This window comes from Zea mays, chromosome 9 (assembly GCF_902167145.1).
Source record: "Zea mays cultivar B73 chromosome 9, Zm-B73-REFERENCE-NAM-5.0, whole genome shotgun sequence".
Classification (NCBI taxonomy): Eukaryota; Viridiplantae; Streptophyta; class Magnoliopsida; order Poales; family Poaceae; genus Zea; species Zea mays.
In genome coordinates, this window is record NC_050104.1 from 111,159,718 (window position 1) to 111,231,806 (window position 72,089).

Genomic DNA, 72,089 nt, shown 5'->3' on the forward strand with positions numbered 1-72,089 from the left:
AGATTGAAAGTAAGGACTCACTTTAGTAAGCTACTTCTGCAAAAGTATAAGTTGATTTTTGCTAAAGCCTCTCCTTGACTCCTATTTATCCAGCATACCCTTGAGAGTCTTTTCCTTAGTCGGGTAAGACTTGCTGAGTAATTCCATACTCAGGGTTTATCCCTTTGTTGTTTTTAGGTGAGGAAGCGACAAATTTTTGTTGCTTTTGCTCCAAGGTGGTACCAAATGAAGAAAAACAAGACTGAAGTGCGGGAGGACTTGGTCCTCCACATAGGATCTTTTGCTTAAACTTATCGGGAGGAGTTTGTGCCTCCCTTGGTTTGTATAATATTACTACTCTGCACTCGCCTTTAGTTCTGGTCTGTAATAAAATAACTCAAGCTTGCTTTTGAAATAAATGTAATTTATGTAATCGCTTCCGCATTTCTTTATCTCCGATGTTCTGTAATGTCTGCAAGACGGGTGAAACGTTCCTGGTAAGGTAAGGAAAGATACCGAACTTGTCAAGTGACTTAGGAACATCTACAGGGTGTCTGATGTCTGTTGGACAAGGACAACCGTAGGTGGGCCTAATTACTTGGGAGGTTCCGTCACAGCTGGTATCGGAGCGTAGCCCTTCTTTGCAGATATTATGAGGCATCTTCAAAAGGATTTTCAAAAGTCTTACCTAAAAATTCTTTTCACTTCTTACTTAAGTATTCTGAAGAGTCTATGTTAAAGACCAGATAGGAAGAGTGCAATGTATAGAAGGTTGAATCGACTAAGGTTGATTCTGTAATTATACATGCATCATGCTAAGAATTATATTAATAACATTTTCCCCCTTAGAAAAGATGCCGCCACGCACAAGGCTAACGGCACGCAAGTCTACGGGACCAATTGGAGTGCCTCGGCATCAACTGGCTCCCCGACATGAAAGCAGCAGCAGTGGAAGTAATGACCCCATCGGAGATCTTGAAGCCCGAGTGAGTCGACTTCAAGCAGCGCTGCAACACCGGACCGATGCTTGGATCGCCGACGGAGATAGAATCAATGAACTAAGAAGGGACATCCGTCACCTGCAGGATCAGCTTGCTGATCGAGACTTAGCACTTGACTGGGCCGTACAGTCTCGTTTGCTAGTGTGTGCTAAGGAAGCAAGGGCTCAGGCCCGAATTAAAGAACTTAGCTCAACTGTCGACAACCTGCAGGTTTACTGCAATACGTTGCATGAGGAAGTCCATATACTATACTCACAATTACACCCTAGTGTGCCTGCACACCCTGCTGAGGCGGAAGCCGGACCATCTCACGTCGCGGGACGCGCGCTGGGTGGGGAGTTAGACCTTTTTGAGCCCCCTCCTTCTTTGAGGTTGGTTGATGTCTGGACTCCCACACCTGACGATGAGGCCGCCAAGAGTAATGGAAAGCAGGAATAATGGTGTAATAGAAGTAGAGTAGTGTATTGTAGGGTGTACTGTTGTATAATAGGTTGAACTTTTGTATAATGGGTAATGTATCCTGTTATGTAATATCGAGTCTGTATCATTACTTTTTATAGTAATGTAAATGGAAGGTTTCTCTGGCATATTATGTTTACTTCAAATGTTCTTTGCCACAGATGCCGACCAGGACTCGAGGACAGGACGCAGCCGGAACTTCTGGGGGAAGGGATGTTACCCCAAACCCACCTCCGGTTCCTCCCACGTTAGCCGACGCGATTGCCGCCTTGGTGAATGCCACCGCAGACAATACCCGCTTCCTTAGGGAAATGGCGGGTCAGCAGCAATTCCAGCAGCAGGCAGGAAGGGGTTTTCAACATGGCCCCCGTGAAACTACTTATTTGGATTTCTCGGAAACCCGTCCACCCCTATTCGTCAAAGCTGAAGATCCACTAGAAGCTGATGAGTGGATACGGGTTATTGAACAAAAGTTTGGTCTTCTCCGTTGTTCAGAGACGCAGAAGCCGTTATTCGCAGCACAACAACTATGTGGTCCTGCCAGTACCTGGTGGGGAAATTTTGTGGCTATTCAACCTGTCAACCATCACGTCACCTGGGAAGAGTTTAAAGCATCCTTCCGTGAGCACTACATACCCGAAGGAGTGCTGCATATGAAACAAGAGGAATTTATGAAGTTAAAACAAGGAGGAGATACCGTCACTCAGTATCTCAACAAGTTTAATCACCTGTCGCAGTATGCCATCGACGAGGTGAATACTGATTTAAAGAAGAAGAACTGTTTTATGCGGGGTTTAAATGATCGGCTACAGAGAAAGATGGCCACATGCATAGATCTTACGTATGGAAAGGCTGTCAGCACAGCCTTATCTGTTGAAGCAAAATACGCAAATTCTGGGAAGAATAAGGGATTCGGTGGTGAGAGGCCTAATCAGGGCCAGGCGAAGAAGCAAAGGTTTGTGATCCGGCCTTCAAGCCAAAATCGCACTTTTTCTCGTCCACCCTCATTCCCTTTCAAACAACCAATCATTATTCGCCCCAACAATACCCCCACTACCCCAAATCAGCCGGGTGCCCCAGGCACTCGATTCCCTGCCTTGCCTAGTTCTTCATCTTCAACTGGGTGTTTTAATTGCGGCAAGTCGGGACATTTCATCAAAGACTGCCCATATCCTAAGCAAAATCAATCAAATGCTCCGCAAGGATCTGGGAGATCAGCTCAGCTCAAAGGAAATGCTGTGGGGAAGAATACAAAGAAGACGGGGCGTGTATATTACACCCAAGTGGCCACTACACCGAAAGGAGAGCCGGTGATGATGGGTACATTTCCCGTGGCCAGTCACCCTGCAATTATTCTTTTTGATTCTGGTGCTTCGCATACCTTCATTAGCAAGAAATTTGTGGAGCAACATCACATTGCATGCCATGAATCAAAGGAAGGATTTAAAATTCATTCACCTGGGGGACACATTTTTACTAGAGAAGTGGCCTATGAGGTGCCAGTAACAATGGCCGGACGGAACTTTCCTGCTAACATGATTGTTCTAAAGGGCCAGGATATAGATGTAATTTTGGGTATGAATTGGTTAACCCAACACAAGGCAATTCTCAACACTGAACTCAGAACCGTCAGGTTGAGCTATAATCAAGAAGAGATTCTTTTGTCTCTCCCCGTAACCAATCCAGCCAAAGCTTCTGGTAGAGTATATGAGGCCATTGTACCGGAGATCAAGAACATTCCGGTAGTATGTGAGTTTCCAGATGTATTTCCGGAAGATTTGCCTGGACTGCCCCCTGAAAGAGATGTAGAATTCGTAATTGAGCTAAAGCCCGGTACGGCTCCCATCTCCCGAAGATCGTACCGTATGCCCCCTAATGAGTTGGCGGAATTGAAGATTCAATTACAAAATCTACTGAATAAGGGATTCATCCGGCCAAGCTCGTCCCCATGGGGTTGCCCCGCCATTTTTGTTAAGAAGAAGGATCAAACCTTGCGAATGTGCGTGGATTATCGACCCCTGAATGAGGTCACCATTAAGAATAAGTAACCTCTTCCAAGGATCGACATCTTATTTGATCAACTGACTGGGGCGAGGGTATTTTCCAAAATTGATCTCAGGTCGGGCTATCATCAAATCCGTATTCGGCCTGAGGATATACCGAAGACCGCGTTTACTACGCGGTATGGATTGTTTGAATACCTGGTAATGTCTTTCGGGCTCACAAATGCTCCTGCCCACTTCACCTATTTGATGAACTCGGTGTTCATGCCCGAGTTGGACAAGTTCGTGGTAGTCTTCATCGATGATATCTTGATATATTCTAAGAATGAAGAGGACCATGCTCAGCATCTACGGATTGTATTGACGCGCCTGAGGGAACATCAGCTATATGCCAAGTTCAGCAAGTGCGCGTTCTGGCTGGAAGAAATTCAATTTTTGGGGCACGTGTTATCGGCTAAAGGAATTGCGGTAGATCCTAGCAAGGTCAAAGATATTCTGGAGTGGAAACCCCCAACCACTGTTCACCAAGTCTGGAGTTTTCTTGGACTAGCTGGATATTATCGCAGATTCATACCAGATTTTTCTAAACTTGTGAAGCCAATCACAAGTTTATTGAAGAATGACATTAAGTTCAATTGGTCTTCTAAGTGTAATGAAGCCTTTGAGCAATTGAAGACATTATTGACCACTACTCCGGTATTGGCTCAACCGGACATCACCAAGCCTTTTGATGTATATTGTGATGCATCTGGCAGTGGGCTCGGCTGTGTACTGATGCAAGAGAGCCGAGTAATTGCGTATGCTTCAAGGCAGTTGCGCCGACATGAGGAGCATTATCCAACTCATGATCTGGAGCTAGCTGCTGTGGTTCATGCCCTGAAGATATGGCGTCACTATCTGCTGGGAAATATCTGTCACATATATACAGATCATAAGAGTTTGAAGTACATCTTCACCCAGTCAGAATTAAATATGAGGCAAAGACGATGGCTTGAGCTTATTAAAGACTACGAACTAGAGATCCATTATCACCCAGGCAAGGCCAATGTGGTGGCAGATGCACTGAGTCGTAAGACTTCCTGCCACTGTCTTATGGCGAAGACCTCCGAGAACACTTTGTGTCAAGAGATGGAAAAACTAAACCTGGGGATAATCCATCAAGGGACTCTAAATCAGCTAAAGCTTGAGTCAGTCATTTTGCAAAGGATAATTGATGCTCAAAAGGATAATCTGGGTATGAAGCACATACGAGAAAAGATAAAGGCTGGAGTAGCCAAATGTTTCAAGGAAGACGATCAAGGTGTGATATGGTTTAAAAACCGCATAGTAGTGCCAAAGAACGAAGAACTCCGCCAGCAAATTCTTGATGAAGCACATCTTAGTCGTTATTCTATTCATCCCGGAAGCACTAAGATGTACCAAGATTTAAAGCAACATTATTGGTGGACAAAGATGAAAATCGAAATTGCACGCTATGTGGCTAAGTGTGACACTTGTAGACGTGTCAGGGCCATACACATGAAAACTGCTGGTCCATTACAGTCGTTACCAATACCAACATGGAAATGGGAAGACATAAGTCTGGACTTTATTGTGGGACTGCCCAGGACGGCCAAAGGGTATGATTCTATTTGGGTTATCGTTGATCGACTCACAAAAATTGCCCACTTCTTACCCGTCAGGGCCAAATATACAGTAGCCACTTATGCAGCATTATATATCGGTCGTATTCTCAGTTTGCATGGTATTCCAAAGACCATAGTGTCGGATCATGGACCTCAGTTCGTATCCAAGTTTTGGGAAGAACTTCATAAATCCTTGGGTACCAAATTGCTCCACAGTTCGGCCTATCATCCCCAAACCAGTGGACAGACTGAGAGAGTTAATCAGATACTCGAGGATATGCTGCGGGCATGTGTTCTGGACTTCTCGCAGAAATGGGATGAATGTTTGCCCCTAGCGGAGTTTTCATACAATAACAGTTATCAAGAAAGTATCAAGATGGCACCTTTTGAAGCTTTATATGGGCGACGGTGTCGAACTCCGCTAAATTGGTCTGAACCTGGAGAAAGGTACTTCTTTAGGCCTGATATGGTGAAAGAGGTCGAAAAAAGGTTCAGAGAATTATTCATAATATGAAGAAAGCTCAGACTCGACAAAAGAGTTATGCAGACCGACGACGACAACCCTTATGCTTTCTGGAAGGCGAGTATGTCTACTTGAAAGTTTCGCCAATGAAGGGTGTATCGCGTTTCGGGGTTAAAGGGAAGCTTGCACCCAGATACATTGGTCCATTCCTGGTGATTGAGCAATGTGGACCAGTGGCATATCGACTTCAATTACCCGAAACATTGTCTGCTGTGCATAATGTATTCCACGTGTCACAATTGAAGAAGTGTCTTCGGGTTCCCGATCGAACCATTGAAGTGACTGATGTTGTCCTGGAACCAGATTTAACATACTCGGAACATCCTATTCGAGTTCTGGATCAAAAGGACAGGGTTACCCGGAGAAAAACTCTCAAGTTTTATAAGATACAGTGGAACCAGCATTCTGAAGATGAAGCTACTTGGGAAACTCAAGACTTCTTGAATAAGAATTTCCCAGGCTTTCTAGCCTCATGTAATTTGTAAAATGTATATAGTTATTGCAATAAAGGAATGAACCCCCACATCACCCCTGCCTTGTACCAGAAATAAGGAAATAAAAATGTGATGTGTTTCCTTTACCATTACCTACCCTAGGATTTTTAATCTCGGGACGAGATTCTTTTATGGGGGGAAGGATGTAACACCCCTGGTGTTACTATAACTAAAACTTGAGCATGACATCATAAGCATTGGCATTGCATATGTTTGATACACCTAGAGTGCATTCACTAGGCAAAAATTTTAAACAAGTTGTATTGTTTAAGTGTTTTTGCAAATAGAACCCTGGATAGGGAACTTAACCCTAAACAGGGATTAAAGGGGTAAAACTTAACCAAGTTGAGAAAACCTAAAGGCTTTAAGGGAAAAGTCATAAAATGACCCTAAGAATAAACTTGAATCACCTTTATACCCCTGGGATACCAGAAAACCCTAATTGGAACCCTGGAACTAAACCCTAGGGGCTTATATGCAAAATTGGTCCACTTTTGGACTAAAGTGCAAAAACCAAACCAAATAAGTATCTTAAGTCACATGGTTCACATTTGGGAAGATTTACAAGCCAAACCCTGAGTTTTGGGCTTATTTGCAAAAGAGTCACATTTGAACTCTTTTGACTAAGTCTAATTTCAGTGTATTGTGCTCACCTTTGTGACCCTGTAACTTCTAAACAAAAGAAAGTTTGCCCTAGGTCACCACATCAAAATTGTAGCCCAATTATAGGAGAACAACTTTGCTAAAGAGTGTGAGCTCAGTTGTTAAGAAAAATTTAGAGATAATTGAGCCCAAAGTTGGACTGTCAGGATGGTGGAATTCTGAATTCAGAACTTCAGTGAAACCGAGCTAACTTTGGACTTGGATTTAAACATGATCCAATGCAAGTTTGGGTATGATTCCCATAACAACTTTGTAGATGGTATATTGCCCTACAAATTTGTTGCAGAATGTGGATCACGTTACCACAGGAATTTGGGAGAAAATGAAGCTTCATTGTGCTCTGTCAGTCGCTCTGAATGGGGTGTTCACCATGGTACAGTGTACAGCTGAAATAGATAAGGTCGCCAGCAAACCCACCGCCGACGACCAATTCCGCCGTGATTCGTGCCGTTGCCGGCCCGACTTGTGCTCGGGATGGGTAGATAAGGGCACACGGTAAAAGATCCTCGCCGACGGTGAGCTGGAGATCACTCCGGTGACCCCCGTGGCCCTCTCTCCCTCTTTGCGGCTAAGCGGATTAACTCGCCGGTGACCGCCGCCTCCCGGCCATGTGCTGCGTGGCTTAGCCTTTCCACCGCACCACCGTGACACCTTAAGGCTGTCCCATCGTCGCCGGGGAGATTGCCACGCCGTTTGCCACGAATTTACTTGCGCCAGTGTTCTTCTTTCCCTCCGGCCGCCGCGCGTCTTGCTCAAATTCGCGGCCACCGCCCGCTAGCTCTATAAATTGACCTCGCCCGTAGCTGCGCCATGTAGTTGTGAAGCTGTAGCACCCGCTCCCACCCTCGATCGTCCACCAGCACGCCCGAATTGCGCATTCTCCCCAATTCGGTTCAAGAACACCGCGAACTAACCTCGCCGAGGCCAGCCCCCTTTCCGGTCAGTCCAACCCTCCCTCTCCCTCGTTTAAGCTCTCTCACATGTCTGCGATGCTTAGTGGACCATCCAATTGGACTAGGGGTCCTCTGGTCACCGGGAACACGACCGTATAGCCGCCATGATCACGGCCGCCGTGGCCAGAGCTTATTAGTTAGTCAATGGTAAAATTAGGTTGGGGGAAATGGTCAGGCTAGCCCCGATTTCATGTCTGCCGCTCGAAGAACCCAGCCGTTGCCCCGTTCGGCCGGTACAGGTGCTCGCCGGAGCACGGCCGCGCGTGAACGGCGTCGGGGACTTAGCTGTGTGAAGGAATAGAAAGTCGAGGGCTTATCTGCAAGTTGTCAGTGACTGATTCAAATAGTGTCTGAACCCATTCGCAGTTTGACCGAAACGCGGGGGCCGTTCTGCAAAACCACCAGGGCGCGGGCGCCTTTCTCCCTCTTAGCTGGGCCACTGGGCTGAAAGCAGCCCAGTACTACTCATCAATTTGTCTTTTTCTTTTATCCCCAAATAGTGTCGGTAATTCCAAAAATGCTCAAAATTTTTATATGAGTTCCTCATAATATTTAGAAGCCTTGGGTAGAGTTTGAATTGATTTGGACCATGTTTGATAATTAAAACCCCAAACCACCCCCCTGCCCTATGAACTCCTTTACCGACTCCGGAAACCCTAAGTTCTCGGAGCTCCGTGAAGGAAAGTTATATTCAAGACATAGATAATAAGTTTATATTATCTTTGCATCCTCATGAGCATCCCATGGCATCCATTCTTATACCTATGTATGGTTATGATTAGAACGTGAAGAAGAAATTGAAGTAACTGAAGAGAGGACACCACCACCTTCGGATTCGCAAGCAGGCAACTGCTTCTACTTCGATATTTGTGGATCCGAACCCGAATCACCTGTAAACAAAGGCAAGCCCCGGTGCATGCAACCCCTTTCCTTGTGTTTTAAATACTTTTCGCACACTTTAAGTCTAGTGAAATGTGCATTAGGTTCATAGGAGTTGCTTGGAACCCTTTGATGCATTGCTTTCCTTGATATCCATACCTTTATAGATACTTCTGTGAAGTATCAAAATTATGATTTACCAAAATGCTTAGCCTTGCTTAGATCTTGTGGATAGAGGTTGTCCTCAGTCTAACCCGAGAGAGGATAGCTTCTACCTGCAAGAATATTTTCATTTGGAGCAATAGTGGGATCTTACTGCAAAGTTCCCTGTGATGCTCTTTCATCCTAAGGAACAGACACAATCCTAAGGATGGAAATACTTAAATTGAGACTTGGGTTAGGAACAGGTGATGTTCTACCCAGGTTGGTTAAGGATTAACGCGTATGTAGGCGTGCTGACCGAGGACCCTTTAACTGGTCACATGCCTCGTCATGGGTAAGCCTTGCCTCGGGCAGACTAAGGCCAGAATAAGATAACACAGAATGGGCGTGGAGCGGTGGTGAGAGTAGCGTGTACCCTCCGTGGCAAGAGGCTGGACGGTGGTGTATCTGTGCTCTCGGTTCGCGTGAACCTGATCTGGTCTTAAGAACCCCGGTGGCGGGTTGACATATGCAAGGGTTAAGTGCTACATATGTCGTGTGATTGGAGATCCTCAGCTGAGTATAATCGATTCGGATCGCCGTACCTTCGCGGTTATGAAGACTTGGTCACTTCCCTGCAACCTAAAGTCAGGACGTGAACACTATGGATAAAAATGATGTTATCTTGATGTGATGTGAAATTAGACTAGATACAAATAGAGTCTATTAATACTTAATATGGCGTTAAAAGATTGAAAGTAAGGACTCACTTTAGTAAGCTACTTCTGCAAAAGTATAAGTTGATTTTTGCTAAAGCCTCTCCTTGACTCCTATTTATCCAGCATACCCTTGAGAGTCTTTTCCTTAGTCGGGTAAGACTTGCTGAGTAATTCCATACTCAGGGTTTATCCCTTTGTTGTTTTTAGGTGAGGAAGCGACAAATTTTTGTTGCTTTTGCTCCAAGGTGGTACCAAATGAAGAAAAACAAGACTGAAGTGCGGGAGGACTTGGTCCTCCACATAGGATCTTTTGCTTAAACTTATCGGGAGGAGTTTGTGCCTCCCTTGGTTTGTATAATATTACTACTCTGCACTCGCCTTTAGTTCTGGTCTGTAATAAAATAACTCAAGCTTGCTTTTGAAATAAATGTAATTTATGTAATCGCTTCCGCATTTCTTTATCTCCGATGTTCTGTAATGTCTGCAAGACGGGTGAAACGTTCCTGGTAAGGTAAGGAAAGATACCGAACTTGTCAAGTGACTTAGGAACATCTACAGGGTGTCTGATGTCTGTTGGACAAGGACAACCGTAGGTGGGCCTAATTACTTGGGAGGTTCCGTCACACCTTCTTCTCCCTAGCCACAAGGCATGTGTGACGCTCGTTTGGGAAGAGGGATGACTTGTTGAAGGCGGTGGCAGCGAGTCCTTCATTGTCGGAGTCGGACGAGGAGCAGTCCGAATCCCACTCCTTGCCAAGATGAGCCTCGCCCTTTGCCTTCTTATAATTCTTCTTCTTCTCTCTCTTGTTCCCTTGGTCCTGATCACTATCATTGTCGGGATAGTTAGCAATAAAATGACCAAGCTTACCGCATTTGAAGCATGAGCGCTTTCCCTTGGCTTTGGTCTTGCTTGGCTGTCCCTTGCGACCTTTAAGCGTCGTCTTGAATCTTTTGATGATGAGGGCCATCTCTTCATCATTAAGTCCGGCCGCCTCAATTTGTGCCACCTTACTAGGTAGCGCCTCCTTGCTTCTTGTTGCCTTGAGAGCAAGGGGTTGCGGCTCGTTGATCGGACCATTCAAGGCGTCGTCCACGTACCTAGCCTCCTTGATCATCATCCGCCCACTAACGAATTTTCCAAGGACTTCTTCGGGCGACATTTTGGTGTACCTAGGATTCTCACGAATATTATTCACCAAATGAGGATCAAGAACGGTAAAGGACCTTAGCATTAGTCGGACGACGTCGTGGTCCGTCCATCGCGTGCTTCCGTAGCTCCTTATTTTGTTGATAAGGGTCTTGAGCCGGTTGTATGTTTGTGTCGGCTCCTCGCCCCTTATCATCGCGAACCGTCCAAGCTCGCCCTCCACCAACTCCATCTTGGTGAGCAAGGTGACGTCGTTTCCCTCATGAGAAATCTTGAGGGTGTCCCAGATTTGCTTGGCGTTATCCAAGCCGCTCACTTTGTGGTATTCATCCCTGCACAATGAAGCTAGAAGAACAGTAGTAGCTTGTGCATTCTTATGAATTTGTTCATTAATGAACATGGGACTATCCGAACTATCAAAGTGCATTCCACTCTCTACAATCTCCCATATACTAGGATGGAGAGAGAACAAGTGACTACGCATTTTGTGACTCCAAAATCCGTAGTCCTCTCCATCAAAAAGAGGAGGTTTACCAAGTGGAATAGATAATAAATGAGCATTTGCACTTTGAGGAATACGCGAATAATCGAAAGAAAAGTTCGAGTTAACCGTCTTTCGTTTGTCGTAGTCGTTGTTGTCGTTTTCCTTGTGGGAAGAAGTGGACTCATCACTGTCGTCGTAGTAGACGATCTCCTTAATGCGCCTTGTCTTCTTCTTCTTCCCATCTTTTCGTCTATGACCCGAGCCCGAGTCGGTAGGCTTGTCATCCTTTGGCTCGTTGACGAAAGATTCCTTCTCTTTATCGTTGATCACGATACCCTTCCCCTTAGGATCCATCTCTTCGGGCGGTTAGTCCCTTTGTGAAGAGAACGGCTTCGATACCAATTGAGAGCACCTAGAGGGGGGGTGAATAGGTGATCCTGTGAAACTTGAAAACTTAAGCCACAAAACTTGGTTAATCGTTAGCACAATAATTGCCAAGTGGCTAGAGAGGAATCCTCAACAAAACACAATAACCAACAAGGATCAATCACAGAGATGGCACGGTGGTTATCCTGTGGTTCGGCCAAGACCAACGCTTGCCTACTCCATGTTGTGGTGTCCCAACGGACGAGGGTTACAATCAACCCCTCTCAAGCGGTCCAAAGACCCACTTGAATACCACGGTGTTTTGCTTGCTTTTACTCAATCCTGTTTGCGAGGAATCTCCACAACTTGGAGCCTCTCGCCCTTACACTTTAAGATCACAAAGAAACACAGAGCAAGGGAGGGATTAGCAACGCACTCAAGACAAGAAATCACAGCAACACCACGCACACAAGTCGCAAAGAGAGCTCTCAACCCAACTCAAAGAGTTCACCACTCAACTAGAGCTCTAATTGCTATCGCAAAGAATCAAAGGCGCAGAATCGATGTCTTGGTGCTTAGGAATGTTGTAGGAATGCTTGGTGTGCTCCTCCATGCGCCTAGGGGTCCCTTTTATAGCCCCAAGACAGCTAGGAGCCGTTGAGAGCAATCTAGGAAGGCTGATCTTGCCTTCTGTCGACTGGCGCACCGGACAGTCCGGTGCACACCGGACATGTCCGGTGCCAGATTTCTTTCCATACGTGGCGCAGTCGACCGTTGGCAGCCTGAGAGCCGTTGGCGCACCGGACATGTCCGGTGCACACCGGACAGTCCGGTGCCCCCTTCTAGCCGTTGGCTCGGCCACGTGTCCCGCGCAGATCGCGCGGCCGACCGTTGGCCCGGCCGACCGTTGGCTCACCGGACAGTCCGGTGCACATCGGACAGTCCGGTGAATTATAGCCGTACATCACCGGTGGATTCCCGAGAGCGGCCAGTTCACTCGAGCCAGCCTGGCGCACCGGACACTGTTCGGTGCACCACCGGACAGTCCGGTGCTCCCAGACTCAGCAGACTTTGGCTGAACAAAGCCGTCTCATTTCCAATTCGATTTTTCCTGTTTCCAGCACTTAGACATAATACATTAGTCTCTAAAACAATGTACTAAGTCTGAGAAACATACCTTTATCCTTGATTTGTACTTTTCCACCATTTTACACTTAGGCACTCGTGTTGGGCACTAAATCGCCAAAATACTTAGAAATGGCCCAAGGGCACATTTCCCTTTCAAGAACACGTGATAGGTCTAACTAATGTTACTTTCAAAAAAGATAGACCTTGTGCAGCTTGTCAAGCAGGTAAACAGGTGGGGAGCTCTCATCATATCAAAAATGTGATGACCACATCAAGACCTTTGGAGATGCTTCATATGGACCTCTTCGGACCCATCGCCTATCTAAGCATAGGAGGAAATAAGTATGGCCTTGTTATAGTCGATGATTTTTCCCGCTTCACTTGTGTATTCTTTTTGCGGGATAAATCTGAAACCCAAGGGATCCTCAAGCGCTTCCTAAGAAGAGCTCAAAATGAGTTTGAGCTCAAGGTGAAGAAGATGAGGAGCAACAACGGGTCCGAGTTCAAGAATCTTCAAGTGGAGGAGTACCTTCAGGAGGAAGGGATCAAGCACGAGTTCTCCGCTCCCTACACACCACAGCAAAATGGCATGGTAGAGAGGAAGAACATGACGCTCATAGACATGGCGAGGACGATGCTTGGAGAGTTCAAGCCCCGAGCGGTTTTGGTCGGAAGCCGTGAACACGGCTTGTCACGCCATCAACCGGGTCTACCTTCACCGCCTCCTCAAGAAGACTTCGTATGAGCTTCTAACCGGTAACAAACCCAATGTTTCGTATTTCCGAGTTTTTGGGAGTAAATGCTACATTCTAGTGAAGAAGGGTAGGAATTCAAAGTTTGCTCCCAAAGCTGTAGAAGGGTTTTTGTTAGGTTATGACTCAAATACAAAGGCGTATAGGGTCTTCAACAAATCATCGGGTTTGGTTGAAATCTCTAGCGACGTTGTATTTGATGAGACTAATGGCTCTCCAAGAGAGCAAGTTGTTGATCTTGATGATGTAGATGAAGAAGACGTTCCAACGGCCGTAATGCGCACCATGGCGATTGGAGATGTGAGGCCACTGGAACAAAAGGAGCAAGATCAACCTTCTTCCTCAACAATGGTGCATCCCCCAACTCAAGAAGATGAACAGGTTCATCAAGAGGAGGTGTGTGATCAAGGGGGAGCAAAAGATGATCATTTAGTGGAGGAAGAAGCACAACCGGCACCTCCAACCCAAGTTCGAGCGACGATTCAAAGGAATCATCCCGTCGACCAAATATTGGGTGACATTAGCAAGGGAGTAACTACTCGGTCTCGATTAGTCAATTTTTGTGAGCATTACTCTTTTGTCTCTTCTATTGAGCCTTTCAGGGTAGAAGAGGCCTTGCTAGATCCGGACTGGGTGTTGGCCATGCAAGAGGAGCTCAACAACTTCAAGAGAAAATGAAGTTTGGACACTGGTGCCTCGTCCCAAGCAAAATGTTGTGGGAACCAAGTGGGTATTCCGCAACAAAAAAGACGAGCACGGAGTGGTGACAAGGAACAAGGCTAGACTTGTGGCAAAAGGTTATGCCCAAGTCGCAGGTTTGGACTTTGAGGAGAATTTTGCTCCTGTGGCTAGGCTAGAGTCTATACGTATATTGCTAGCATATGCCGCTCATCATTCTTTCAGGTTGTTCCAAATGGATGTGAAGAGCGCTTTCCTCAACGGGCCAATCAGGGAGGAGGTGTACGTGGAGCAACCCCCTGGCTTTGAGGATGAACGGTACCCCGACCATGTGTGTAAGCTCTCTAAGGCGCTCTATGGACTTAAGCAAGCCCCAAGAGCATGGTATGAATGCCTAAGAGACTTTTTAATTGCTTTTAAGGTTGGAAAAGCCGATCCAACTCTTTTTACTAAGACTTGTGATGGTGATCTTTTTGTATGCCAAATTTATGTCGATGACATAATATTTGGTTCTACTAACCAAAAGTCTTGTGAAGAGTTTAGCAGGGTGATGACTCAAAAGTTTGAGATGTCGATGATGGGCGAGTCAAGCTATTTCCTTGGGTTCCAAGTGAGGCAACTCAAGGATAGGACCTTCATCTCCCAAACGAAGTACACGTAAGACTTAATCAAGCGGTTTGGGATGAAGGACGCCAAGCCCGCAAAGACTCCAATGGGAACCGACGGATACACCGACCTGAACAAAGGAGGTAAGTCCGTTGATCAAAAGGCATACCGGTCTATGATAGGGTCTTTACTTTATTTATGTGCTAGTAGACTGGATATTATGCTTAGCGTATGCATGTGTGCTAGATTTCAATCCGATCCAAGGGAGTGTCACCTAGTGGCTGTGAAGCGAATTCTTAGATATTTAGTCGCTACGCCTTGCTTCGGGATCTGGTATCCAAAGGGGTATACCTTTGACTTGATTGGATACTCAGACTCCGATTATGCTGGATGTAAGGTCGATAGGAAGAGTACATCGGGGATGTGCCAATTCTTAGGAAGGTCTCTGGTGTCATGGAGTTCTAAGAAACAAACTTTCGTTGCCCTATCCACCGCTGAGGCCGAGTATGTTGCCGCAGGACAGTGTTGCGCGGAACTACTTTGGATGAGGCAAACCCTTAGGGACTTTGGCTACAATCTGAGCAAAGTCCCACTCCTATGTGATAATGAGAGTGCTATCCGCATAGCGGATAATCCTGTTGAACACAGCCGCACAAAGCACATAGACATCCGGCATCACTTTTTGAGAGACCACCAGCAAAAGGGAGATATCGAAGTGTTTCATGTTACCTCCGAGAACCAGCTAGTCGATATCTTTACCAAGCCGTTAGATGAGCAGACCTTTTGCAAGTTGCGTAGTGAGCTAAATGTCTTAGATTCGTGGAATTTGGATTGATTTGTAGCATACATGTGTTTATGCCCTTGATCATATTCCTGAATGCATTTATGGTGCTCAAGTTGTATAAGCACTCCCCGGACCTTACAAGTCCATTTGCAAGTGATGCACAAATTTAGGGGGAGATGTGCTACAACTTGACCCTTTGAGACTAACCTTGTGCTTGAGTTTGCTTAATTTAGTCTCAAAGGAGGTTTGAAAGGGAAAAGGTGGACTTGGACCATGCAAGACTCCCACTGCACTCCGATGAAAGAGTAACTTTTCCAAGTTCATCTTTGTACTCTTATTGCCTTTTTACTCTTAGTTGAAGATTTTGGTGAGGCAATGAGGTTAAAGGACCAAAATTGATCCCGTTTTGGTGCTTGATGCCAAAGGGGGAGAAAATAAGGCCAAAGCAAGAAATGGATCAGCTACCCCTTGAGAATTTTGAAAATAGTAGAATAGAGCTTTTGGTTTGTCAAAAATCTCTGATTGTCTCTTTTGTCAAAAGTTGGTCTCTTGTGGGGAGAATATTTGATTATGGGAAAAAGGGGGAGTTTTTGAATCTTTGATCAATTTCTCTTGAAATATCTCTCTTTATGTTTCAACAAGTGTGTTTGACTTAGAGATAGGAAATTGAGGTTGATTTGCAAAAACAAACCAAGTGGTGGCAAAGAATGATCCATATATGCCAAATTTGATTCAAAACAAATTTGTGTTATCATTTGAATTGATGTTGCACTTCTTTTAGTTGCTTTCTGTTGTGTTGGCATAAATCACCAAAAAGGGGGAGATTGAAAGGGAAATGTGCCCTTAGGCCATTTCCAAGTATTTTGGTGATTTAGTGTCCAACACAAGTGCTTAAGTAATAAACTATGTCAAATGAATGGAGAAGGTGCAAAACAATACAAAGGTATGATTCTAGACTTAGTACATTGGTTTTTGTGTACTAACATGTTTGTCTAAAGTGTTAGAATCAGAGAAAATGCAATTGAAAAAGAGTGGCTCGAAGCAACCAAGAGTCTCCACAGTCTGGGTGCACCGGACTGTCCGGTGGTGCACCGGACAGTGTCCGGTGCGCCAGGCTGGCTCTGGCGAACTGGCTGCTCTCGGGACTTCGACGGCGGCGTACGGCTATAAATCACCGGACTGTCCGGTGAGCCAACAGCCGGCCGGGCCAACGGTCGGCCGCGGAATCCGCGTGCGACGCGTGGCAAGTGCCAATGGTCGGATGGGGCACCGGACTGTCTGGTGTGCAACGGACAGTGTCCGGTGCGTCAACGGCTCCAAGACTGCAACGGTCGGCTTCGCCAAATAAGGAAAGAGATCCGCACCGGATAGTGTCCGGTGGTGCACCGGACTGTCCGGTGCGCCAGGCGACAGAAGGCAAGAATTGCCTTCCTGGAATGCTCTCAACGGCTCCTAGCTGCCTTGGGGCTATAAAAGGGACCCCTAGGCGCATGGAGGAAAAAACCAAGCATTCTCTAAGCATTCCTAAGCACCAAGACTTTGATTCCGCGCATTTGATTCTTTGTGATAGCAACTAGAGCTCCATTTGAGTTGTGAACTCGCTGGGTTGTGTTGTGAGCTCTTGTTGTGACTTGTGTGCGTGCTCTGATTTCGTGTCTTGTGTGCGTTGTTCATCCCTCTCTTACTCCGTGCTTCTTTGTGAACATCTTTGTAAGGGCGAGAGACTCCAAGTTGTGGAGATTCCTCGCAAGCGGGTTATAGAAAAGCAAAGCAAAACACAGTGGTATTCAAGTGGGTCTTTGGACTGCTTGAAAGGGGTTGATTGCAACCCTCATCCATTGGGACGCCACAACGTGGAGTAGGCAAGCGTTGGTCTTGGCCGAACCATGGGATAAACCACTGTGCCATCTCTGTGTTGATATCTTTGTGGTTATTGTGTTTTGCTAAGACTCCTCTCTAGCCACTTGGCTTAATTGTGCTAACCTCTAATCAAGTTTTTGTGGCATTAAGTTTCAATTTTACAGGATCACCTATTCACCTCCCCCTCTAGGTGCTCTCAATATCCTAGTAAAAAGCCTTCTACAGTCTTAGGAGCAAATTTAGATTTTCTACCTCTTTTAACAAGAATAAAGCATTTGCTACCAAAGACTCTAAAATATTAAATATTGGGCTTTTTACCGGTTAGGAGTTCGTATGATGTCTTCTTGAGGATTCGGTGTAGATATAATCGGTTGATGGCATAGCAGGCGGTGTTGACCGCCTCGGCCCAAAACCGATCCGAAGTCTTGTACTCATCAAGCATGGTTCTTGCCATGTCCAATAGAGTTCGATTCTTCCTCTCCACTACACCATTTTGTTGTGGAGTGTAGGGAGAAGAGAACTCATGCTTGATGCCCTCCTCCTCAAGGAAACCTTCAATTTGTGAGTTCTTGAACTCTGTTCCGTTGTCGCTTCTTATTTACTTGATCCTTAAGCCGAACTCACTTTGAGCCCGTCTCAAGAATCCCTTTAAGGTCTCTTGGGTATGAGATTTTTCCTGCAAAAAGAACACCCAAGTGAAGCGAGAATAATCATCCACAATAACTAGACAGTACTTACTCCCGCCGATGCTTATGTAAGCTATCGGACCGAATAGGTCCATGTGTAGGAGCTCCAGTGGCCTGTCAGTCGTCATGATGTTCTTGTGTGGATGATGAACACCAACTTGCTTCCCTGCCTGACATGCGCTACAAATCCTGTCTTTCTCAAAATGAACATTTGTTAGTCCCAAAATGTGTTCTCCCTTTAGAAGTTTGTGAAGATTCTTCATTCCAACATGTGCTAGTCAGCGATGCCAGAGCCAGCCCATGTTAGTCTTAGCAATTAAGCAAGTGTCGAGTTCAGCTCTATCAAAATCTACTAAGTATAGCTGACCCTCTAACACTCCCTTGAATGCTATTGAATCATCACTCCTTCTAAAGATAGTAACACCTACATCTGTGAAAAGACAGTTGTAGCCCATTTTGCATAATTGAGATACGGAAAGCAAATTGTAATCTAAAGAATCTACAAGAAAAACATTGGAAATAGAATGGTCAGGAGATATAGCAATTTTACCCAATCCTTTGACCAAACCTTGATTTCCATCCCCGAATGTGATAGCTCGTTGAGGATCTTGGTTTTTCTCATAGGAGAACATCTTCTTCTCCCCTGTCATGTGGTTTGTGCACCCGCTATCGATGATCCAACTTGAGCCCCCGGATGCATAAACCTACAAAACAAGTTTAGTTCTTGACTTTAGGTACCCAAATGGTTTTGGGTCCTTTGGCATTAGATACAAGAACTTTGGGTACCCAAACATAAGTCTTTGATCCCTTGTGTTTGCCCCCAACATACTTGGCAACTACCTTGTCGGATTTGTTAGTTAAAACATAAGAGGCATCAAAGGTCTTAAATGAAATGTTAGAATCATTTGATGCCTTAGGAGTTTCCTTCTTAGGCAATTTTGCATGGGTTGATTGCCTAGAACTAGATGTCTCACCCTTATACATAAAAGCATGGTTAGGGCCAGAGTGAGACTTCCTAGAATGAATTCTCCTAATTTTGCTCTCGGGATAACCAGCAGGGTACAAAATGTAACCCTCGTTATCCTGAGGCATGGGAGCCTTGCCCTTAACAAAATTAGACAATCTTTTAGGAGGGGCATTAAGTTTGACATTGTCTCCCTTTTGGAAGCCAATGCCATCCTTGATGCCAGGGCGTCTCCCATTATAGAGCATGCTTCTAGCAAATTTAAACTTCTCATTTTCTAAGTCATGCTCATTAATCTTAGCATTAAGTTGAGCTATGTGATCATTTTGTTTCTTAATTAAAGCTAGGTGATCATGGATAGCATCAACATTAATGTCTCTACATCTAGTACAAATGGAAGTATGTTCAATGGTAGATGTAGAGGGTTTGCAAGATTTTAATTCTACAACCTTAGCATGCAATATATCATTTTTACTTCTAAGGTCGGAAATGGAAGCATTGCAAACATCTAATTCTTTAGCCTTAGCAAGCAAATTTTCATTTTCAATCCTAAGGCTAGCAAGAGAAATGTTTAATTCTTCAATCTTAGCAAGCAAATCAACATTATCATTTCTAAGATTGGGAACATCACAAGCATTTGAATCAACCTTAGCAATTAAATTTGCATTCTCATTTCTAAGGTTGGTAATAACATCATGGCAAGTGCTTAGCTCACTAGATAGTTTTTCACATTTTTCTACTTCTAGAGTGTAAGCATTTTTAACCTTAACATGCTTTTTGTTTTCCTTGATTAGGAAGTCCTCTTGGGTGTCCAAGAGTTCATCCTTTTCATGGATGGCACTAATTAATTCATTTAATTTTTCTTTTTGTTGCATGTTTAGGTTGGCAAAAAGGGTACGCAAATTATCTTCCTCATCACTAGCATTATCATCACTAGAGGACTCATATCTAGTGGAGGATTTGGATTTAACCTTCTTCTTTTTGCCGTCCTTTGCCATGAGGCACTTGTGGCCGACGTTGGGGAAGAGAAGACCCTTGGTGACGGTGATGTTTGCGGCGTACTCGTCAGAGGAGGAGGAGTCGGTGGAGCTCTCGTCGGAGTCCCACTCCCAGCAAACATGGGCATCGCCGCCCTTCTTCTTGTAGTATCTCTTCTTCTCCTTTCTTCTCCCCTTCTTGTCGTCGCCCCTGTCACTATCACTAGATAATGGACATTTAGCAATGAAATGACCGGGCTTACCACACTTGTAGCATACTTTCTTGGAGCGGGGCTTGTAGTCCTTCCCCCTCCTTTGTTTGAGGATTTGGCGGAAGCTCTTGATGATGAGCGCCATTTCCTCGTTGTCGAGTTTAGAGGCATCGATGGGTTGTCTACTTGATGTAGACTCCTCCTTCTTCTCCTCCGTCGCCTTGAATGCGACAGGTTGTGCTTCGGACGTGGAGGGGCCATCTAGCTCGTTGATTTTCTTTGAGCCTTTGATCATCAATTCAAAGCTCACAAAATTTCCTATCACTTCCTCGGGAGTCATTAGTGTATATCTAGGATTACCACGAATTAATTGAACTTGAGTAGGGTTAAGGAAAACAAGTGATCTAAGAATAACCTTAACCATTTCGTGGTCATCCCATTTTTTGCTCCCAAGGTTGCGCACTTGGTTCACCAAGGTTTTGAGCCGGTTGTACATGTCTTGTGGCTCCTCCCCTTGGTGAAGTCGGAAGCGACCGAGCTCCCCCTCGATTGTTTCCCGCTTGGTGATTTTGGTCATCTCGTCTCCTTCGTGCGCGGTCTTTAGCGTGTCCCAAATCTCCTTAGCACTTTTCAACCCTTGCACCTTATTATACTCCTCTCGACTTAGAGAGGCGAGGAGTATAGTTGTGGCTTGGGAGTTGAAGTGTTGGATTTGGGCCACTTCGTCCTCATCATAATCTTGATCCCCTACGGATGGTACCTGTACACCAAACTCAACAATATCCCATATACTTTTGTGGAGTGAGGTTAGGTGATATCGCATCATATCACTCCACCTAGCATAATCTTCACCATCAAACGTTGGTGGTTTGCCTAATGGGACGGAAAGTAAAGGCGTATGTTTAGGAATGCGAGGATAGCGTAGGGGGGTCTTACTAAACTTCTTGCGCTCATGGCGCTTAGAAGTTACGGACGGCGTGTCGGTCTCGTAGTAGACCACTTTCCTCATCTTCTTCTTCTTGTCACCGCTCCGACGCGATTTGTGTGAAGAGGATTCCTTTTCCTTCCCCTTCCCTTTGTTGTAGGACTCTCCGGATGGAGCCTTTTCATGGCTTGTAGCGGGTTTCTCGCTGGTCACCATCTCCTTCTTGGCGTGATCTCCCGACATCACTTTGAGCGGTTAAGCTCTAATGAAGCACCGACCTCTGATACCAATTGAAAGTCGCCTAGAGGGGGGTGAATAGGGCGAATCTGAAATTTACAAACTTAATCACAACTACAAGCCGGGTTAGCGTTAGAAATATAAACGAGTCCGAGAGAGAGGGCGCAAAACAAATCGTGAGCGAATAAAGAGTAAGACACGATGATTTGTTTTACCGAGGTTCGGTTCTTGCAAACCTACTCCCTGTTGAGGTGGTCACAAAGACCGGGTCTCTTTCAACCCTTTCCCTCTCTCAAACGGTCACTTAGACCGAGTGAGCTTCTCTTCTCAATCAAATGGGAACCAAACTTCCCGCAAGGACCACCACACAATTGGTGTCTCTTGCCTTGATTACAATTGAGATGATCGCAAGAAAGAATGAAAGAAAGAAGTAATCCAAGCGCAAGAGCTCAAATGAACACAACAAATCTCTCTCACTAATCACTAAAGCCTTGTGTGGAATTGGGAGAGGATTTGATCTATTTGGTGTGTCTAGTATTGAATGCTATAGCTCTTGTAAGGTGTAGAAGTGTAAAAACTTGGATGTCTTGAATGTGGGGGTGGTTGGGGTATTTATAGCCCCAACCACCAAACTTGACCGTTGGTGGAGGCTGCTGTCGACGGGCGCACCGGACAGTCCGGTGCGCCACCGGACACTGTCCGGTGTGCCAGCCACGTCACTTGGCCGTTGGGTTCTGACCGTTGGAACTCTAACTTGTGGGCCCGCCTGGCTATCCGGTGGTGCACCGGACAGGCCCTGTAGGCTATCCGTTGTGCCACCCGCGCGTGCTCTGCTCCTCTACGCGCGCAGGCGCGCATTTAATGCGTTGCAGTCGACCGTTGCGCGCGAAGTAGTCGTTGCTCCGCTGTCACACCGGACAGTCCGGTGTGCACCGGACAGTCCGATGAATTATAGCGGAGCGCCCTTGGAAATTCCCGAAGGTGAAGAGTTCAGCCTCGAGTGCCCTGGTGCACCGGACACTGTCTGGTGGCACACCGGACAGTCCGGTGCGCCAGACCAGGGTGCCTTCCGGGTTGTCTTTTGCTCTTTTGTTTGAACCCTTTTCTTGGTCTTTTTATTGGCTTATTGTGAACCTTTGGCACCTGTAGAACTTATAGACTAGAGCAAACTAGTTAGTTCAATTATTTGTGTTGGGCAATTCAACCACCAAAATCAATTAGGAAATAGGTGTAAGCCTAATTCCCTTTCAATGAGCCCGCATGACCTGCACCTCAGCCATCAACCATCGTTCTTGTGCTCCTCACCTGCACACCACAAGTTGACCGACATGGTTGCACAAGCATAATCTCACACTCTAGTCAGTCCACTGACTACCCCAGAGTGCTACCCATTGACAATCACTCATCATCAACCCGAACCACAAGGGACAAGTCAACCTTGTGTTCGCTGGTGTATCTATTAAAAACGTGTGAGTAAGCCTATCTCAACCAGCTACTTATCATCATTCTCATATTCAAACTGCACTTTGTAAATAGTGCAATCTATAGTACAAAACAATGTTTTGGGTGATTATATGGGTGAACTGTCGGAGACAGTCTAAGACATATTGGACATAGAGCCAGTAGCCAAAGCGATATCACCTCTTTATTCTCTCTCTTCTTTGACTTACATGACACATTAGCTATCTATTCTATATGACAAGTAATAGAGGGTGTTTTGTTGCACACAACTAAGGCAGTCCCAATGGTACCAGGTCAGCACTCTATAAGGAGTCTATGTCATCATCTATTCTATGTGGCAAGAAATTAAATGAAGAGAGTGTTGCTATCTATGCATATAGTGTAAGCATATACGTCAAAACCTAGGTGGTACAGAAAGTGTATGTAAATATTAAAAAGAACTATAAATATCTATATAGATACATCATTACAAAGATGTACTATAATATGGTATATAGATGACATATATATGTTGCTATAGAGAGTATGCTATCTACACTATTGCGGATGTCCTAAAGTTTACTCTCTGTCGCATTGAATATTTAAATAATAATTATTAGTATTAAATATAATTTAATTATAAAACTAATTATATAGAAAAAACTAAAAGACGAGATGAATTTATTAAACCTGATTAAACTTATATTTAATATATATATATTGATATAAATATTTTGTGTGGCACGAACTAAACTTAGTCGGAAGCAAACACCTCCAATAGTCTTACACAATTGCTTATCATGATGCTATATGATCTGTCCTCAATGTAAGCTGATGGGACCACGAGTATCCGTAGTATATCTACGCATGGACCGGACAAGATCGTAGTATATCAGGCGATGAGCTCAAGGTTTCCGATATGCATATCTTTCTTGAGATTCCAAGACATCAATTATCATTCCCCAGACAACCTGACTTCGATTAGATTCCGTTGGCTGGCCCTCTACCACCGGTTACTTTAGCTGACATTTCGAGTCCATGTCCAATCAACGAGGCACTTAACTTTCAAAGTTCTACCTTGTCTACTCGGGACAGTGGTGTAAAGGGTCATGTATCTACACATACACACGATATTTTAAAGAAAAATAAAATGTACTCTCTATGTTCTAAATTATAAGTAATATTATGTTAAGTTTAAGTAAAATTATAAAAAAAAATCTAACATTAAATAGATATAATTAAAAATACAATCAATAAAGAATCTACTAATGATACTTATTTGTCATTAAAAATATTATTTTAGCATATAGATTTAGTCAAACTTGGTATGTTTTGGCTCTCTAAAAAGTTAGAATGCCTTATAATTTGACATCAAATAGCAAAATAGCTAATACTTACATACTCGGTTTCGCACAATAGAAAAGGAAGAGAACGGGCTAGTGCATGCTCATCGCTGATGAAGATATCGACAAAGGGCTAGGCACTTAGGCCGTCCGCAGCGCATGCCACGCCGTGCCCCCTCCCCTTGCACTGTATACACGTAGGGGGCCTCTACGCGCGCAGCGGTGGCCTCCAAATGCCCCCCTACGCGATGCAGCGCAAGGGGAGGCCGCGCCGCTCCCCCAGATCAAGGGGAGCACTATAGCGCCCCCTTGCACAGTGCTCCCATATTTAATAGTTGAAAAAAATAGTAATAAAATATGAATAGGATTAGATAATGATATTTTATATTTGTAGTAGAGTATAGGGGGAACTGCTGCGGGAGATGGAAAGGTAGGGATGAAATGTTGATGATGTGATGCAAAAAAGTGATATAGGGGGAAAATTTAGAGGTCACCGCTGCGGACAGTCTTACGGAGGGAGAGGATAGCCTGCTCGGACATTGCAAGAAGGTCCAAAAGAGAGATGAGACCAACTCTAACCATTATCCCCATATTTCTTCCTAGGTGTACTTTCTATTATATTTTAGTGTATCCCCCTTAAAAGATATCCCCTCTACATACAAGACATCTTCAACCATTCCCCCTATCTAGCTCTCTTATTATATTTTTATCAGTTTTTGAAGTTTACAAAATAACATAGCATTTGTACTACCATAATACAAATTGCTATCATATTAAGGAGGTTAAACATGGTTAATAATGCAAAGAAATTGTGTACTTAACGTACCTCATATGCAGGACCTGTGGAGGGAGCTGTTGGTGCAAAAACTCCCCCCCAAGCGCCTCACGTAGGGTGTGGAGAGAGGTTTGGTGTGCTCCGTTGGAGATGGTCTAAGGTAGCTTCCAACGAATCCCCCCCATCTCCTCCTCTTGGTTCTCGGTACGGTAGATCCTGCATCTGCTCCAACTGGATCCCCTTCAGCTCCCTCTCTTGGGGGAGAGAGATGCAAATCCCCCTTTAAGGGAGAGCGCTAATCATCACTTCTCTAATAAGTGTTTTTAACTGTGAAATTAATATTGTCGGAGAGGAAATTCTCCGGCCGGGTGGCGGAACGCACCCGCCCTAAATCCTAAGATGAGGAGGGGCCTAAGCGTTTTGCTTGCTAGCTAGATGGACGATGAACACAGGAACACACAAGGGTTTAGAGTGGTTCGGGACGCCGGAGCGTAATACCCTACTCCACTGTGTGCTGTATTGAGCTTGAGAACTTGTATGAACTTGTGAGTCTGAGTGTCTGAGTGAGCTTGAGCGTCTAAGTTGGGTCTGCCTTGTAACGTCGTGTGCCCTCCCTTTTATAGCTCAAGGGGGGCACATACAAGGGTGTTGAGCCCCGACATGTGGGCCCAGGGGCAAAATGGAGGGAATACACTATAGAAGTATCTCATGCCAGCAACGGCTGGGCAATCTCCCGGCGCCATAATGTCCGTAGTCCATATAGTATTGATGTGTTGCGGCTGCCTCCTCGGTAACGCGCGAGTCATGATGAGATAGTGTACGCCGCAGCATGGGCGTACTGCCTGCCAATGGAATGGACAGGCACGCCGCCTGCGAGATGGTCTGGTCGTCGTCCGTCAGTGGAGTGGACGGGGCACATTAAATGCTGAGGCGGCACATCGCCTGTCAGTGGAGTGGACAAGGCTCATTAATTGCTGAGGCGGCACATCACCTGCCAGTGGAATGGACAGGCGGCGTGCCTTATCTGCAATAAATGCAGAGGCCGCGCGGCCCAGAGGCCTTACGTTAGGCTCCGCCCGCTGGCTTACGTCACGGGCAGCGTGCCACGTGGCAGCATCGGGGCTCCGCCTGAGCGGGGAGCAGAAGCGTACGCGGTATGGTCTAGACACGTGTCAGCTCCGGACCCCTGCCTGGCCTTGGTCAAGGCCTGGGTATTCTTTGTCCCAGAATCCCGGGACCATGCCGTGAGTGGCCCGGACCCCATGAAGAGGGGTCCGGACCCCATCCGGGGGGGTCGGTCTGCACCCGTGGAGGTCCTGGACCTTACCCGGAGGTCTGGTTTGCATATACAGGGGTCTGGTACTTTCCCATGGTGGTCCGGACCCACTGTTGATACCTTGGAGGATATTGTCTTCTCTGGCCACGTGGACGGCTCTGGAGCCGTCCATGTGGTGGGGTCGGGTGCTGTTTACCACGCGACTAGAGATAGTCGCGCGAGCATCGTGTCTTCATACTGTAGTAAGGGGTACCCCTATTTCAGGGTACCGACAGTGGCCCCCAGGCCCACCTGAGGGGAGAATACGAGCCTGTAGGTGGGGCCAAAGCTTGATTGGCGATTGGCGCGCCACTTCCGTGCGCTTGCTGACGTAATCACTGCCAGTCTGCCTTCAGCCACGCCAACTGCCAAGTCTGTCCCCGCGGCTGACTGACCCGCGGCCCCCACGCCTGATGGTTTTGCCAGGCCACGCGCGATGGTTTTTGCAAGCGGTGGTTCGCTCTTTCTGCACTCAGAAACCGACGCCCAAGGAGTATGACTTGCGGGCCCGGGCCCCCGTGTCAGAGACTGAGCCGTTGTTTTCGGCGGAGATGAAGAGGCGCACTACCGCGGGCGGCGGTTCGCTCCTCGCGTGGCGGTTCGCCTTCTTCGCACTCGGAGACCGACACCCAAGGAGTATGACTCATGGGCCCGGGCCCCCGTGTCATAGGCTGGGCCATTGTTTTTGGCGGAGATGGAGAGGCGCGCTACCGCGGGCGGCGGTTCGCTCCTCACGTGGTGGTTCGCCTTCTTCACACTCGGAGACCCGCACGCCAGCTGTATGACTTGTGGGCTCGGGCCCCCGTGTCTGTCATAGGCTGGGCTGCTTTGGTGCGCGTCGGGCGAGATTTTTTGCAGCGTCTTGGGGCGCGAGCGGGAGAGTCTTCCTTAAAAAGGGATTCACCCCGCGTACAGCAGTTACGCTTTCACATTCTCTCCAACTGCTGCGCCCTTTCGCCTTCGATCTCTCCGCGCCCCATCACATTAGCGCTCCTCTGCTTTTCGCCACCGTAGTCGCCATGGCCTCGCCAGTCCATCCTGAGCGCTTCCAGTCCGAGGTGGCACTCAACCTGGTGTGCAACCTGCTCGGATGGGGCGCGCTGGCGTTCGCTGGAAGGATCCGCGCCAGCGCTTCTCCCATCGGTGATCTCGCCACCAGGGAGTTCATGCTCTTCGTCTCCTACCTCTCCTGCGGGTTGGCGTTGCCGATCTCGCCTTCCTTCCTACTGCTGCTGGAGGAGCTCAGCCTCCAGCTTCAGCACGAGGATGGAGCGGGGGTGACACTTCTTCCGCCAGCGCCCGGACGAAAGGGTGTTGCACAGCGACCTTCCGGAGATGGAAAGCGAGTTGAGCTACGGCTGCATCTTTCGCATGAACTTAATTGCCTCCTGCAGCGGCCTCGTGGTACGCCTCCATGAATTGGTCGAGTTCCGGCTCCAACCCAGCGGCCAGGTCGCCAGGCGCCGTGCGCTGCCGCGCCTCCACCTCTTTGGCTTTAATGGCTTCGACGTCGCCTCTAACGATGAGGGCTCCTTCGCCTTGATGCACGCATCGAGGAGACCGTCGCCGTTGGCAAGCTGCAGCATTGGGTTGCCGCTAGCGCCGCTGTTCCCAGTGGCCGCCACCGTGTTCAGAGCGAGCGGTAGGCCTCCGCCCGGCGGTTGCGGCGGCAGCTGTGCTACGACGGCGCTGAGGGAGGATGCCCACGGGCGGTGGTAGCGATTGTTGGTCCGGTTGCCGACACTAAAGACGCCGCCCGGGAGGTCGTACAGGACGCTGTGGAGACGGCGGCCGCGTGCTTCTAGCGCCCTGCTGATATCGAGTAGCTCATACCTATAGAAATGAGGCTAGGGGTCCGCTTGAAGGCGGATGTAATAACTTTTGTAAGATACTTTTAGGAACTATTAATTAAAACAACTCTTATCTGTATGGTATTTGTTCTTGCTGTGTGTGGCGTTACCAACTCCTCTCCTGGTACTTGGCCCCCCTAGGATGTAGGCTCGACATGTCGAGGCTGGATACCAGCATACCTAAGAAAGAGTTGGTGACCCAGCCCCCAGGAGGTAGCCTCGACTGGGACCTGGACCTGTACACAGTTTCAGCTAGGGAGCGTTAGTAGCACACCCATAGGATCCATCGTCTGGTATCAGCCATCCTTTGATTCACGCTACAGGACCTGCAGGATTTAGACCGGGAAGCCAAGCCGTGTGTCCGGACTCCCTGAATCACAGCTCCAGATACTAGGACACCCATCGTAGAGTGGTGGAGCGTGCAGGCTTAGGGTACGGAACTAGGCTAAGCGACTACACGGCTTCGGACCACCCCAGGAGACGTGCGTCCATTCTCCAGAACCGGACCCCAGGTTCCCGGACCCACAGGGCTATAGTTACAAATACTAGGATACCTATTGTAGAGTGGTGGGGCGTGCAGGCTTAGGGTACGGAACCAAGCTAAGCGATTGCACAGCTTCGGACCACCCCAGAGAACGAGTACCCATTCTCTAGAACTGGCCCCCAGGCTGTCGGACCCCCTGCTTTCGTAGAGGGGTCCTAAACTGCAAGCCTGGGTACTCAATTCGGATGTCATCATACCAGCAAGGATGGGAGACCGTATGGGTGGGTTAGATAAAAAATAATATCTGGAATTTGTAGCAGAATAAAACCATCACAGGAGCACATCTGAGGGGGGGTAAATCCTTTCTTTATAACTTGACATGCATGGGTGCAGACCAACAGGCCGGGCTTATGAGGGCGGACCTCACCGGACTGGCGTACACGTATGCATAACCTAGTTACAAGAAGAAACCTTAACTCCTCAGACTCGCTCCTGTGGGTAGAACTTACAGAGATGCTCTATGTTCTAAGGATTGGGAAGAGGCACTCCTTCAGTTGAGGCGGATGTACCCGGGTCGGCATGCTTCCGTCACCTTGAAGGGTCCTTCCCAACTGGGGGAGAGTTTGTGGAGCCCTTCTCGGTTCCGTACTCGTTGTAGGACTAAGTCCCCGACCCCGAGCTCCCTACTATGCACGGACAGTTTGTGGTAGCGCCTGAGCGCCTGATTGTATCGTGCATTTCAGATCGTTGCTCGCCATCTGCGCTCGTCGATGAAGTCAACGTCCTCACATCGTAGATGTTCCTGCATAGACTCATCGAAAGTCTGGACCCATGGGGAGCCCATAAGGAGTTCCAGGGAAAGGCAGGCTTCGGCCCCGAAGACCAGGAAGGACGGAGTCTCCCCGGTAGCCCGGCTAGCTATCGTCACCGGAGTCAGAGTCTCCGGTGAAAACATCCTTCAGGACCCCCTCGGGTGACTGATACCCGAGGTCCCATTCTCCCGCGGCCACTTCGCCATCGTCGACCCCTTCCTTGATAGACCGGCGGCGAGGTGGGGAGCCATCCTTGGAAGTCTGCTCGCGCCGTTCGCTGACGTGCTTCGCGAGCTCGATGATCTCGCGACACTCCGTGGCGCTGTGGCGACTGTTGGGGTGTATAGGGCATGAGCCGCTGTTACCCCTCTGCGGTCGTGGGCGCTTGTTGCGCTCGCTCCGGCCCCCAATCGCGGCTGCGACGATTGGAGCAACATACGGTGGCCTCTCGAGGCAGCGGTTCTTCTTCTTCTTCTTTCTGTCGTCCTGAGCGACGGCACCCGAGCCACCCATCTGGATAACCCCGGTCTGTGGTGCCGAGTGCCATGCATGGCCCTCGGCGGCCCTGGCGCACTTGTCGACCAGAGCGAAGAGCGTGGTGACAGTTTCCACGTCATGCGTGGCTAACTTCTCCAGCATCTTTTCATCACGCACCCCCTGGCGGAAAGCGGTGATGATGGAAGCATCGGAGATACGAGGTATAGTCCCCTGTACCTTGGTGAAGCGGGAGATGAAGGCCTGGAGAGTTTCCCCGGGCACCTGCCTCACTGCATGGAGGTGAGCCTCCACGCCATGCCGTTGATAAGCGCTGGCGAAGTTCGCTGTGAACCGCGCACAGAGCTCTTCCCAGGAGTGGATCGATCCTGGGGTAAGGTTCACGAGCCAAGTCCGGGCTAGCCCAGACAAGGCTACATGGAAGTATGTTGCCATCACGGCGGTGTCTCCACCTGCTGCCGTAATGGCAGTGACGTAAACCTGCAAGAATTCCGACGGATTTGACGTACCGTCGTACTTCTCCGGCAGGTGTGGCCGTAACTTGGATGGCCAAGTCGTCGCGCGGAGATGATCCGCCAACGCGGCGCAGCCTACGCCGGCCAATGGGACACCCGCCTGGATCCGGGTGCCCGTTGGAGTCTGCGGCGCAACCGCAGCAAATTCGTAGTCGAGGTTGCGACCCTCGACGTTTTGTCGGCGCTCACGCGCCCTCTCTAGAGAGACGCGGGCATCTTCGCTCGCACGCCTGCGGTTGAGCTCTGCCCGCAGGTCATTAGACCTCCCCAAAGAGACTGGAGCATCCTTTCCCGCACGCCGGCGGTTGAGCTCCGCCCTCAGGTCCTCAGTCGGTGCGGCCCTCACCGAGGAGGAGCGCACTGACGCCGACGCCTCATGTTGACGCCGGGACAACCGAGGCCTGGGCCTGGCTGAGCCAGAGTGTGCCATGCCGAATAGACGCTCGACATCATCACGCCACTGCTTCATGGCCCCCGGCGAGGTCGTGGAGCTTGGGGGTGGCGCAGCAACTCTCTGGTCGCAGACAGCACCCCAGACGCAGCCTAGACGCCCTGGACGTTTGCGCGGGAGTGTGCTGCCGCGCAGAGTGCACAGCAGCGGCTGCACCTGACGCAGGGAGATTGGTGGCCCATGGTGTGGAAGAGGCAGCCGCCTCTTCCACCATGAAGTCCTCGGGCATGAAATCATGGTGCTCGACGATGTGAACCATGGTGCCGAGCAGGAAAACAAGCAAAAACCTAAAGCCTAAGCCCCTACCTGGGGCGCCAAATGTCGGAGAGAAAATTCTCTGGCCAGGTGGTGGAACGCACCCGCCCTAAATCCTAAGATGAGGAGGGGCCTAAGCGTTTTTCCTGCTAGCTAGGTGGACGATGAACACAAGAACACACAAGGGTTTAGAGTGGTTCGGGCTGTCGGAGCGTAATACCCTACTCCACTGTGTGCTGTATTGAGCTTGAGAACTTGTATGAACTTGTGAGTCTGAGTGTCTATGTGAGCTTGAGCGTCTAAGTTGGGTCTGCCTTGTAACGTCGTGTGCCCTCTCTTTTATAGCTCAAGGGGGGCACATATAAGGGTGCTGAGCCCCGACATGTGGGCTCAGGGGCAAAACGGAGGGAATACACTATAGAAGTATCTCATGCCAGCAACGGCTGGGCAATCTTCCGGTGCCATAATGTCCATAGTCCATATAGTATTGATGTGTCGCGGCTGCCTCCTCGGTAACGCGCGAGTCATGATGAGCATAGTGTACGCCGCAGCATGGGCGTACTGCCTGCCAACAGAATGGACATGCACGTCGCCTGCGAGATGGCCTGGTCGCCGTCCGTCAGCGGAGTGGACGGGGCACATTAAATGCTGAGGCGGCACATCGCCTGTCAGTGGAGTGGACATGGCTCATTAAATGCTGAGGCGGCATATCACCTGCCAGTGGAATGGACAGGCGGCGCGCCTTATCCGCAATAAATGCAGAGGTCGCGCGGCCCAGAGGCCTTACGTCAGGCTCCGCCCGCTGGCTTACGTCACGGGCAGCGTGCCACGTGGCATCATCGGGGCTCCGCCTGAGCGGGGAGCAGAAGCGTACGCGGTATGGTTCGGACACGTGTCAGCTCCGGCCCCCTGCCTGGCCTTGATCAAGGCCTGGGTATTCTTTGTCCCAGAATCCCGGGACTCCGCCGTGAGTGGCCCGGACCCCACGCAGATGGGTCCAGACCCCATCCGGGGGGTCCGGTCTGCACCCATGGAGGTCCTGGACCTTACCCGGAGGTCCGATCTGCATATACAGGGGTCCAGACCCACTGTTGATACCTTGGAGGATATTGTCTTCTCTGGCCACGTGGCGGCTCTGGAGCCTTCCATGTGGCGGGGTCGGGTGCTGTTCACCACGTGACTAGAGTTAGCCGCGCGGGCACCATGTCTTCATACTGTAGTAAGGGGTACCCCTGTTTCAGGGTAACGACAAATATTTTTAAGTTTAATTAACTGATGACAATGTGTATTATGGTACTAGAAATATTATATAGTTTTTAAAAAAATCCAAAAAAATGATGTATAAATGCCAAACAGCTTAGTTAAAGAGTATAGGGAAACATAATAGGGGAAATGGTTGAAGAGGATGTGAAATAGGGAAAGAAAAATGTATTGAAATATGAATAGAAAGTACGAATATGGGTGATTTAAGAGGGGGGGAATGACTGGAATCAATGTGAGGGCTGAGCCCCGATCCGATGAACACATCTGTTGAGAGAGACAACACACGAGCATGTGACGGATACAATTGTTCAGTCTGGAGTTGTTTAGCCCAGAAGGCCGCTCTTTTTTCTCGAATACTCAAAATAAACTCTATAAGATTAGAAGCAGAAGTTGGATCATCCTGGTCTTAGGGGGTGTTTGTTTGAGATTATAATCTATCCAGATTATATAATCTAACAACTTTTGAACTAAGAGTTAGTTCAAAAATTGTTGGATTATATAATCTAGGCGGATTATAATCCCAAACAAACACCCCCTTAGGATCTATGTGTTTAGGATTATAATCCACCCGTTGCAAAATAAAAAGCAATTTAGTGATGAACAAATTGATTCCGATAATAATAACAGGAACAACAACAAATTTCGAATAACTCAGTACTAGTTGACCTAGTGCCATTGATTGAAGGAATACGAAAATAAATGATAAAGCAGGTATATACATTCTCACAGTGGGGTTGTTGGCACTACAACAGCGCAAGGGTAGAAGAAGGAGATCGACGAGAACCACGATGTCTACGTAAAGGAAGCATACAAACAACGACTAGTCACGCAGCAAACTTCCCAAATACCTTATACGGCCCCCACCCCGTGTAGGGACACGAGGGGACGCAGTGCGATGGAACGAGGAGATGAAAACTTTGTCCTGAGGACTATCAAGGCAAGGCGACCGTGTGTGTTCTTCCTTTTCCTCTCATCAATAACTTCAGTTAGACGGAGACAACTTAACTATTTAAATTGGCATCACTCCACCTAAAATAACAATGTGGTACTAAAGCTCCCACCATATCATGCATGTGTGTGTGAGCATTTGGAAGTTATAAGAATTATTATTTGGGCCAAGCCCAAATTCCTTAACACTATCTAGATTATATAATCTGGTCATAATATAATCACAAATAAATAGGTCCTTAGTCCGCTCTTTTTAATTTTCACACATTTTTCCTTATTTCATCATTTTCTGTCTTTTTATTGTTCTTGACTTTGTATTTATCCTCACCGCCAATGGCTAGTGAAACCGTGGTTTCAAATAAGAGAAATAATAATACTTATTGCTACACTTCAAATGAGCAAAACGGGTATATGCGGTATTTTTATAGTTTATTAAGGCTGAACAAATTTCTATTAAAGCTAAGGTAGAAACCCTTTTGACTTGAACTTAAACCAATTTCACAATTTTAGAACGCTTTTCTCATAAACCTATAACACTTCCCTTATAAACTAGAAACATTATTCTCTTTGTGAGAATTTCCGAGGGAACATGATATACTTTTGTGCTAAACATGGAACAACGGGTCTCGTGAACCATATTGTTCTGCTCAATTAAAAAGTATATGAGCTTATTTAAAAAAATTCCAGGTGATCAAAAGAGGACTAGTAAAGAGTACTAACACTCCGATATCTAGTGAATATAGATCAAGTCTTCCTAGCCTTCTTTTTTATTCCACGGTTTACTTTTGTATGAATTTCACATCAGATATTCAGACCCATGACCAACTTTCGGCAGCCTCCCTCACCTCTGGTCCAGGCTCTGAAGGCGGCCTTCATGAGGCAATCAAGGATCACCCTTAGAATAACCAGTACGTACTCATTAAAATAAGCTCATAGCTTGGTTGATCTAGACAATATAGTAATGATGATGCATGCTGCATGCAACAAATGACAGACCACTAGCAGGTAGCAGCAAAAACAAAACAGAGGTTTCACATGCCTTTGAGTAGACCATATGCTAGCTGACATTTAACTCACTCAAGGTACTTAGGTGTCTCCAGCAACGTTCTCTATATTCATCCTCTATATCCATCCTTTACAGTCTTTTTTAAAAGATTTCATCCACTATATATCCTTTCTCTTCAACAACATACTCTAAATCATGTCCTCTATACGTAAATATCTATATTAGAGACATTTTTTATTTTTATTTTTTTACATACGCATTTGTCATACTCTAAAATGTTTACATATTTTAGTTTTGTTAAACCGGTTATTTAAAGTATTCAAATGGATAGAGTACCGTTTAGAGAAACTCTATATATAGAGAATTTAACAGTGTCCTCTAAATTTAGAGGAACATTTAGAGGACGTTGTTGGAGAGCATATGGTACTCTATATTTAGGGTAGAGGAGGCTTTAGAGACTATTGCTGGAGCCAGCCTTATCAGTTAGCTTAAACCATATTATTTTATATTTTAATAAAAGGGAGAGAAAAGCAAGTTCTTGATCAAGAGCTAGTCCTATATGCACATTTCAAGATTCTTTGAGAATGTCATATGATAAAAGTTAGTTATTAGGATATGGTCAGCAGATCGTGCAAATGACTGTGTAAAACACATTGCACTGTAGACTATACGGTTTGGAGAGTAAATTTTAAAATATAAGATGAGGATGCTGGAGATAGCCTTAGAGAGATTGACTTAGAGCTAGCAACTTAGGTGCCCTCATAGTTAACCACCACTAATTGAGTTGGGCAGACAAGATAAAAAAAATGTCAACAATATTAACAATCACAAGAAGATGCTTCCTCATGTGGTCCACTGCTGGATCCCTAGGAGCCAGTGCGTGCATGCCTGCATCGCCTTGGACTCTTCAATGCAAGCTGCATAATGCCTCCACACATCAATAGATAGATTAATAACAATGCTGTAACTAGATACTACTAAAATTATGAGTAGCTTGCTACGCATAATCCACGGCAGATATAGATTCAGAGTTTAGGTCCAGAGTTACTACTGGTGTATCTGGAAAGGTGCACGCAGGCATGGCGCCAGGGACTGAATCGAAGCAAGGTACAGGCTCTAACTCGCTCCCCAAAGCTGTCAGGCTGGATCGGTCTGACGATCTTGCCATGCGATTCGAGAACCACTTCTATTACTTTATCCCAATTTGTATGAGATCAGATCAGGCAGAAATTTGCAGAACATGTCTCTCTGGGCAAAGGAATCAACTGGTAGGAATCTTTAGTACCAAGTTGCCCGGTTAACGGTTCAATCCTCCATGCTCAAAGCTCTAAACTTTGCTTTGAATCTAAAACGGTAACAGAAAATGCAAAAAAAATATATAGAATCAAGGATTTTTTTTTTCACCCTCATCTGCATTTCTGTCTAGGGTCCTATTAGCTTCCCCTATTTCTCTGCTCCGATGGTCTTCAGGATATCCAATTTGCTTCACTTTGCATGCGTTCGCTGCTACATTCCTAGAATCCTAGCGGCTCTGCCTACCCAGAAATCTAAATTCCAAGAAGAATGTAGTAGAGTATCGTGATCGGAAGCGCGATCAGCATCCCGAATATAACCCTGAAAAATTCACGTCGCAAGCACGCAAGATGTTAACTTTATGCAGCTAAATTCACACACCAACAGCTAAGCATGAGATTCATATCCTGCAGAGTTTGAGCATAGAATCGCTTACGCTGTGCTAAGTATTTGAGGATGGCAGTTGTACTCCTTGGCAAACACGAAGGGGACGATGCCTTGTGGAAGTGCAGCCTGTTGATCAATCACACACACGTACGTTCCAACATTTACATTAATCAGTACGACCGTCACTTTTTCCCCCTCATTAGAAAGGCTTGAAAATTAGTAGAGCACGATGTGTACGGTGTCGATGCCAACCTGAACGATGGCGACGTGCAGGAGCACTCCCCGGAGCCCAATGGCGATGGAGGTGGCGGCGATCACGGCCGGGCCGGTCAAAAACCTCACGGCCATGGCGAACGTCGCCACCCTCTTACCGCAGGAGATGAGCTTCGGTTGCAGAGCCATGAACAGACCTGGGTCAGACGTTGCACCCGTCAGAATTTCTCGGCTCAAGTAAAGAACGTACGTACGTCTCTAAACAAGCATCAAAATGCCAACGGCGTACCTAAGCTGAACATGGCCATGCCTAGCCCTGCGTCGGATAATATAGATATCGATCCCTTTATAATCGAGGGCATCTGGATGTTAAACCTGAGATTTCATAGAGGGAAAAATTGTTAATCCAACCATGTTAACCAGTAGTAGTAGTATAGTTAGCAATTCGCATGATAAAAGAATCAATGCATTGCAGATGCATGCTGGTGTATATTTATATAGTATATGTGCCACCCTCTCTCCTAGAAATGCCTGCTGTTTTTCAGCTCCCCTCTAGCTAGATGTGCCATGCCATGCCTTGTCAAGCATCTCGAGTAGTAAAATAGTACAACGATCAACGACGACGACGAGCGCATATGATTGTACTGTCTCAGGACACGACGCATCGTGCATTTTGGTCCATGGATGCATATGCATGGACGGTGGAGACAAACACGGCAGCCGCGGCTGATATGGTCGGCTGGCAAAGCTCCAGCGCCTCACGCATACGACCTGCATCGTCCCTGCATGTGCCAGATCCGAGACGAACGTACACTCTCATGTGCTCTCACATGCAAATGCTAATCCTAGAGAGGGTTGCAAGCAACCTGTACTAGTAATCTAGATTTTAGCTTGTAATTTCGGACCCAGTCAATTGACAAGGCTCTCCGTTTGGATTCGCTGAATCTTAATTGCTGCTGGCATTATTGAATGGCAGTGCTTTTAGAATTCATGCATGCATGTATACCTGAACGAGACGAGGGACCAGACGAGGCCGATGAGGCTGGAGTAGGTGTTGGGGTTCCTGATCAGCTTCCTCCACACCATGATGAGGATGAGGCGCGTCATCACGCTCGCCGGCGGCATCGGGTGCGCGGCCTCCTCCAGCCCCGGCGCGTCGGCGCCCTTCTTGCGCGGGGCCACGTACGGCGAGCCCGACACGGGGAACTTGGCGGCCAGCCCCGTCGCGGGGCTCTTGAGGCCGTCCTCGATCTCCAGGTCCCCGCCGTTGGCCGCGGGGTCCGGCTTCTTGGCCGGCGTGACAGTCCCACTCACGCCTGATGCATGCATGACACGCAGGGACAGACAACTCGTATATCAGTTTCAGCGCTAACGAGAATGTTGTGGTGACAGAGGAAGAAAATGTTGGTATGGTCTATCACCTTTTGGGGTGGCGCCGTCGACCGGCATCGACGGTGGTGGCGCGGCGGCGAAGTCGGTGGAGGCGGCGTGGTTGACGGCGTTGCGGAGGTTGGCCTCCGACACGGGCGACGCGCTGGAGCTCCATACGAACATGTGCAGCTCCTTGTTGGAGTTGGAGTTGGAGCCGCCCAGCTCCTTCTTCCTGGAGTAAACATCGTTGCCAAATGTAAAGAGACTAAGAGAGCCAAGTTTATCATCATTATTAGCATATATAAGACAAATTTCAAGGAAGCGAGCACTAGCGAACAAAAAACGAAAAAACTTGGGGACAGTAGACCGACGTACCGTGGCGGTGGCATCATGCCGGGGTTGGGCGCGGGGTACGCCGCGGCGTCGCCACCCTTCCCAGACGCGAACTTGTTGGCCACCTGCTCGTCGAGCCCCGGCGCGCGTGCGGCGCCGGGCTGCGCCAGCGGGCTGGCCATCTTGCTCCCGTTGAACATGGCGTAGAAGTCGGACTGGTTGAAGCTGGAGCCGCGGGGCGTGGGCTCCCGCGAGGTCTGCAGCGAGTAGATCTCGACGCCGGTGAGGTTGGAGGCGCGCGGGGTCATGGCCGAGGACGGGCCGTAGGGGCGGTACCCGGCGCCGGAGCGCGCGGCGCCGTGGCCGCCGCCCGTGGTGGACGCGGAGGCGGAGCGGCGGATGACGACGTGGACGCGGCCGTCGCTGCCGACCTCGGCGTCCGCCTGCAGCGCCTCGCGGCCGTTGAGGGAGACGACGTCGGAGTCGACCCTGAAGGAGGCGATGCTGGCGCCGACGTCGGGCGGGAACTGCTCGGAGATGAGCGCCTTGGCGCCGCGGTACTCGAAGAGGAAGAGCATGAGCGTGTACCAGATGACGCTCTGCAGCACCACGATCTGCACCATGAGGTTGCCCGAGAAGTCGCCGTACATGGCGCGGAGCAGCGGGATGCCCATCACCAGCGTGTTGGGCAGCGTGGACAGCGAGAAGAGCGTGATGGTCCAGTCCAGCGACGACGCCGCCGCGCCCCTGCGGTAGCGGGAGAGCACGTTGTGCCACACGGCCAGCGCCGCCAGGATGACCAGCTTCTGCAGCGAGTCGGCCGCCAGGAACCGGTACTGCATCGCGTAGGGGTCGCAGCTGGAGATGAAGTGGAAGGAGAGCAGCGGCACGGCGAAGACGGCCACGAAGCGGTTGATGCCGGAGCACTGGTCCGGGGTGAAGATGGCCCACCACCGCACCGACCCGTACGCCAGGAACATGGCCACGTACAGCGGCACGATCGCCGCAAGAACGTCGTAGATGTCCCGCCCGGTGATCATCGCGGCGGCGGCGGCGGCGACGGCGACGCTGACAGCTGCAGCTTAGGCCACGCTAGCCTGTTCTGTTCCTTTGGTTTTCTACAAAGATCTGCTGGTAGCTGACGCAAACTATCAGAAACGAAGTGCGAGAACAGAAGCAGAAGAGATAGTTATATATAGGAGGTCCTTAATAAGATAATCGCAGACGACTCGCCACTTAATTTAGCTGTTAATCAGCTAGAGCATGGTGGTACGACGATGGACGTAGAGAATCCGAGGGGCGGCGTACACAGTTGCAGGTAGCTAGCTGCAGGCCGCGACGTGCAAACACTGTCGTATCCTTGTGTGGCTACGGCAACGTACTGTAGGTAGTACAACCTGAGCCCTAGCTAGCTTCTAGACTAGATAAATGCGTGCAAGCTCGAGGTAGCCATGGGCCATGGCGCAAATGCATGCACGCTGATCAAGGATGGCCTTGACATGGATAAAGAGACTCCGCAACTGGTCAAAGAATTGCACGCAGTAGGCTCCTGTTGGGCTGCTGCAGTGTCGTTGCAAATTGCACGACGCCACACCGACAAGGCGATATGGTCGCTTCCGTGGTAAAGTGTTGGACATACAAGGCAGTAGTTACCGACTTACCGTTAGATCTTTAGGCTCGATCGGTCACCGTGTGCGCGCGTGTGGGAAGGTTTTGACTGGATAGCTAGGATCGAAAAACGGTGAATAGACATGATCCTCCATCTCAAGCAGCATCCCAAATAAAGAGGAAACAACACAAATAGTAATACCCAAAAGTGTGGTTAGGCTGTTAGATGCGCCATTGTTTAGATAGTGACCATCTTCGTTATCTCGTTCTTATTTGTAGTGTCATTTAAATATGAACTAGTCATGAGTATATGCATTGTTATGGTTTCTATATTACATGAGTATTACTTTATCTAGAGCAAAGTCGTGTAGGAGAAGCATTCGTCAATCCAGCATGCCCACCGTCCACAGGCTAGGTACAGCAACCACTCACTGCCTACTAACTATATACATCTATGTAGTCGTCGATCGACTTTAGATGTATTTAAGGTCCATACTCAACTCTAAACCAACACTTCCTACAAACACAATCAAACAAGACATCTAGTGTGGTTAGATGAGAGGAGCCTATATTCAGATGACCAGGATTCAATCTTTTTATTTTTTTTATATATGATATATGCAAACTATGATTAATGGGATGTTTATTCTAACACAATTGTAAGGTTTTATTTTCCACTTATTAGTATACATATATATTAATAATATCTAACTTCAATCTATCACAAACACTCATGTGTTGTAGTGGTAATAACCACTTCCTTCAATCATGAGGCCGTGGGTTCAAAACCCACCCAACATTGACATGTCGCTTATTTCACAAACTAGGTGAGTGCCCGTGCGTTGCAACGGGAATATATAATATCACGATAACTTATGTATAAATATGTGATATACTGTTATGAGAAAAGGTCCTCGAGCATTTATTTGATCTGAGCGACGACGATGGAGACTTCACCGGCGTGGCAGCGATCGAGGTCGCGCCACCAGAGCAAGTCGTCGCGGCCCTCAGAGTTATCCTCGATCGGAGGAGCCCGCGATGCCGCGACCCGCTGGCCCGGCGAGGTGGGCTAGACCCCACCGCACGTCGAGAGGAGCGGACCTAGCATCAAAAATTATTACGAAGCATGCATCAGAGTCAAATTATTACGAAAGATGAGTAAAATATTGTTTTGTTGTTTTACTCGAGTGACATCCTCGAGATAGCTAGAATGGCGAAATATGGGTAACGATCATTTGGATGTTCTTACTGCTAACATTGAACTCTAGAGCTAGAGAGATTTAGAAGTATCCCTCAATTTGCATGCGTCAGAACATTTGACGCCTAATTGACATCCCAGTTAGCCAGGAAGGTCACTGGTTGCAGATTCTTTGATTTGTATAATATTACTGACTATGTGAATATCCTTAGCTTGTTAGCAGTGGTAACATTTGGTGAAATATTGATGATCCGGTGAATTGAAATGAAGCTGATTTATCTGTGGTAACCATTATAATTCAGCGCCATATGCATCTTCATGGTAATAGTCAAGTGCTCGTGCGTTGCAACGACAAGTAAATTATTCGATAAAATGATAGTGTACAACGATTATATGAAAACAATCTTAATATCTTATAAATTCTTTGCCAAAAACCAATACACGAATATTAGAGAATGTCAAGATAATATTAGAGGGCAATAAGAGTCATCGAGGTTAGAGAGGAAAAGGGTCGTATCGTGCATGACGCCGACGACGCAGCACGTCCTAGCCGTTGCGAGGTTCAGTTGGGCCTCTCACAGGCTTGATACGAGTGCGAGGAAGCCTTCCCATGGCCAGGAACAATATACTAAGAGTGTGTTTGGTTTGACTTTTGGCTTTGGCTTTTGTCCCCTAAAAGCCAAAAGCTAAACCAAAGGACTTGATCAAGAAAGCAGCTTTTTCTAGAAGCCGACTTTCTCGCAGTGCAAAAATGAAATCACCCCTGGACCTGCTTTTAGTGACTTTTAGATGGAACTGTGAAAACGTATATCGAATAACTTTTAACGATTTTTAGTGGTTTCGACCAAACAGTTTTTAGCTTTTTAACAGCTCACAGTCCACAACAGCTTTTCCCACAGCTCACAGCCCACAGCAGCTTCACAGCCACAGCCCAACCAAACAGACCCTAAGACGACCAATCTTCCTCTCAAACATCTGCTGATATGCATCATTGACGAAAAAATTGGTGAATCAACTATTTAAAAAAACAACTGGTGAGCTCCAATACATTCCTGATGATTGACGAGCCACTTCTTTTCTACTGAACAATTTATGAAGTAACACCTACTAAAATGCAACTATGCTACCGTACTGTATAATTTGAATAATTTGAAGGGAACATACATTGTTCTCATAAAAGTGATAATGTAGTAGTCTATAATTATGTTTTAGCTACAACCACTGTCTATTAGAATTTAGCAAAACAATTACACAAAATATTCTCTTTTTTATCTACTGCATAATACAATATAACTTGTTATAAAAAATATTTGGCAGTTACAACCATATTGTTTGAATAGGTACCCTATATATTTTTATCATAACTTCAGGAAATTAACAAAGATTGACAACACCCATAAGCTCATTTTATTCACCAAACTCATAGAAATCTGAAACCTGACTACTACCATAATTCCAACAAAAAAGAGTGCTTGCTGGCTATTACCAATTCCCTCTAAAGCACCGATCTTAGACTTAATCTGAACTATAGTATTGGTGGACTTCACATCGAGTAGCACTATTTTCATCATCCAAACATAGATCTGCAAAGATGATAACAGAAACAGAAAACAATACTAAGTAACCTTCGGTCTCTCGTATAAAAATATATTGTGTCAAACTTTGCAGTAAAAGAACACCAAAGTAAGAATGATGGTACATGTACAAAGCACAATAAAATGATAAAAACAAATACAATAAGCACCACACATAAATCTTAATCCCTTTTGATATTACCCACTTAGCTTCACAATGTACAACAACGTTAGTACTCGAGCAACTCGTACCACAATCCCATTTGATACTATAGCAATTACTACTAAGAATGTTGATGAAATCTTAGGGCTACTAAATGACTTCCAAGAACCGGTAAAAGTTGAGCCCTTAAACTCAAGTCTCACATAATCATCAACTACAAAAGTCGACACAGCATTCTCCCTGTATTCTTTCAACTTAATCTCCTCTTCCCTGCTAGGCACCATCTCCAAGAGTTCGGTTCCAAGGCTCTCTGCCTGCCCTGCTTCCAATAATGGTGAACACTCAGAGGAAACCTTGGCAGCTTTGTAGGAATTCATGGTGCTCCCCGCATCATCCTTCCTCTACGCACCTGATTTGAACTCAGCAAGGTACATGCCAAATCATCGTGAGTAGAAATCAGATATCCAAGAGATACGTGTAGGGGGGGGTAAAATCATGGAACACAAATTTATTTCAACCATGTACTACAGGAGACAGCACAGGATCATGCATCATACATGCAAATTCATAGATAAGCAACCAACCTTAGTAAAAACCAGCATCCTGCCACTCCCATTGTCTAGACAAATATCTACACACAGATCTTAAGTTTTGATCTCTACAAACCACAACTTGCATGGTCTAGATCTGCTAGCGATAACAGTATACCTGTGGTAGTCGCCCTTCATCTTGAGGTAGAAGACCTTGGACTCGGCGGCATTGGTTGAATGGAAGCTATGGAACAACAAAATCACAATGGAACACGTGCGTACTAAGCCACATCCATTGAAAAATGAACGGGGGAGAAATGGCAAGAAGGATGATGACCTGAAAAATGAAACATTACCTTTTGGTGATTTCTCTTGTGGGACTATCTCTGCAAGTTCAGACTTTGCAGGCGAGGCAGCTCCAAGGCTTTGCAAAGAACACACCACAATTACCAGTGGCTAGTGTAAGTTCACAAATCGCTTTCCTTTTCTAATGACCAAGCTAAACTTTCTGAAATGGATTCTGGAATGCTAGAGCAGTACAAAAATAAAATCTTCACACAATTACCCCCATGAGGCCTAGCGCACTAACCAACGTCTCCTCATTGTGAAACAACAGATAATGCAAGACCCATGTGCAAGATGCAATTTGCAAAAACATTTAGGCACAAGGCTAGCCTTTTACCTAGAGCTAAATTTCTGGTATGCACAATAAGACACACCAGAGTGGCAACCATCTTCACTCCAAGCATAAGAACACAGTATCTGAAACCCAACACAACAAGTGACAAAACTACCCACATATAACACCATGTACCCGAAACATCCCCCACCAATTTCGTAAAACCAACAAGCGCCCTCTCAAGGGCTCCACAAAATCAACTCAATGACATTGCATCAAGTAGAACCAAATTAATTGCTCCACAGTTAATGTCTACTGACACTCGATGTGCATTACCTCACTGCTGCTTGCACTCTGTAGGTCGTTTGCCCTGTTGCCCTTCCCCTCCAGCAGTTCCCTTGTTCTTCTGTTCCAAAGGGGAAATAAAAAAATGTCAAAACATACTCAGAATCTAGAAAGGATGTAGAAATGATATTCCTCATTAGAGAAAAAAGTTTCCATACCTTTGTATCATAATCATCATCATCCTCGTCATCATCGTCTTCATCATCGTCATCCTCACCATCCATAACTTCAGATTCCTCATGTTGAGCAGCCTCTCCAGTGAACCACGAGACAACATGTAGGATAATCTTGTCTCTGTTGGTAGATCTGATAGATATAGAAAGGATAATTTAGAAGTAATAAACAAATTCTTAATCTTGGTGCATCAACATATTGATCAAATCCCCTGACCCCAGAAGCATAATATGTAACAAGACAACAACCACTATAATACAAAACTTGTAACAACATACCAAATATCATAATCTTGTATATGATTCATGCATGTACATGAAAGTTTCATGTAACATACCATCATGTAAAGATCTCCTGAAACCTTGAACTGCCTCATTATTAGTGACAGCATTCCAAACAGCCTTATCGAATGACAAAGACAACCATTTTTTGCATAAAAGGTTAACACAGTGACAAAGAGATAAGCTGTCGAGAAACTTGCAGGTGACAGCTCAGATAAAAAATTATGCATGGTACATAAAAATATGATAGAGAACTATAACGACAAGGCACTATCCATTATTTAAGTGTTGCAGAATACCTCTACTCGCATCAACAGCAGTTTAGCCTGCTTAATCATCACATGGAGACTGGTTGTGTCTGTTTAACCAGCCATTTTGCTTGTTGAATAGCTATTTAACCCAAATAAAAGGCTATGCATACAATCCACATTCCCACATGCACGGAGCACTTATTGTAGTTAATTAAGTTCAACCTAAGTAAACTAATCCCTATGTCAACATGGGCCAGGATGTATGACAAAGAAACAACATACAATAATACCTGAGTTACTGATTCAGAGATGTTATGAGGAAAAACACACCTCCTTGTGCTTGCCCCATGTCTCCTCTGCAAAAGTCTTGGCCAACGCAAGATCATCAGTGATGATGATGTTGTCAAACAAAGCGTCTGATTTAACCTGTATATATAGAAAAAAGGGCATAATTATGATGTCTTTCTGAACGAGAAAAGAAGATATAACTATCCAACACCAACTTGCCACATCTCAATGCCAATGTATTTTAGACTGTCAAAAGCATAAATGTATGGATCATCCTTGAAATCTGTGAAGCACAAGACATAGATTCAGCACTAATATTCTAATAACCAAACAGTAAGAAGATACAATGTTCAATTTCAGGGAAACATACCTAGGTTGTCAATCATATGGGCCTTCCATTTATCCTGGTAGTTCGGGTTCTTGATTTTCTGGCAAGTGAAACAACATGTTGTTAGATATCAGAATATGAATTGTTGTCAATTTTTATGTATTTAAAGGAATTGTCATACCTTTTTGTTTCCATGGTCCCTTGTATTTTGGTTGGGAATGATACGGGCAAATGGGTAGTCCATTCACCATCTTCCTCATTGTCCCTGTCCTCAGGCTGCAATGCACATTTTAGAATTTATAAACCCATGTTATTCATCCTATGACACAGACTACATAACAAATAACCATATAAATACCTTCTTAGCATCAGGGTCAGGAATTTCCTTGGGAATACCATCATAGCCCTAAAAAGTAATGGAAAAAGCAATGAGTTGTACTGTTCAACGAATTAAGGAAACTGGTAGTAACTTGAGGAATAACAAATGTCTCATCAAATATTATACAATAGAGGCTATTAAATTGCGGTCAGTAAGGCAATCTCTAGCAGACTTTCTATCCCACCTCATATTTCAAACTCTACCCTACAGTGCAATGCACGACCATATTCACGGTTTGGTGAGGACAACCTAAGACTTTTCACTAATAATAAGCATACACATATGTGCTTAGAAATAAAACACTACCTCTGGCTTCTTGTCCGCAGGGTCAGGAATGTACTCCTTGCCATCCCAGTCCTTAGGCTGTAATCATCGACACATAAACCTCAAATATTTATGAACAAGTGCGAACAAAGAAATTCACAATAATAAATATTAAGTATTTACCTTCTTAGCCTCTGGGTCCTTAATTTGCTTAGGGGGGAAGAATATCCCAATGCTCATAGATGATGTCAGTTTGCATCTCTTCATTAGCACTGCAGTCAATAATGGGAAATGGAACAGCTGAATCTCTGCATTGAGCAGGGATGGAAATGTATAGCTTGTCAGTTACGAAAGTTTCTGTCATATCAAATGTTTGAATGATAATAACGAGTATTAAATATATTTTAGTTATAAAACTATTATACAGATGAAGGTTAAAAGACAGGACAAATTTATTAAACCTAGTTAAGCTATATTTAATACTCAAAATTGATATTCAAATATTTGATGTGACATGAACTAAATTTTAGTCAGAAAACCAAACACAAAGATTAAAGTTGAATCTGCATAAGTGCATGAGATTTAGAATACTGGATCTAACGAATAGCAGCAAGTGAAAAGGCCACCGAAATGTAATCCCCGGCCTACAAGTCCCTAGCAAACAAGTCGTACCTTCCCAGACCTACCCTCACGGAGTCAACCAGAACTAAGCCAAGGCACACCGAAATCAAGGGACGCTGCGCCCCAAGGGCGTGCACGCACGACACACATCTGGTAGGGTTTGCGGAGGGGAGAGAAGGGCGCGTACCGGAATCCAGCGATGAGGCAGGAGGCCGCAAAGATCTTGAGCTTCTCCATCACGGCCATGGTTGCGGCCTCTGCTTCCACTACTCCGCTTCGCCTTCGCGTACCCTCGCCCGCTGCCGTCGCTAGAGACGAGAGGAATACAAGCCAGTGCTCTCCGACGATCTACGGGCTCCTATCGTTTAATGGGGGTATCGGTACGGGCCTCAGCCCAACAAAAAAATGGATATTGGAGGAGAGAGGCAGAGCGATCGAGATAGAATTGAGGGACGGACGAGATCGAAGCGGAGGCATAGGTAAATGGACCGACAATTGAGATTGATGGAAGGCAGAACCAAAATAGGCAGGCTACCCTTGTAGCCTTAATATAGTAGTATAGATATATAGGTGTGTGCCCGTGCGTTGCCACGGTAGTTACAAATTAGTATAAAACATAGATAAAACGACAAACATCACTATGATATGCTAAATACGTGTAGCAATACAGTTCCAAATTATAGATGTTTTAGCTTTTCTAGTGACATTGGTTCCTAAGAAACATTCAATTCAACCAGCTTAGCACACAGGCAACAAAAGTTTCATAAACCAGAACGATTCATCTATCCTACAGATAATAAACTTCCAAGATAGGCACCAAATTAGTTTTATCACCTACAGTATTTCCACGCCTCCCAGTAGTCTTGATGTGCTGCCGTGGACAAACATGTCCTAGTAGTGACGCAGACCATGGTGGTTCCTGGATAACATGAGCCACAAGGGGTTTGTGTCATATAATGAGTGCAAGCAACAAAATAGAGCTATGGACAGAAGAGCATATGATAGTTACCAACATAGATGAGCAAGTTTCATCACCAAGTGTACAACTATGAAAAGCGATGTACAATTATGAAAACCATGAAGGGCAACACTAATGAAGACAAAAAAGTGCAACTAATATTTCAGTAGTTTCATGACAGTAACTATGTGGGCATGCTGGCTTATGTATAGCCACAAAACATCAGTAACCTCGACACAGAAATATGGTAATGGTAATAGACTGACCTGATCCTCTTTAGCCTCTCAAGGTCATCCCTGAGCTGAGCTTCATGTCGGGGGCGTTGGAAACAACCTGAGAGAACCTACCATAGTTGCAGTCCTTTTTCCTATTGAGGAACCAGCCATTGACCTTCAACTTTTGGGGGTTGGCAACCATCCAACGATAGTCATGACTCATGAGACGCTCAAACTCATCCGAGGATAGCTCATTAGCCCTGCATAAAAGATGTAATCAACAAAGCTAAACATAGATAAGTGCAGCCAAATATATGTGAGCAGGTGTGCTGCTTGGCAATACCTTTCCTAGGGGACACCAAAATGCCAGGTGTTTAACCAGGGTGAATTATCAGCACATTATCCTACCATGAACTCAATTAATTTTCACCAAGGATTTATCAATGTGGTTTAGGGACATATGTAAATCACTAAACCATGAAATGCTTAATTGTGATACAAGCATTGTCACCAATAGATGCGCACATAAAGAGCTTACTTATTCCTTATTAAGAAAAAGAGCTTACTCATCATGTGCATCATATGGACAAAAACTGTATAAACACAAAATAAAGTAGGTGTATAGTGTATCAAGCTACCAGCCAAATTCATGACTTTGAAGCACCAAAAACTAAGATTGACACAGATTTCGTATTGCAGAAAGTAGAAAGAGTTCGTAGCTAATATGTGATATTTTATATCATATTATAAAGCAACAAACTGTCAAGGGTACCATGTGACCACTTCACATAGAGAATAAACTTGTAAGTTGTAATACAAAGAAACATCAAGGAATCAAGGAACCAGAAATCAAAGTTTCTTCACCCAGCTAGAACGCAATAATAAGAATAAATACACAAAATAAGGCAGAAATGACAGTTATCATAATAAGATTAGGGTCCAATCACTAACCACAAAAGACATGTTAGTGAACAACTTTATACCACATCACTTGTATAATTAAAAAGGTCTAAACCACATAAACTGAAGGAAGCAGATTGACAAAATCTCATTGTGGCATGTCTAGGAAGCTACGAGCGTTTGCTTCTAGTATATTAGAGATGTGTTAGTCTGGCCCCATGATGTTTTTTTATATTTTCTTTCTTTTATGTACCTGAGCCATCATCAGGGGCAGTGTACATTCCATAAGTGAAGGCATGGAGCGAGCCAAGATCACCTTCCGGATGGGTTGAGACTTGAGTGCACCTTTTCACCAACCTTCCACATGGTCGATGTTGCCCATCGGAAAAATCGGGAGGCCCTCTTTCTCCTATAAAAACATTATTACTTTATCCAATTAAACCACGTCAAAACTGTAAACATAACCATGAGCACAACAAAAAATAGAAATGGTAGTTTAATTTTAACATAACTTACATAAAACCTCCGCCTAGCCAACACCACACCCCAGATTTCACTTCTAGAGGCCACATCTTCATAGCATTTGTAGGGTATATCCATGCACGGGTAAAACGATGCACTATAAGCCTTGTTGAACTTCTTTTTGCATTCCTCACTCGAAGTCAAAGAGTTGTACAGTTCAAGCATCCCCTGGAGTCCAACCATGGAATTAAGATCATAATCTAATAAAAAAGTGTGACAATGGTTGGCATAAGAATGAATAATCATATACTTTCTTTGAGATGGTTTCAAGATGATCCTAGTTATGCCCTCGACGGTGTTTTTGTACGCTGACTCTTCATCCACTCCTTGTTCTGTGTCTCCACAATACCATGGACAACATCCAGGAAGATGCATGTATGTTAAATGGTTAGTTTCATACTTACAGTACAATTATTACAGACCAGTATGAACCAAAGATACTGTTTGGTTTCACATGAGAGAAGATCTTCTCATAGTTGTCAGCTTGCAGAAAGTGAAATGCAACTTTCAGGATGAATTGAACCGAAGATGTAACGATTGGGTACCATATCGCCGTAACAAAATGACAAATGGGGAATGGTACAGAACATCATATAGGTTGAACTAACTGGTAGGGAACGAAATATCCTCTTGTAGAAGACTCACAAGTCAAGCATGCAGCAAAAGTATACGTACACAAACAAATGTGTATGAAACCAAGAAGCTAGTTAGCATGATGCAAACATGTGCAGCATCGGATATTGGCTAATGACACTGAATCATTGGTCATCCTTAAATTCAACACCATCACTCCACCTAACATGCTTATGGTTATGAATTAGGGAGCTCCAGAAAGAGATTTATAACTCTGGATTCATGCCAGTAAAAAGATTGAACATTTAAGATGGCGATCAGTTAAAACAAAATAATATCCTAAAGTGATAACTAATGAACTTAATAAAATTGATATGACATCTAACATCACAAGAACTATTCTAAATAAGATTATATACAAAGTTATTTACATTACACTAACATTATTAGATGATGGAATGAAGAAAATGTGAAATAAAGCATCACTACATTCACTAACAAAAGATATGCAGGTTCAACAACAAAAGTCAAGATTAACTGATGTTGCATATAGATTGGTAATTTTCATGCTCAGTGTGTGTATTCACAAGAAACGACAGAAACAAATATGTTTGCAGCGCAGAAGGATGGGAACATGCATCCTTCCTTAGCATATTGCACACAAGTCACCAACAACAACCACCTGAACATAGAAGACAATGATGTGTGTTGAAGTATCTAATCTAGAATGCATATCTCAGAACTTTTCGTCAGTTTGTAATCTTGACAATGGAAGAAGTGAAGAACACATTAGCTACCTGCTCACTTGTTGCATATGAACCATAATGGAAGTCTTTATGAGATAAATAGATAATGTTATCAATGTCGTCAAAAAAGATTGAACCACACAAATGTACATTATGTGTCAGATCATTCGCTAGCTTCCATACTCCTTATTCAGGAAAAAATGGAACCACAGGTGTAGGCAATAATGCACAGTACAAAAGTAGAAAATATTCCACAATCGTCAACATTTGACCCTCAACAGCAGATTGTTTTGGTTATAGCTTCACCTGACTATGATTATGCAGAAGTAGCTAGCTTTTTTCTCTCCCTCTGCGTGCATGGGACAAAAAATCAAGTTAGTCAATAGGTACAAGGATCACGGGTAAGCACTATATTTAAGTAATAGAGAAAAATGTATAAAATTATTAATAGCAACTAAGTTTCAAGTTAGTCTATATTTAGGTCTAGCCTAGGGTGGAGAAGCCACATATCATTGTTATTAAAACGTTGTTTAAACGAGAAAACATGTTTAAAAGTTGGAATGTCTTAACGTTTTAGGTTTAGGGTGTAGAACATCCGTATCGAGCGTTTAAACGTCGTTTAAGCGTCCAAATAGCGTTTTAAGGTGTTTTACACGTTCTGAAGACGTTCTAACCGTCTTGGACCTTTAGCATTTTCTAGGTCACTTTCTTGGGCACTGGCCAGCGTTGGACTCGGCGCCCTCACTCCCTCGGCCAATCGCCACTCTGCTCTCCTCTCTTCTCTCCTCAGCCACAGTCGCCCGCCGCTCTCCTCTCCTCTCCTCAGCCACAGCCAGCTCTCCTCTCCTCAGCCAGTCGTTGCTCTCTGCCGGCCACTGACTGCGCCCACAGCAGCCCAGCCACTGCTCTTCTCAGCCAGCCACTGTGCCGCCGCCAGCGGCTCTCCTCGGCCAGCCGCTGTGCCACGGCCCTCCTCTTCTCCGCCGGCCACGAACTGCGACACTGCGCCCACAGTAGACCATATTGGTGAGTACTGAACATGCATAAAAGTTGTAACTTATGTGGTGGACCTTGTGTTATTGAACTTGATCTGTTTCTTTTTATGCTATTTGGTTTGTGAACTCAACTTATGTATGAACTTATTCTATATTTGAATTTCTATGTCAAGTGTGAAAAGACGTTTCAACATTTGTTTAAACGTTTAAATGTTAAAAAGTTGGTTCATAACGTTTTACTGCTTTAATAATCATGCCACATATAGGACAATCTGCTCTCCAAACTTCTCTAGAGACCTTTCTAAAATCTGCTATGTACTGTCATTTTTATCAATAGCATTGCCAAAGTCACAAAATATGAACACCATTTATATCTCCAAATAAATTTATTAAGAAAATAGATTCAACGATCTATCTAACGATATTAATTATGTATCATAAATACTAACGTTTTCTTATATATATATTTTGTCACAGCTGAATACGTTTGACTTCCCAGAAGTGAGAAATGGCAGATAAAAAAGAGATAGAGGGAGTACACAACAATGGATAAGCAAGTAAGCACACCAAGACTTGCACAAATAAGTTCACTGACATGGGCAAACAATCAATCATCAATCTTTGGTTGGTAAAAGAGAATATGAGTATTCATTCAAATCAGGTAGAACAGGTCGAGCAATACCTGAACATAATTCATAAGAGGACCAGTCTTCCGAAGCATCAAACATATAACCACCTAAAAAGATAAATGGCCTGGCTGAGCTCCATAGTTCATCATAATGCAACAAGGGAAGGGAATTGTGAGGCCCCATGTGATGGTTAGAAGTAAAAGAACATTTTAGAAGTCATGAATCCAAATTTATTCATGATTAAGAGGTCAAGAATAAGAGGAGACGAGGTGATGGTACTTATTGAAGTAACCAACTAACAATGTGCTATGCGGATGGTCAAGTTTTATAAATGAAAAGGCAAATCCATTAATTGTAACAGAAAGAAGGCGAATGTTACACAAAATGAAGTTCATAAACTTGTGAAGTAAAATGTTCCAAATAAATGTGCTAACAAGTTAATATATTTACCTGTATTAATTAAGGCGAAGGTTACACAAAATGAAGTTCATAAACTTGTGAAGTAAAATGTTCCAAAGAAATATGCTAACAAGTGAATATATTTTCCTCAACATCCCCTACCAAGGTTCTCATAATAATGTCAATTTCACAAGTAAAAGTCTCACAAGCGATAAAAGAAAACCTGCAAGAGGTAGACAAGTGAAGTTTGACAAGGGTAATCAGCAAAATGTAATATATGGCATGGCAATGAACAACAAATATCCTCCATAGCATACTTGAAAGATCGTTTCTTCTCTGAATTCTTAGGAACTTCTTCCATAATGTAACAAAGTAACTACACCACTTAGGCCTTATCTCGCAAGCTAAATACAAAATTTGAACATTTTAGACTGAGAAACAAACATACAATAAGGCGGAGGACAGTTCAAAGCTACACGGTATGTCATATGCAAACAATTGTAGGATATTCACTCCTTAAGACAAAGAAAAATTAAAATCTCAAAAAGAAAATGCAAAAACTAAGAGCCTAATTCGGTTTAACTAATTTAGCATACTTGAAAGGTTGGTCCTTGTGCAAGTTTCAAACAAACTAATAGTATCAATGTACTGAGGTAGGGGAGGAGGGAAAGGGGAGTGCAACCATCCATATCGATATATCTATATGATGTCACATATAAATGGCTGCCAAAACAGTGGATTTGGAACTTGCACTAACAGCGCAAGAATTTAGGAAGAAACAAAGGAGCATTGTTAGGTGCACAAATATAACACAAAACTTGTGAAAAGAACAACCAATTCTATAAAGAAGCAATAAAAAACTTACCAGAACAAATAGTATTGTGGAAAATAACCATCTGAATTTGATACTCACTAATAATCATTCTATTGTGTCTTCTATATACATCCAAGTTATAAGAAATCTGATCACTAATAAGTTTAACATAAATAAACATGATATGGTCTCTTATTTGGAGCACCCCATTTTTGATAACCTAAAAATCAGTTCACGAAAGTAAGTCCTGGCATGGGCCTAACGACAGGGCTGCAACTTCACGACAAACATAGTTCGGACCCAGAATTTTCATGCTGTTAATGGTGAAATTCTGAAAGGAATGCAATTGGGGAATACATTTTGTATGCTCCCATAAAGTACTATTTGTTGCAATACCATATCGACGTTTCTCATACTCGGCACCAAGAACAACACTTCTATCATTCTTTGCAAATTCAGTAATCCTTGGTAGTATATGAGCCACATTATAGTTCCTTACCATCTGTGCATAAAGTGCAATAATCAAACAAGATGAAATGAAAATGGCCAGAGCAATACCATATATTTTTTCCTAAATGACTAAACTTCTAGCATGGGAAAGTTTAAATAGTCTGCAACACCTGGTAAAAAGATGAAATAGAGAAGGCCCTCAGAAGAAGTCTTACACTTCTTCAACTGAGAAGTATAAATATTTGAAAGTGCACAGTACAACCAACATATATAATAAAAGAAACATTCAGGAACCTAGGAGCAGTAAATCATCCACTCGTTGCATTGCAGTTATCCGGATTGGCCACTCATTATCTAGATGCAAAGTAGATCTTTCTTAGAGAAAACCTTTATAGGCTCAAAAAAGGTGGTGACAGATAATATTCCAATGGTAAGGAACTCGTACGGTAACCTTTATAGGCTCAACTAAATTTCTTGTAATATGTCCTGCAAAAAAAGGTGGTGACAGATAATATCCAACGATAAGGAACTGGTACGGTAAGATAAAAAAGTAACTACAAAAAGTGATTAGTTCAGTTCCATCAATTCAACTTCAGCTCAATGCAACAGTGGCATCGCTGGTCAGTTCATGAGATAAAAAACTCAATTGAAGTAGAAAAAATATGCATGATTAGTTAACAAGGAGAACACAAATAAATCCACAAAAACATTGATTTTTTGTATGCATTGAATACGCCTCCTGAATCCTGATAACTACCATAACATTTAAAAAATCCACATGCTAAGAACTGGATAGAATGAAACCGAAGTGGTGGTTGAAACAAATAAATGAGAAGGGCTTTAATTGATTTGTTTACAGGGCAGAAAAACCTCACGACTTTTCCATATAAGCTTAAGCATGTTTGAGTACATCTCATCAATCGATAGGCCTAGCTCTTGTGTAGCAGCAAACACTACGATTAGGAGTAACTAAATCCCTATAAACAAATCATAATCGAGGATAGGTGGAGGACCACTTACTTTGTAAGGAAGGCATCATCGACGACGGCAGAGATGTCGAAGAGGGGGTGCCATCCCCAGGAGCATGCCCACAGTCACCGCTATTTCCTCTCTACTCCCCTTCACATGAACGAAACAGCGTCTACCTCCAGCACCCTTAGTCCCTTACTGGTTGCAAAATCTGAGAGTGCAATATCGATTTATCCTTGAGTGACATTGTATCAGGATACCTCGTTGTCCAAATAATTTCTGTACATACATGCATAATTTCAGCGGGATGTTATGTTTGCCATCACAAGTTTACAAGCTGAATCAACTTCAGTTCAAACAAACAAGGAGCAGAAACAGAATAGCTACAAAAATGACAAGCTATATCCATGGAATAGCAGAAATAGAATAGCAGCACTGGGTCCAAAAGTAGAACATGTCGTTTAGCAATATCCATGGACAGTTTGTGATAGACAAGCTAGATGCAGTGAAATGTCTTGATAGTGTATTTAATTCTTGTGTAGGTACCAATTTCGATGCAAAATAAAATTTCTCATGTATTTGTCATAAACCAAAACTAAAAAATAATATATCTACAAGAGGATTAAAAACATGGGGACAAATTCTTCGCTACTTCATCACTTTTTCATGTGTACTGATGACATTGATCATAACAAAATAGAATAGGCATAATAGGAGAGTAATTAAAAATCTAAACAGAAACGACCATAGTAAAAACACACAGCACACTCACTATCTAGATTATATATACGCAGCACACCCTAACCTCACTTGTAGATATGCATAAAACAAAATGTCTGATGCAAAATTTCAATGGTTAGTAGAACTCCACATTCCATTGTTGCCCCCTATGTTCAGAATATTGGACTGAGAAAAGAAAGCAGGTGCCACAAATAAGATAAAATTTTAAGCACACTGTGGTTCACACAGTCAAAATAAAAAATGTAATGCATGGTTCATGTGTATGCAATTCAGTTGTGTTAAATAGTAACATACTTTCTACAACTTTAGTCCTTTTTAATTTTTATTAGGCCACTAAAAATGAAAAAGTAAAATGTTTTTTTATCTAGGGAAGGCATATGTGCAGCAGCTGGAGAGCAGTAAGCTGAAGCTTGCACAACTGGAGTAGGAATTCCAGAAAGATCGCCAGCTGGTAACTTTGTCTTAGTTGCATGTATGTTTACCGAGTGCTTCAAAAAACAGTGCCTTTGTGCTGCTATTTTGACTCTTTGAATATTACGCTTTCAGGGAATCTTCATTTCTAGCTCTAGAGACCAAACCCATGCCATGAGTGGAAATGGTAATGCTTCAATTCGTTATATCTATGTGGCTCTATGTGTTTCTGGATTTAATTAGTCTATCTTGATTGAATGCTATCTTCATCATTAGAAGTGCATCTGAAATTATAAACTTGTTGCATAGCGTTGACTTTTGACATAGAATATGCTAGATGGCTAGAGGACCAAAATAAGCAGATAAATGAGTTGAGGACTACAATGAATGCTCATGCAAGTGACAATGTTTTACGACTTATTGTAGATGGCATAATGGCTGATGTATTTCATATACTTCTAGGCTGTGTAACATGGAGGAGCTAAATTTGCTACTGAACATCAATGTCAGATCTAGGGGTTAAACGTATTTAGAAAAGCTTATGCCTAGATCCCACTACTGCTAAACATGAACTATAAACTCCAAAGTGCCAAGCAGTGATGAAATGTGCAGGGCAAAGTGATCCTCATAGACACTGCAATTTTCCTGACACTGGCATATCCCCGAGGGAAGCAGGCAAGCAGCGTTTTGCCGCGCTAGAACCGCGTGGAGGCTACACCAAGCAAGTGCAATAGAAGAGAGTTGCCCAAACTCCTAAAGCCTAACAAGGATCGAACAACGCTAACAGTGTCGCAAGCGCTGGGCCAATAGACATATCAGCATCCACTTCTTACCACAAACTGAATCCCCTCCCTCTCCCATGACGACACAACATAATCAATCAATTAAGAGCGACAAATCCACGATGCCATACGTCCATACCCATGTGGTCGCGTCCCCCGGACCACCATGGGAGACATGGGACGACGAGGAGTCCAACCGTTCTCCCGCGCAGGTTACGTGCGAAATCAGGATCCTAATCGAGCCCGTCGTCGTACCAATCACTCGAATTCTTCGAGGGCGCCAGGTTTCGGGCCGAATTGAGCAGTCCTGTACAGAAATCGTGCACTGATTGGGGATCTAGGGCTGCAGGGGAGCGAGGGAAGGGGAAGTGGCGGGTGAACCTAACATGGCGTGCGCGTCGTCTCCTCTTGTCGGCTATCCATAGGGGCTCCTAGAGGAAGAACACATTTCCTCGATTGTGTCGCGCTCGAGTCGCGGAAGTGGAGTGCAGGGGTGGGGAGAGCGGTTGCTTGCCATCCCTGTAGCGCAGGCTTCGGCGACGGGGCGGTTGGCGCTAGATCCGACGCTGAAGACGTCGCCCCAGAGGCAGAGGTGGACGGGAATGAGGCCTTGGAGAAGGATGCGTAGATGAAGGAACTACGGGGGAGGCGGGGCGACGGGGAGAGGACCGCGGTGAGGGGCCAGTGGGGGTGCGGCGCAGCAGTGGGAGAACTGAGAGGGAGGGTTGCTCGCGCGGCGCGGAAGGCTGGGGGCGGCGTGGGTGGACAGGGAGTCACGAACGGACGGTGCAGATTCACACAGGCTAACGGACGATCCAGATCTATGGGAGGCAGAACGCAAAAAGGCAGGCTACCCTTACAGCCTTAATAAGTAGTATAGATTTGCCGACCAGTTGGATTTAGTGTGCGAATAAAACTAAAATATATCTAGAGATAGAGATTGTTCTCCATAATAGCCACATTCTTCATCTTTAGCTAGGTAAGAAACTATCAAACCAGAAATAAACGACGCCAATATTTAAAGATCTTACTAAAGTTGTTGGATGTTTTCCTTTTTTACCAAAATCTCTTTTCTAACAATACCGAGTTATAAAGAGACATTTAGACTTGCTAAAGGTTGAAACAAGAATCCTTGCCACCTTGGGATGGATCTTCCGTTAGAGCCCTAAAAAATCAACCACCCTAGAAGAATCTATATACATCTAGGGAAGTGATTCTTCTGTCCATCTTGTTTACTTTCAGAAAGTGCCCTCCCGTCTCTCGTAATCTATATATTTGACTTGGACTCACAATTTGTGTTCATACAAGTTAAAACCATGTGTGTTTGCGCAGATAGTGATGGTGTGAAGTTGGATTCGAGATTATTGTGTGTTGTAGAGCTACCCACATTGTGTATGTGAAGTCTTTGCCGAGTGCCTACTGTGTGGCACTCGGCAAAGAATCATCTTTGCCGAGTGCCAGCCGCTGGCTCTCGGCAAAGACTGACGGCCGTCAGCTTTGGGACGGCCGTTGACGGCCCTTTGCCGAGAGCCCCCTTTGCCGAGTGTTTAACACTCGGCAAACCAGTCTGTGCCGAGTGTCTACCTATGCCGAGTGTCCGGCACTCGGTAAAGAGCCTCGTTGCCGAGAGCCTAGCTTTACCGAGTGCGGCACTCGGCAAAGCCTTCTTTGCCGAGTGCCCGACAAAAGGCACTCGGCAAAGATTGCAACACTCGGCAAAGCCTTGGATTCCGGTAGTGTCGGGGGCGCCGATAGGGAAAACATAACTGAATATGTCGAGAATCATGGAACGAAACAATTCATTCAGTAACACATCAATAACGATTAGGAATGGATAATCCAAACTAGAAATGCCTTACATATATCTACTGCAAACATTCCACTCAAAATTTGATGAATAGAACCATGCATACATAGTATTAGACAAAATACAAATATTACCATGGTACTATAAAATGGTGACTCTACAAAAATCTTAAGTACATACTTAAAACTTAACAAATTCATGTAATCGCTTTATAGAAAACACAACGCATCAAACAATAAAAGAAAAAAAGGGGGAAAAGAAAATATAAAATAGTCTTACATGCATAGTGTTGGCATGTTGCTTGTTTACATGTTCTTTCATGGCTAGCCATTTCGTGTGATGGCCCAACATCATGGCAGCAAGCCTGCACGTTGTGACCTTCAAGTTGTAGTGCATGTGTCAGTCTAGCATCACCTTCCGTGTCTACAAGAGATGAGTGAACCGACATGCTTAGAAAAATAACTGTCATCTAGTACCAGTAATAAATGGTTAGCATGTAAATCTGAGAATACCGTTGGTATTTTTCTGTATAAACACGGTAACCATGAATACAGTCAGGAAACATCCCTAACTATTTTCCGTTCCTATATCCGTTTAGTTTTCCTATATATTTTCTATTTTTTGTTTTTTCATGGTAATATGATAAATGACATCGATTGATACATAATTTTTCCATCATGTTTTCACCCCTAGGTCTAGGGATGGCAATTTTACCCGACGGATATCCGACCCGTCGGGTACGGGTTCGGGCACGAAATTTGACCCGCGGGTCTTACGCGTGCCCGACCCGATTTTATTACGGGTCGGGTATGTATTTGATTTCTTAATCGCGGGTACCCGACGGATATCCGAAAATAGTGATTTTAGATTTTCAACCTACCAGTACGCTAGCTAGCCATCCATCCCCGACAGCTCATCCTACTGTCATCCCTCCCTGTCTGATGATGCTTCTGATCTGGTTCTAGTACTAGTGCCAGTACGTTTGATAAAGTGCTAGTACGTAGTATCAGTGCTATCTAGTACAAGTACTTGAGCTAGGAGAGTGTTAATGCACCAGACGACTATGCTAGCTACTCTCTGATCCTGATAAGTTGAAAGTTTATTAACAAAAAAACATTAGCAACACATGTCCAGGGCTACATCTGCACGACTGCACCGTGCAACAAAATTATGTGCCTCCGGTGATCATGACGATGTGCGACGCTCAGAACTGCACTAGACTTCATTTAGGGAGAATGCACCAAGATGCTATAACCGACGGGTACCCGATATCCGCCCGATACTCGATGGGTACGGGTACGGGTATAAAATTTTACCCGTGGGTTTAGTTATGGGCGAATATGGATAATTCCCGCGGGTATGGTCGCGGGTGAGTATTTACTCTACCCGATTTGAACCCAGCTCGTTGCCATCCCTACCTAGGTCCAACTCTCCATTCTCATTGCGCCACTACTCTTCATTGTCGTGTTGATCACATACTTCATGGTGAAGTCGGGCATAGATACGTTGTTGCCCCATTGCATGTTCTTGCATTGTTGGCTAGCTTTCTGGGTGTATGCTGTGGGGGGACAGATATCCCCGGGTACGCTGGAAGGCGAAAGACCCTTGCATGGAGCCACAGAACAGTTACCCCGCAAGGTCGTCTCGTCGTGGGCCGAGCAAAGACTACAAGTGAAATGGGCCGACCTAAGAAAGCAATGGGCCCGTACCCAGATCGTCCGAGGTTACGCGCAATCTCAAGAAACCGTCTGTCTTTCCCGCGCCCGGCGTCCTTGAACATCAGGATATACCAGGATGAAGTCGGCGGGTTTTCCTTAAGATAAGCTAAGTCGGTTCGCTATTAGTTAGGAGATATACTGAAGAAACGTGATCATCATGTATGTAGGGAGTATCCCACAGTCGTGTATATAAGGCCTAGCGAGAACCCCATCATTTTCATCTCATTAGCCATTCTTCATCCAGGAGACGCCACTTATAACACACCACACATTTAGACCCACCCCAGGAAGTAGGGTATTACGTCTCTCAAAGCGGCCCAAACCTGCAGAAAATCGTCTCTCTCTCTCTCTCTCTCTCTCTCTCTCTCTCTCTCTCTCTCTCTCTCTCTCTCGTGCTCCTAGCACGAACCATCGAGATACAATCAACAACACCATCCTACACAAAAGCATCGCAAGGGTATCACTAGATGTGCGGTCGGACTCTAAACACCGACATATGCCTCCATGATGATATTATTCTTGTTGCAGGAAATCTCCTCTTCGTTCTCGACATCCGAATTGATTTATTTGAGCATAAAAACCTCCTAACTATGATAGCAATTGTTCATGCTATTATAAGTGCAGGGTTTAGTGGTTTTCACTACCATTATGTCGGTGAGAGGTAACATAAGACAGTGGTGGCTCATCGGTGCAGAAGTTCCGCTTATAGATGGCCATTTGGCACTAACACGATGGGTCAGTCCAGGCACGACACGAAAAAGCACGGTCCAGGCACGACCCGGTCCGGTTAGTATAGTGTCAGTGCCTGGCACGGCACGGCTATAGTGTCGTGCCTGGGCCACTATCTCGACCCGTAGTGCTGGCACGGACACGACACGGTTACATTTTTTATTTTAAAAATAATAGTTTATATATATTTAGTATAAGAATTCAACATATAACAGAAAAAAACAGTAGCTGCACTGGTTAGATGGATGTGTTTAAGCCTCTTATGCACTAGGTTGTGAGTTTAAACTCCCACAACTACATATTTTTTGCTAAATTATACCATATACTCAGATGTGTCATAGTGCCACCGGACCGGCCCGGCACGACTAGCAGGCTGACGGGCCGTGCCTGGGCAGCGGCACGCCGGCCCATCTGGCACAGCACGCTTCGCTAGCCGGGCCGACCACGGCCATCTATAGTTCCGCTCTTTAATTGAACTAACAATGGACAAGAAAATAGAAGGAAAAAAATAGTAGTAGTCAACTGGCCTGTTGGCTGTTGTGCGCCCCATACAAACAAAAATCAAAACGGAGTGACAATAGCCGTTAGTTTCTGATACAGTGACAGTGAGTACAAGAGCAGAACAATACAGCGCATTTGCACTGCTCTCCTATTCTGATGCTGTGTATCTGCGTGCTCGTATAGTATACTAGCGAGCGAGATGGAATGCCGGTACAGGGAATATGTATATGTTTTTTCACATTCACACAGGACCCCCGACACTCTGCGCTGTTCACGAGGTGCGAGGAGCAGCATGCTTCTCCTGCGAGAGCAATGTCAACACATGCCATGGGCCAACGGCTGGATATATACTGAGAAGAACCTTTTTTTGGGCAGGAAGGACACTTCAAAGTGGGAGGAACTCGAACTACTAGCTGGCCGAGGAGCTAGCTAGCACACGCATTCACATCGATCTTCCTCACGGCCGGAACGGGGAGGCTCTTAGTTTAATCACCGTGGTTGACTTGGCAAATTAACGAAACATAATGACACAACGCTTGCTACCTTCCTTCTAGTAGATTATTACTAGTAGCAGCCATCTTGCTAGCTTTCACTGACCTCACGCGGGGTTCTGGGCCGTCGGATCGAGTGTTCCGACAGGCGACAGCCGAGACCGGTCGATGGCGATGGCGATGCGTGCTCTCCGTCTGGTCGTCGACACCGGCGGGTCGCCGCCGAGGACGACCCGCCGTGGCGCCGTCCGTCCCTGTACTACGCTACGCCACAAAGCTTAACCGCCCGCCAAGCCTGGATCAATAAAATACACTCGCGCGGCAGGCTGGGTTGCCGGCCGCGGCCGTGGCGGGGCTTGGGGGCCGCGCCCGGCTGCCCACGGCCTCGTCTCGGGGCAGGCAGAGCCGCAGAGGCAGGCAGGCAGGCAGGGCGTACCTGCTGTCCATGCCGCGGCAGACACCCCACCCGCAGCCACCGCCGCCGACGAATCCGGCGGTGCATGCGTGCAGCGGGTCGAGCGGTGGGCATGCAGTGCAGGTCGACTGGTCGACCAACTGACCTCAGTGCGTACGTTACGTGCGGGTGCTGGGCCGCTGCCCGCTGGTGTTGAATGCGTCATGCGTGGGGCGCATAAGCATAACGTTGGGATTCATGGATTGACCGGATCTGCATTGCATATTTGCATGCATGTGGACTTCAAAAGTTCAAAATAAAAACGCAACGTACCGATCTATCTGTCGTACCGATCTACGTGAGTACCGGTTGACTTCAGTAATCTCAAAGGTCAAACTCATGGATGATGGATCATACATTGGTTATTGGTACTACTTGCTACCCTACCGAGTTCTGATTTGATGATTTCTGAGTCCCTGATTCGTATTTGTATATCCTAAAATTGTCTATTATATTAACTTGATTTTTTTGTTTGCGCGTTGGCATGATAATTTCCTAAATAAATCACTAACATGATATGATATGGCAATTCATAATAGGAGAGGGGATGAGAAGTGATATGGCAAAATTTGGAATCACCTATTTCACTACGAATAGTTATTTGCACATTACAAGCTATAAGATTCAATTGATGACCATGAAATGGGCAGGCTTGAAATGCTAATGACTGGACTGCAACAATTGATGTTATAAGCCACAATCTAATTGCCTTAACGTCTTCACTTGCTTGCTTTTCAATTATTGGTTCAATATGGCATAACCTATTTTTAAAATCGCCATGCCATTCAACAGAGTACTGATGAATTGAGACACTAAAATTTGAAGGCAAACTTATCGCCACTTTTAACCTTCTTCCAAATAATCTTTTACTGTAAATACACCATATCATGGTTTCCTACTGACTTCTTAGAAAACAAAAGTCAAGAAAAGCAAAAGGTTGCATGTTTTATTGGTGTGTGTGTGTATGTGTATAATTTGTCACGAACCTTGGGAGGAGCCATGGCCCCTGTAGGCCCCCTTCCCTCTTCCACTGATGGAGACACATATTGGCTGGATAAATTAAGCCACGAAGCATGCAGTAGCTTGAAGAAAACACTGGTAACGCATAAATAAAGTGGAGCATTAATAATCGAGCACAAATAAAAAGAATAGCGTACCTAAGGTAGCATTTGGTTGAAGAGCCAAGTAGAACGGAGTCATTCTGTTGCAGTTTTGTTGTTGTTTGGTTACAAAGTAACTAGAACGGAATGACTCTAATTAGGGAATATTCTCCTTAGATCCGGAACTATTCCGCTCCAAAAAATCAACCGGACGGAGCCGCTCCGTTCCCATCCCGCTCGCACAGTCATGCTCCGTTCCGTTCACTCTGCAACCAAACAAAAAACAGAGCCGCTCCGTTCCAGCTTACCAAACACAGAATAGAGCGGCTCCGTTCCTAAAATCAGGGATGAAACGGCTCCGTTCTACTTGGCTCCTCAACCAAACACTACCTAAGTGAAGGCCAAGTTCAGGATGCACTTTCCGCGGGTGAGTTCCCGAAACGAGAAAATAGTCTGCAACACAACAACGCAACAAGTATTTGAGTGGGCTGGCTGGACCAGTGTTACTTTGTTGTTCTCACGCGAGAATGGAAATACTGGGCCGAAATATCTGTTGAAGCCCAACTTGACGTTGCCGCAAATTAGAAAACGAGAGGGAAGGGGAGAGAACGGGAGACGCTCATTTCCATCTGCGGACTGCGCCTATATCCGTTTTAGGCCCATCAGTCGTCGAATAGGAAGGGGGCCTTTTATAGTTTTTTTTTCTTCCCATTTCACCCCGTTGCCAAATCTAGCTTTCTGGACCCAAACCTATGTCCGTTTTAACAAGAACCTATGTTGCTAAAGAAAAGCAGGACTATTTTTCATATATTCTAAATCGGTAAAAATAAACCGAATGTGTTTTCTGACAACCGAATTTCTTACAGGTAGCAGAAAAAAGTTTGCTGAGTCATTGAGTCTTGCTCCGAAGTGAAGTGAAGTGAACTGTGGAAGCGGAACTCTCAAGTCCGTAGTAATAACTGTCCAAGGAACTGGAACGCAGTGAATAAGGAAAGTGAAGCAGCAGATTCTGGCAAACAGGACACGCATGTGTCCGTTCGTTGCCAAGCATCCAGAGCCGGGCACTGGCAGGCAGATCGAAGCCGCGCGTGACCTAGCCCAGCTACGCCACGCACCCGAACAGCGTATGCCTAGCCTAGCCATGTGCGCAGTGCCGCTGCTAGGACGCACTAGCCTGCTGCGTCGCTTGCAGCTACCTTGCCGGCCCGGCCGTGTGACTGCGACAGCGTCCGGCCGCGGACACCGGCCCTGGCCCTCCATCTCCATGACACATTTCCAATCCATGCATGGGTTGGGTCCCTCCCTCCCCGCGGCACGGGGCGACGCTGGCTGGCTGGCTGGCTGACTAGCTCGCTCGCTTTCACCGCCGCTAGCTCCTTTGCCCAGCTACCCGGCCTAATCGATCTGGGATCTCTAAGCTACGCTTTTGGCTCGTACGCTGTACGCGCCTGGCTTAATTTTCAGCGTGCAACGCGGTGTCGGCCGGGACGACAGGCAGGCGATCCAGAAGCGTCGGAGGTCGAGCTTGGACCGACGCGCGCGTCCTTTGGGCGCTGGCCGCGCGCGCGCCGGCGCGCGTGTAGCCGTCCGGCGCAGGCAAAAAGTCCGGAAGACCGTTGCAGCGAGCAGAGAGTAGCGCGGCCGGCCGGAGCCCGGAGGAATCTGTCCGGTGTCCCTGCTGTCCAGAGTCCAGACCCCAGACAGAGGCGTGGATCGGCCGGCCGGCGCCCGAGAATTGAACGAAGGACGGCGGCCGGCCGCCTCCTCAGGCGCAGCGGCATGCCCATTCGTCCGGCCGGCCGCCATCATGCACGAGTGAGTACCTACTGCTATACTGCATAGTGCCCGTCCGTTGGTGTACGTACCTGCTCGTCCTGTGCCGTCGGCATATGAAATGGAATGGTGGATGAGCCAGATGGATCGATCGCCAGCCAGTCCAGGTCGCCGCTGTCGTTTTCCAATCATGCAGCAGAGAGAGAGGTAGGTACAGGTACGGCCAGTCGGCCATGGCCTAAATTTCATTCATAGAAAGATGGCTCTTTTCCCATTGACTCGAAGCCCGCTTTACCAGCCGCGCGCCATCGTCGTCTCGCCGACACTAATTTGAGGTGAGGAAATTTGCTTTATTAGTGGTTGATGGCTGGTTGACCAGTGCACTAAAAGCAGAGATTGGTTAGTACCTCGTGGCTTGTCACCAATCCATGCATGCTGCTGGGATTATTAGTAATGTAATGTCAGTGGCCGGCCCGACGCAGTGGCTGGGGGCATATCTGCTCAATATAGAATTGGCGGATTTTCCATCCATCACAAATCACACAGCATCTACCTCCTGGCCCGTCAGCATATCTGCTTATCTAGATCTCTGGCTCCTTTTTTTTCTTGATAGTATGCTTTTCCAGGCATATGTCATATCACAAAGGTTAATTATAATTATTCAAACAGCTTTTTTCCCTGAATTATGCGCACATATGCCACACTAGGACAAACATGACAATATGAAAAGAATGCGATTTTCTTTTCTGCCTCGTGTTTGCCAATTCAGATCGAGCGCCTTCCAGTCAAGACATCATTATTCTTCTTTTTGACACTAGTAAGCGCTAAAGAACAAAACTGAAAAAAACATTATTGTAATAAAACCCAACAGCATGTCACTCAATTTTTGTAAAATTAGATATCTAGTTCATTTGAAATGAACTGTGTCGGCGTTTCGGACCCGCGAGGACCGTCAACCGACCAATGAATTTGTCGCTGCGTGTCCCTGCCCAGATGGGTTGATGCAAGATGGAACATAAGAGGGGAATGAGGCTTATGTTATCTTGCATCGGGGTGCTCGTAGTAGGGGTTACAAGCGTCGCGAGAGAGCGAGAGAGAGAGAGGGAGAGAGTTCGGCCCTGAGGTGAGCTGTCTGAGTTTGCCTCCACCGCGTCTCTCCTACTCTGCCTGCCTCCGCTCGTCTGCCTCGTGCCCCCGTGCCTTAGGAAGGCCCTGGACATCCCCTTTTATAGATACAAGGAGATGACCCAGTTGTACAATGGGGGTGTAGCTACGTGCTAACGTGGCTGGCGGAGAAGCGCCTTGAGCCATGTACATGTGCTAACGTGGCCGTCGGAGAAGTGCCTTGAGCCCTGTAGAAGCATAGCTGGCGGTGCGGCATGGACCCTGCTGACGTTTCCTTGCTTCCGTAAGGAGCTGAGAACCATCGACGTCATGGTCGCACGCGGGGAACCATCATTACCTGCTATCGGAGTAGTTTGATGTGACTCCAGTCTTGTTCCTTCGTAGCAAGGGGTGGCTAGCTAGTGGTAGGGTAATGATGTATCCCCTGTAGCGTAGTCGGTCAGAGGCCGGGGTCGGGCGAGGCGGAGACTTCTCCTGAGGCCGAGGCTGAGGTCGGGCGAGGTTGTGACTCCTCCTGAGGCCGAGGCCTAGTGTCGGGCGAGGCGGAGACCTTCTTCCGGGGCCAAGGTTGAGGCCGAGGCCTGGGGTCGGGCGAGGCGGAGCTCCTTGTTGCGCCCGAGGCTGAACTCGGGGGAGGTCGAGACCTGCTGTCGTCAGTTTTACCCTGGTGGTTGGCACAGTAGTCGGAACGGGGTGATAGCGTTGTTTTCCTGTCAGAACGGTCAGTAAAGGGGCGAAGTGACTGCAGTCACTTCGACCTTTCCGACTGAGGCACGCGTGTCAGGATAAGGTGTCAGGCGATCCCCGCATTAAATGCGCATGCGATACGGTCGGTTGGTAAGGCGATTTGGCCGAGGTCGCCGCACGATAAAGTTTGCCCAAGCTGGGCTTCGGGCAAGCCGAGGGTGTGCCCACTGCATGAGGAGGCCCTCGGGTGAGACGTGAATCCGACCGGGACTACTGTCCTTGCCCGAGGCTGGGCTCGGATGAGGTCGCGTCCTTTGGTAGACGAGGCCTTGATTTGAACCGCGCTTTATCAGTTGTGTATGGTTTGTTCTGAAGATGTTTTCGAGCCAGGTTAAGGAGCATTGGGGGTACCCCTAATTACGGTACCCGACAGTAGCCTCCGAGCCTCAAAGGGAGTGTAGGTACTCGCTTGGAGGTTCTGCCAGATTTTTTGCAAGGGGACCAGCCCTTCTCGGTCGTATTTTGTCCCGATGGGTGCGCGCGAGCGCACCCGTCGGGTGTAGCCCCTGAGGCCTCGGAGGAGTGGTTTGACTCCTCTAAGGTCTTAATTCTTTTCGTGATGCCTCGGTCGGGCTCCAAGTTTTTTTAAGCTGGTTTGTTGACGTGGTCAATAGTTTGGCCGTAGCCTGGTGCGAGAGCAGCCCTCGAGCCTCTACACGGAGCGAGAGGACGATCAAGGACCGTCTCGACTTTTATTGTACGCCCCTTCGTCGCCTCTCCGCAAGGAGGAAGGGGGGAAAGCGCCATGTTACCCTCGGAGGGCACCGAACATAGTGTTTCCAGTGAGTTGCTAACGGGTGATCCGAGTGGACGCCCGAGCCCCGTTCGATAAGGGTCGGCTAGTGGCCCAGAGGCGCGCTCCAAAAGTACCTGCAGGTGATTTGCTGGACCCGGACCCATTCGATAGGGTCCGAGGGCTCGATGCCTCCCTCCGGTGGGATTCCATTACAAATCGTTCCCGCTGGTCTCGGAAATGTCCTAGGGTACCTCGGGAGCGTAGCCCGAGCCTCGGCCATGTAACGGACGTACCCAGGGTCATCCCTGACTCTGCGTGCTCTGGGGCAGCTGTCGAACCCTTCCGAGGGGGCCAGCCTTCGAACCCCTGATCAGTAAAGGGCTCAGAGCCCGAGTGCTCTGGGGCGGTTGCCGAACCCCGCAGGGCGCAACCTTCGAACCCCTGATCAGTAGGAGGGCTCGGGGCCCGTTTCCTTCGCTGAGAAGGATCCTTTTTCGAAATATCCCCTTTCCCGGTCCTGTGGCAAGAGAGAGAGAGAGGAAAAGAAAAAGGATATGAATTTAAATAATGTGGCGCACCTTTTTTGACGCGGTCATCATGACGGAGGTGAAACGGCGCCCGCTTCGCCTGCCGGAGGTGTCGCTTGCCCTGCCAATGAGTTAATGCGACGGGACGGGCGATTCGCGGGGCGTCTGTTGCGCGTGCATGAGTCATTCGAGGAACGGAACACGGGTGTGTCGTTTTTACGTTGTGGGAGAGGGCTCCTCTGCCGCTTCAGGAGAGGATGCGAGCCTGTAGGTGATTGGACCGCTGCTGGTGCGGTGGTCGCCGGCGAGCCACCTAGAGTTTGTTATCCCGCAGGCCTTCTGGTGTGGAGGTTGTTCATTCCTGCGGGAATGGAGCCGGAGTCCCGTTTGTAATGGTACTTACTTGAGAGCGAGATGTAATAGCTTTAAGTACTAAGACATCTGTCGTAGGTCGGGAAAACCGCCGAGGGCGCTGCCGACGTCTGAGTCTAGGTACCATTGTTACCCCAAGTACGCGTGTTTGTTCTTTGTGGCTGCTGAGGCTTGAACATTTGGGTATAAAGTCGTGCTTCTATCCTCTTGTTTCGAGCATTAGGACTTGTTCGTCGGTAGCAGAATCACTTATCCGAGCGTGAGCTACCTTTCACGGAAGGTGATGAGTGAGGTATCCGTATCCCGGAGGCGTAGGAGTCCCTCGGCTCGGTCGGCCTTGCCGTTCAAGGTCTCTCTCGCTCATCATTAGGATTCCGCTATCGACGCAGTCGAAAGGCACGAAAGTCATTTTGGTGGAAAACTTTTCTGAGTAAAATTTTGACGCAGAGGGGGCTTCCCCCTTTCTAGACCTGAGGCGACCGCTCGGGCCAGGACCCTTATGGAGGGCCTAGTTGTGGCCGTCGGGTCTGCCCGGTCTGCCCGAGCCATGGCCTCACAGCAGCGTGCCCGGGCCGAAGGTATGTTTCGCCCGCTCTGTGACTTTGTTTTTGTCTCCATTCTTCTCCTTGCGTCTGAAGAATTTTGTTCGACTGTCTACAGGGTTCGAGACGGCTCTTAACGAGTCCGTCAAGAATTGCAAGGCGCTTGCCGAGGCGGCTGAGCAGAAGGAGGCCGACCGCGCGGCCATGTCCGAGGCTATCTCGGCCTTCTGCCAGGCCTTTGGCCTCGACGACGTCCCCTCGGGTAGCTCCCCCCAGAGTCATCTGCGGGCCTTGGGCGGCCATGTGCGCAGCAGACTCCACGGGGCGCTGCACCACGGCGTTAGGCAGGCCTTCGCCGTGCTCGCTTCCCACTACGATGTGGATCTAGAGCGGGTCAGCAAGGGGTACTGCTTACCCGACGAAGAGGAGGCTGCCTTAGTCGAGGTCCAGAGGCTTGACGCGGCTGTCGAGGGCCTAAGCGCGGCGCTGGCTTCCTCCTTTGAGGTGGAGATCCTTCCGCCCGTGTCGCCGTCCGAGGCCGGGTCAGGTTCCGCTGAGGGAGGAAACGATGCCGAGGGTGCTGCTCCTCCCCTGCTGATGTCTGAGCCTGCAGGAACAGTTTGATTTAAGTATGCGTATGTTTTTTGCGGCCGCCGAGGCCTAAACATTTTAATTGTCGGATTATAAAGCTGTGTTTTCTTTCCTCTTGTTTCGTGCGTTAGGACTTGTTCGGTAGCATAATCGCTTATCCGAGCGTGAGCTACCATTCGCGGAAGGTGATGAGTGAGGTAACCATATCCCGAAGGCGTAGGAGTCCCTCAGCTCGGTCGGCCTTGCCGTTTAAGGTTCCTCTCGTCGTTTTTAGGATTCCGTTATCGATATAGTCGAAAAGCACGAAAGTCGTTTTGGTAGAAAAGTTTTCAAGCGTTAGGACTTGTTCCGTTATCCAAGCGTGAGTTACTTTTCGCGGCAGGTGATGAGTGAGGCATCCGTATCCCGGAGGCGTAAGAGTCCCTCGGCTCGGTCGGCCTTGCCGTTCAAGGTCTCTCTTGCTCGTCTTTAGGATTCTGTTATCGACGCAGTCGAAAAGCGCGAAAGTCGTTCTGGTAAAAGACTTTTCCGAGGAAAATTTTGACGCAGAGGGGGTTCCCCCCTTCTAGCCCCCGAGGGAGGGTCGGGCTTTGCCGAGGCAAGGCTGATCCTCCCTTGATGGTTAGACTTTATTTATGCATGTAAAGAAAGCGAGATACATGAACGACTTGAAACATTTTAAGGGTAAAAGTGACGTAACTGTTCGACGTTCCAAGCGTTGTTGTAGACCTCGCCTTGGTCGTTGGCTAGCTTGTATGTCCCGGGCTTCAGAATCCTGGCGATGATGAACGGCCCTTCCCAGGGAGGAGTAAGCTTGTGGCGTCCTCGGGCGTCTTGTCGCAGCCGAAGTACCAAGTCTCCCACTTGGAAGCCTCAGGGCCGAACCCTTCGGGCGTGGTAGCGTCGCAGAGACTGCTGATACCGCGCTGAGTGTAGTAAGGCCACGTCCCGAGCCTCTTCCAGCTGGTCCAATGAATCCTCTCGGCTGGTCTGGTTGCTTTGGTCGTCGTAAGCCTTTGTCCTCGGGGAACCGTATTCCAAGTCCGTGGGTAAGATGGCCTCGGCCCCATAGACTAGGAAAAACGGCGAGAAGCCCGTGGCCCGTCTCGGCGTCGTCCTCAGACTCCAAACCACCGAGGGTAGTTCTTTTATCCACCGCTTGCCAAACTTGTTGAGGTCGTTGTAGATCCTCGGTTTAGTCCCTGCAAAATCATACCGTTGGCGCGCTCCACCTGTCCATTTGTCATTGGGTGAGCTACGGCGGCCCAGTCCACACGAATGTGGTGGTCTTCACAGAAGTCCAGGAACTTCTTCCCAGTGAACTGCGTGCCATTATCGGTGATGATGGAGTTTGGGACCCCAAAGTGATGGATGATATTTGTGAAGAACGCCACTGCCTGCTCGGACCCGATGCTGGTTAAGGGTCGGACCTCGATCCACTTGGAGAATTTGTCGATGGCGACCAGCAGGTGCGTGAAGCCCCCGGGTGCCTTCTGCAAGGGACCGATGAGGTCCAGACCCCATACGGCAAACGGCCAAGTGATAGGTATTGTCTGCAGGGCTTGAGCGGGCAGGTGCGTTTGTCTCGCGTAGAATTGACACCCTCGGCAGGAGCGTACAATCCTAGTGGCGTCGGCCACCGCGGTCAGCCAGTAGAACCCTTGTCGGAAAGCGTTTCCCACGAGGGCTCTAGGTGCTGCATGGTGACCGCAAGCCCCCGAGTGTATTTCTTGTAACAGCTCTTGTCCTTGGGCAACGGATATGCATCGTTGGAGAATGCCTGAGGGGCCGCGTGGTACAACTCTTTTTCATCACCCAGTAAAACGAACGACTTGGCGCGCCGAGCCAGTCGCCGAGCTTCGGCCTTGTCGAGGGGCAGCTCTCCTCGGAGGAGATATTCCAGGTACGGGGTCTGCCAGTTCAGGTTTGGCGCAACCCCATTCTGCTCTCCCTCGACACGCATGGCCTCACCCTCGGCGGCGAGGGTACCTCAGGCTGGGCCGAGGTCTCCTCGGGTTCGGGCGTGTCGTCGATTTTGATGGGTGGTTGATATATGTCCCTGGAGAAGACGTTCGGGGGAACCGTCGTCCGCCCCGAGGCTATTTTCGCCAGCTCATCCGTGGTCTCGTTGTACCATCGAGCAACATGGTTGAGTTACAGCCCGTGGAACTTATCTTCCAAGCGCCAAACTTCGTCGCAATAGGCCTCCATTTTTCGATCGCGGCAGTGGGAGTTCTTCATGACCTGTTCAATGACGAGCTGCGAGTCGCCACGAGCGTCGAGGCGCTGAACCCCTAGCTTGACGGCGATGCGCGATCCATTAACCAAGGCCTCGTACTCAGCCATGTTGTTTGA

General features: G+C 46.6%; 1 protein-coding gene and 1 pseudogene across 1 annotated transcript; both read right to left on the reverse strand.

The window, feature by feature from the left end:
• Positions 1 to 35,140: 35,140 nt before the first annotated feature.
• Positions 35,141 to 39,241, reverse strand: LOC109942375 (auxin efflux carrier component 2). The gene is made up of 7 exons (XM_020544317.3): positions 37,837 to 39,241; positions 37,512 to 37,693; positions 37,097 to 37,406; positions 36,380 to 36,465; positions 36,130 to 36,287; positions 35,927 to 36,003; positions 35,141 to 35,811 (listed from the first exon to the last, which is right to left on the reverse strand). Exons 1-7 carry the CDS (start codon positions 38,832 to 38,834, stop codon positions 35,745 to 35,747), a joined length of 1,878 nt encoding a protein of 625 aa, XP_020399906.1. The 5' UTR covers positions 38,835 to 39,241; the 3' UTR covers positions 35,141 to 35,744.
• A 5,513-nt stretch (positions 39,242 to 44,754) lies between these two features.
• Positions 44,755 to 46,663, reverse strand: LOC103640075 (calreticulin-like; annotated as a pseudogene).
• Positions 46,664 to 72,089: the final 25,426 nt, after the last annotated feature.

Coding starts and splice junctions, on each gene's coding strand:
- LOC109942375 (XM_020544317.3), bottom strand. CDS start 38,834: ATGATCACCGGGCGGGACATCTACGACGTTCTTGCGGCGATCGTGCCG. Junction 37,407..37,511: donor CGACGGCGCCACCCCAAAAG/GTGATAGACCAT, acceptor TGCATGCATCAG/GCGTGAGTGGGACTGTCACG. Junction 36,004..36,129: donor TGCACGTCGCCATCGTTCAG/GTTGGCATCGAC, acceptor ATTGATCAACAG/GCTGCACTTCCACAAGGCAT.